At 36.2% G+C, this 72,089-nt stretch overlaps 3 protein-coding genes across 3 annotated transcripts in view; all 3 read left to right on the top strand.

Annotated features, from left to right (window-relative positions):
- LOC148955053 (uncharacterized) overlaps nt 1-254 on the top strand; it is an 11,008-nt gene extending 10,754 nt beyond the window's left edge. Inside the window, exon 3 of the mRNA XM_089106067.1 lies at nt 1-254. This exon is cut by the window's left edge and continues 1,900 nt beyond it. Coding sequence (XP_088962193.1) covers nt 1-254 — 254 coding nt within the window.
- Nucleotides 255-21,926: 21,672 nt separating this feature from the next.
- On the top strand, nt 21,927-54,562 carry sra (RRM_RCAN_like domain containing protein Sra). The gene is made up of 4 exons (XM_089108032.1): nt 21,927-22,146; nt 37,609-37,782; nt 42,383-42,545; nt 54,205-54,562. Exons 1-4 carry the CDS (start codon nt 21,973-21,975, stop codon nt 54,363-54,365), a joined length of 672 nt encoding a protein of 223 aa, XP_088964158.1. The 5' UTR covers nt 21,927-21,972; the 3' UTR covers nt 54,366-54,562.
- A 7,183-nt stretch (nt 54,563-61,745) lies between these two features.
- The window catches only part of Ccdc58 (Coiled-coil domain-containing 58), a 30,284-nt gene continuing 19,940 nt past the window's right edge, over nt 61,746-72,089 (top strand). Inside the window, exons 1-2 of the mRNA XM_089099941.1 lie at nt 61,746-61,854; nt 67,893-68,018. Of these exons, the coding sequence (XP_088956067.1) occupies nt 61,819-61,854; nt 67,893-68,018 (162 nt within the window). The 5' untranslated portion in view covers nt 61,746-61,818. The remainder of the gene's footprint in view (nt 61,855-67,892; nt 68,019-72,089) is intronic.

Raw genomic sequence — 72,089 nt, 5'->3', positions numbered from 1 at the left:
TTCCCCTATTTACCAATGAAGACCAAAGATTGACGTATGAAGAAAATAGATACGGAATATTTTCAACGAATCTTTGGTGGTATATCCTTCTGACGGTAGGATTCGTATTCATGATCTCCTATTCTATAAGAATCGTATTGAACCTAAATTACGGAAGAATTTTGAGAATGACGCGTAGAAAAAGAGCAAAATCAGATCACATCGAGCCGAGTGACGTGCAAAACCTAAACCCGGAACTCCCTGATAACCCTTAAGCAAAAAAGGTAAGGGAGGACATGATCGAGCGAATGGGAGTAGAGGTCCTCATTCGTGCCATGTCCAGTCCCAAATCTCTACTTAATGTTTGTGTAAACCCATGCAACTGCAAAGATGTATTTCTTAAGCGGCATGGACGCGCATAAACAGTAAAAACTTGAAAATTTATAGTAAATCGAGACCTCTCATAAAACCATGTAACCTACCTCGCATGTAGTTATATAATAGAAAAGTAAATGTTAAAGTAGATGAGTGATGAATAACATTTAAAAATGTATTGAATATTGAACATGTGCCAAATGCATATATACATAAGTATATATATAATCACTAAATCTTGAGACTTTCATATCGTGTTATTTTTGTAGACACAATCATTCTTTTTATGATTGCCTAGCTTATCTCATAGTTGTCTAGTGTTGCTGCAATATGCATGTGAAAGAAAAAAATTCCTTTTATTCGTCTTATCTTTGAGTTTAACCGTACCCATATTAGGTTAACATTGTTAGTACGATTAATAACATCTATTATTTCAAATAATAGTTCACATATAATATCGTATGAATTGTGTATTATTGCTGTATGTGTTTTAACTTATGTAATTATAAAGAGCATATGATTCTGCCCAGATATTTATATTCCAGGAAGCAGAGTAATCAGTGCAACTTAATTATTGGTGTACCAGCAAGCAACACGGATACAACCCAGTAGCATCTACTCTCATCATTCGTCAACCACCGATAAGTACTCACCAAGGAAACCCCTGAAGACTTTGACCTGATGAAAATCCAAGTTACCCGAGCCTAGTACCAGGTAACACTACCCCAACCACTATCAGCGAACCAAAAACCCCATATATAGATATGTATATATATGAATTAATAATTACCTAGAGAACCACCCCGACCAGTCATGTCGTAAAACTGCATAAGTATCCGTCAAATAACTATCCATAGACGGAAAGGTCCCAAAAATTAAATCTTAAGCACCAAGAATAACCCTGGAGCCAGTTCCTCAAAAATTTTATATCTTAAGCCTCAGACCAAAGACAATATGTTAAACCAAGATGCCACGATCAAGTATTGGACATACCAAATCATTATTAAATGTCATGAAACAAAACTATCATCCCTGAGAAGAGGAACCAATAATAATCAATTTTGTGGAAAATATAAACTGTACGTGCAAAATTTTTCCCAAAATGAAGTGTTAGAAGAAGAGAATCAACCAGCCATTATCGTTTCAATCCCTCAATGATGATGTATCATTATAACAAGAATCAAAGACAATGCATCGAACATAGAACCTGAGATAGAGTTTTAATCCATCCATAGTTACCCTTACATGTCGTAACATAACCCATGGCCCAAAAAAAGGAAGGACTGTACGTGAACAAATTACGGGAAACAAAGACTGTACGAGCATTAAATTTTCCCGAGGATAAAAGTATCCAAGAAGAGATACCCAGCCCAGCGAAAAGAACACCCATTTCATGTAATCAATTCAAGAAAATTTGTGTACCTAGTAAACATTTCAAAAACTCGGTAAAATCAATCCAACATATTTGACGTGACAAAACACGCACGGACAATTTTGTGCAAGTAGTCATACTTAGGACCAATGTAAAAGCTTATCCCAAGCAACAAGTGCCAAAAGATGAAACACCATGAGGACAAACCATAAACATTTAGCCGACACAATAATTAGTTCAACGGAAGCCCAAAATTAAGTGACAACGTTTGTGAGTATTATAGACACGTAGAATGATGAAGTAAGTGTGAATCTTATGTATCTAACTATAACTTTAGTGAATATTGAGAAACTTTTCATAATCAGTTGAAAATAAGTGTAAATTACATTATCCCAATGTTGCAATCAGACATTAAGTGTAAAAAAAATTATAATCTGTGAAACCTTTTATTTGCAATCGTTTAATTTATATCTATCAGTGCTCTTGAAGTCAGTTACGTATCGTATCATTATAGTGTCAGGTGGAAGTATAGTCAAGTTTAGAGAAATAGCAAAGATGTACCATTTTAAGTGATAGAATAGTCTCAAAGGCAGAACTCAATTAGTTAAAACCATGTAGAACCAGTTAGAATCAGTTACGTATCGTATCATTATAGTGTCAGGTGGAAGTACAGTCGAGTTTAGAGGAAGAGCAAATATGTACCATTTTAAGTGATAGAACAGTCGCAAAGGCAGTACTCAATTAATTAAAACCATGTAGAACGAATTAGAATTAGTTACGTATCGTATCATTATAGTGTCAGGTGGAAGTATAGTCAAGTCTAGAGAAAGAGGAAATATGTACCATTTTAAGTGATAAAATAGTCACGAAGGCAGTACTTAATTAGTTAAAACCATGTAGAATCATTAGCATATCAGGTGAAGGAATCTTAGTATCAGGTGGAGGGAATAATAATTATTACATAATTATATAAACAAATGTGTTAGTAAATAGAAACTCTTTGACCCTTTCGTCAAATAGAGTGTATAGGTGGTGGACTTTAAAGTGGTGTTTTAATACATGTAGTCTAGTAAAACAATCGGGAACATGAAAAGAAAAAAAAAATATATATATATACTACCAAAGATAATTTAATTCAAATAACAAGTACCAAATCAAATTTAAAAAAAAGATGAAAGCAAATCAAAATTTGAAAGAGTAGAAAGATCAGGGTAACACAACGATGAGGACATCGTTAAGAACGGGAAGGATGATATGTAACGGAATCAATTTCCAAGACCCCGAAATTTTCCAAGTAAAATAAAATTGCCCAGAATATAAACCCAAAGGATTCAAGTAACACTTAAATTGTCAAATTTAAAAAGTAGCGAAACATTGTATTACAATTGTAACTATGAAGAAATCGTAACAGCAATAAATATTCAGAATGACCAATTTCACATGACATGCAACCAACCATGTAATCTAAATCTTGAGTTTGAAATTCCAAACAATCAACAGATGGTCACTTAAGATAAGAAATAAAACTATGTATTCCGCTATAATTACAAGGTAAAAACTTTGAAAATTAGTTTCTCGAGATACAAAAGTAAAAAAATATTCCGCCGTAATTACAAGGTAAAGCTTTAAAAACATTTTCTTGAGATACAATGTAAAACTATGTAGCTCGCTCTAATTATAGGGTAAAAACTTTATTCAGCTAAGAAAAATTCCAAAGTGAAGTTTTAAAGAGTAATAAATCGTATCAAAAGTTAGTTAAAATCGAGTAGCTGATTGGTACAGCACTGTCCAATAGTAATAGAGGACCAATAGGATCAGTATAATGCACTTTTTAGTAACGCCCGAATGTAAACTTCGGCTAAAATCTCAGAGTATAGTATTTTCGAACTTAGCAATTTAGAATTAGTCTTCTTGCAGTCTTCTTTCAGTCTTCTTTCAGTCTTTTTTCAGTCTTTTTCCAGCCTTATGTCAATCTTGTTTGAATCTTATGAGAGTCTTATTTGAGACTCGGTCCAGTTTCATTGTAGACTCATTATCAACCTATATCTTAAGTGAATAGTACTGAACGTTACTTGTATTACCAGTGAGCAATTTTAACCTAGTGTCATTTACTGCAAGTGTTTTGATATACCGAAGCTCTGTTCCAGTTATGTGAGTAAATAAACGCATCACTTTCTTATTTTATTCTCTTTATGCTAGTATTTCTCAAGATAGCTTGTCCTTGTGGCTCCACTCGCTCTCAAGGGAACCTGAATCCATTCAATCTGATTTCGACTCAGTATGGCCGTTGATGCAAGCTCCCCATTTATACTGCTAATTTAAGCTCCCTACACACGAAGTTCCGCCTCCACTTAGGTATGCTGCTCGCGAACCGTTAGCTAAAAGTTTAACTGAATAATCCTCATTGAAATAATTAATTTAAAACTCCTATACAAAGAAATAACTTAAAGTAGAAGAACAAACTCTTTTTATTTAAAACTTCCCTTTCCTTGGACTATTGATTTATTATTATCAAACCCCCCCCCCCATTACAGTTACTTGCCCTCCAATCACTTTTGACTATTAAAAAGGGCACTAGCCGGTTCAATTTCCAATCGAAGGATTCCGTTTTGAAGCTCCTACGGCAACTCCTTCGATACGAAGTGCCTTGGTCTAAAACAAAAATAATAATACATTGTGCCCAAATCCATCTTTACTATAAATTAATTGAAAAAACCTTTTTACACAAAATAAGTTTTTAAAAGAAAAGTAAAGAACTCCATTAAACAAAAATTGAGCAAAATTAAAATCAAATAATCTACCAGGCTCGAAACTACCACAAATCAGCATCGATAATTAAATGAAACCCAAAACGAACAGAAATTACAATAAATAACCGATTCAAACTCAAAACGAGCAGAAATTAACATAAGTTGGGCGCAAAACCCCTATGCCTTTGCAAGGCCAGAACAAAATTTGCACTTTACTGAAAAAAATATAAATGTTTTTACTTTTATAACTTTAATAAATCAAATGATTTTAACATTTTAATTACTAAATATCAGTATATGTATATTAAACTGACAATGCACATTCATTTGTGTTTTTTCATTAAAGTGCAAATTTTGTTCTGGCCTTGGGAAGGCATAGGGGTTTTGAGCCCTACTCATGTTAATTTCTGCTCGTTTTGAGTTTGACTCGGTTATTTATTGTAATTTCTGTTCGTTTTGGGTTTTATTTATTTATCTATGCTGATTCGTTTGAAAAACTTATTTTGTGAAAATAATTTTTTAATTCATTTCTGTTCGTTTTATATTGACATAGTCTTTTCAGCGAAAAAGAAAATAACACTTTAAATCTTTTCATTTTTTAAGACTTTATAGTTTGGCCTGTTATTGTATGCTGGAGAAAAATTTTCAGCAATTTTTAACATCATACACCTTTTTAAAAACCTTGACACAAATAGTACTGTTTAACTTAGTTTCATACCTTTTCTAGTTGACCTGAAATGGAAAACTTGATACCGTTTGCAAAAAAAATCTGTTTACTTTTTTTTATAGCTTTGATACACTTACACTTAGACCCCGGCGCCACGCCGGCGGATCAACCGGACACCGCCGACGAGAGGCCCGGTCGAACGCCGTAGAAGTGTCGTAACGCCACCGGCACGCCAAAGGCACGCCTCCGCCGACAGAGGCCGAGGCGTTCGGTCGACTTTAAATTAATTTTGCGGCAATTCTTTATTGCGTCAACCGCAAAGTCGGAGCCTTTCCTTCTCGTGTGGTTTAGTATTCCCATTTTCCTGATTAGAATTTTCTTGATTAGACAAAAAAAGTATCGTCTTTATGAAATGAGTTTAAATCATTTCGATTGCAGTTTCCCAATCGCTTGTTCTTACATCAGCTTCAGCTGCAGCTTCAGCCTTCATTTGGATTTTGAAATAGACAGCCGACAGATTGTTTCTACAGCTGAATTGTAAGTTTGCAGAATTTTTTTTTTGCTGTTTTTAGATAGGAGTTTTCTTAATATTTAATGCTCAATTTTCGAACGCCTGATAGAAAATACAATCATCTTTCTGAAACATTTTTACCCTCCCCCCCCCAAAAAAAAAAACATCTATTGAGACGAGATTTAGCTATAGACTAAGCTAATGTACAAGGTTGGGGAATTAAAATATTGAAGCGGAATTTACCCCAAAAATATATATGATTCACAAAAATTGTAAATTATTGCCCATAGGGGGGGGGGTAGGGGGCTATCATTTCTTAAATGATAATACCTAATTTTTTTATTTAAAGCAGGGATACCAAAAAGATAATTATTTTTTTCATTGAAAGTGGAGACAGAAGAAAATGGTATTAAATTCCCTGGGAAACTATTGAAATATTTTGATAGACCCAGGGCCTTTCATTAGGATTTGTTTATTGTCTTGGGTCTTTTGCGATTTCTCATAGGCTACTGGCCTAATTTGGCTTTTGTGTGCTCCCTTTTAATTAGATTCTTTGGATCTTATTGAATGCCATGGCGAATCTATGACTCAGTTTTCCGATAATTTGAGGTACATCTGGATAATTTCGAAATTTTTGTTGTTGCCTTTGTACCCCTTTACTCATACCCTCAATTTTTTTTCAAGGAACACTAAGCTGTTTAACGTTATTTTGCGTGTTTATTTGAACCATATAGTGACCTAGTTAATTATTAAGTAACTTATTTTTCTAATGAAAGATGAGACAGTATACTATCAAGGTGGTATCCAGCGGGGGTGGGGGTAGGGGGGTATTACATTTAAATTATAATATCTCCAAATTTTTTATTGAAAGCAGGGATCCCAAAAAGTTAATTTTTTTAACTTTAAGCAGAGACGGCATTTTATCAAGGTGGTATCCAGAGTGGGGGGGGGGGTAGTGAGCTATCATATTTAAATGATAATACCTCGATTTTTTTTTAAAGCAGGGGTGTCAATAAGTTAATTATTTTTTTTTTATTTAAAGCAGAGACGGTGTCCTATCAAGATAGTATCCGTATGGGGGGGGGGATAGGGACTTATTATATTTAAGTGATAGTAGCCTACCTTGATTTTTTTTTTTTTTTTTTTTTTATTGAAAGCAGGGTGCCAAAAAATTGAAAAGTTGAAATAAATAACAAGATTTTCGTGAGTTATACTTGATGCAGCACTTGGATGGTTTTATCGTCCAAAGGGGAAGGGACATATGTGTCCAACCCGTTTTTTTTATTGATGAAACGGGTTTAATTTGAAAACATTCATTCATAAGTACCAGGCAGATTCACACTAAAACGAATTGGTGTGACAAAAGCGATATCGACATCCCCACATAACGTTGCGCTCGAGTGACAATGGCGCCCTTGGTCCAGTGCCCAAGTTACATTAAAAGGCGAGGTCATAATAAAAGCTTTCAATTTGAGAGATACAAAGAGGAGTCTTTGACAGTCTTGTGACCTCAGGGTACTAGATGTTGCAAGGTTCTTACGTATCTACAGTGGTTTAAAAAATTCGATCACCCCACAAATGATGACCAAAAATATGCACAAACATAGCAAATGTAACATTTGGTATAGTATAACACTTTTTTCAAAGCTTTGAAGAAAAACAAAAAAGGCTAAATACCCCTAACTGCGCTTGAAAGCTATTTTAAAAAGCACCTCTTAGGAGATTTCCATAGATATGACCATAAGCTTTGAGCCTGGGTGGGAATCTAAGAGGAGTCTTTGAGTATTTTGACCACAGGTGACTTATTGTTGTGACTTTCCTAACTTTGGTAATTTTTTTGAGCATTTGGAAATCAAAGCTTAAACTCAATTTCTGATACTAAGTGTCCTAACATTTTGCTTGGATTAAAAGTGACGAACTAGGAAGAAAATCTCAACATCTTCCTGATCTTCATATTATTTCATTTAATTACATTTAAAACGGATGAACTTTTCATTTTTTACCAGAAAATAGCTGGCATTTAATTTTTCTTCATATCGAATAAACCGTTAAGTGTTTTTTTGTTTCATTGTAATTGAAGGGTTCTCATGTAATGTGTTCATTACTTATTTTCCAATTTTATGTATTTGCTTATTTAACATGCAAGTTTACAATTTGACTGATATTTGGTATTTATCAATCTATAATTTGGAATGAATCCCCAAAAGAAAAAAAACGAATAATATGCAAAAGAGCAGCCAGCAGTTCAACCTTAGCCTACATGACACATATTCTATAAAGAAGCCAAAAAACTTTAAAATGCATTTTTTTAAATTGTAATTAAAAACCAGTTTTTAATACAAGAAGTCTTTTTAATAATCCAAAAGACCAAAAAAAAAATCAATATCAGTCACCCATTTCAACTGTTTAAAGGTGACAAAACAGATATAGGCAAAGGGCATTATGAAAAAATTAAGCTTCTAAGTTCAAAGTTACATTCTAAGTTTTACCCAGATAACTGACGAATTTTGTGATACGGTATTGGAAGTTGTGTATGCAGTATTGCTCGATGAAAAAAACTACTAATTTTGATAATTATTTATGTTAAGAATACATAACTAATAGATACTTCAACTACACGTATTATGCAAGGGTTCTGAAACGTCACAGCCATTTCGTTTCTACCACATTTCTACTTCTCTTGATGAATAAAGAAAAGACCAGTTTCCAGCCAGCGACTTGTGAATTATTGAACTCATGAATAGGCTCGAATCTGTTGTAAATTTAAGCTGTGATTTGAAAAAGACTGATGAAAACATTAATGTTTGTGGTAAACATTGATCACGCCGGCGGCGCGGCGCGGCGTGCTGTTTTTGGCCCCGCCGCCGCTGGTCTTCCCTCATCGGCGTGGCACCGGGGTCTACTTACACTATTTTGATTTGGTTAAATTTTAAGAGCAGAAGTAGCCTCAAAAGATTGAGCATAATACCCTCAGTCGTTCTTGGGATAGCCTACTGCTGAGATGCCTTATTGGGAATTAGCACTATCACAGTGCATTTTGATTTAATATTAATGCAACATTTAGTTTTTAAGCATAATGGGCAAATGGGAGGATGGGAGTGGAAGGGGGATTATTTGCCCTCTAACAACTGTCGACTATTAAAAAGGGCATCAGCCCTTTCTATTTTAAATCGAATGAGCCCCTTTCGAAGTTCCCACGACAAATCCTTCGATACGAAGTGCCCTGGTCTAAACAACAACAACAACAAAAAACATTACTAATCACTTTCGTCTATTAAAAAGGGCACTAGCCCTTTGAATTTCAAATCAAATGAGCCCTTTTCTGTAGTTTCTACGACAACGCCTTCAATAAAACCTTATATGCCCCCACGGCATGACTCAAAACCCTTGCCCTTAGGGCTGTGGCGGAGTATCCTCCTCAAAAACATATTTTCTATCTGTAAATCAACTACGCTGAACAAAATGGCTATCTTAAAATTTTATTGGATGTGTTTAGGGGAATGATGAGCGGGGGGGCTAGTTACCCTCCAATCACTTTCGACTATTAAAAAGGGCACTAGCCCTTTGAATTTCCAATCAAATGAGCTGTTTTTGAAGTTTCTACTACAACGCCTTCTATAAAAAACATTGTATGCCCTCTGGGCATAACTTAAAACCCTTGCCCTGAGGGTTGTGGGGGAGTGTCCTCCTCACAAACATATTTTCTATCTGGAAATCAACTACGCTGATCAAAATGGCTCTCTCAAAATTTTGATTGGATATGTTGGGGGAAGGATGGGCGTGGGGGGCTAGTTGCCCTCCAATCACTTTCGACTATTAAAAAAGGCGCTAGCCCTTTGAATTTCCAATTGAATTAGTCTTTTTTGAAGTTTCTACGACAAAACCTTCCATAAAAACCTTATATGCCCCCAGGGCATAACTTAAAACCTTTGCCCTGAGGGTTGTGGGGGAGTGTCCTTCTCAAAAACATATTTTCTATCTGCAAATCAACTAGCCTACACTAAACAAATGGCTATCTCAAAATTGTGATTGGATGTGTTTGGGTGAATGATGGACGTGGGGGGGGCTAGTTGCCCTCCAATCACTTTCGACTATTAAAAAGGGCACTAGTCCTTTGAATTTCCAGTCAAATGAGCCCCTTTTGAAGTTACTATGACACTGCCTTCTATAAAAACTTTATATACCCCAGGACATAACTTAAAACCCTTGCCCTGAGGGTTGTGGGGGAGTGTCTTCCTAAAAAACATACTTTCTATCTGGAAATCAACTAGCCTATGCTGAAGAAAATGGCATCTCAAAATTCTGATTGGATGTGTTTGGGGGAATGATGGGCGTGTGGGGCTAGTTGCCCTCCAATCACTTTCAACTATTAAAAAGGGCACTAGCCCTTTGAATTCCAAATCAGATGAGTCTGTTTTTAAGTTTCTACGACAACGCCTTCTATAAAAAACCTTATATGCCCCCAGGGTATAACTTAAAACCTTTGCCCTGAGGGTGGTGGGGGAGTGTCCTCCTCAAAAACATATTTTCTATCTGAAAATCAACTACGCTGAACCAAATGGCTATCTCAAAATTTTGATTGGACGTGTTTGGGGGAATGATGGACGTGGGGGGCTAGTTGCCGTCCAATGACTTTCAACTATTAAAAAGGGCACTAGCCCTTTGAATTCCAAATCGAATGAGCCTGTTTTGAAGTTTCTACGACAACGTCTTCTATAAAAACCTTATATACCCCCAGGGCATAACTTAGAACCCTAACCCTGAGGGTTTTGGGGGAGTATCCTCCTCAAAAACACATTTTCTATCTGGAAATCAACTACGCTGAACAAAATGGCTATCTCACAATTTTATTGGATGTGTTTGGGTTAATGATGGGCGTGGGGGGGGTCTAATTGCCCTCCAATCACTTTTGACTATTAAAAAAGGCACTAGCCCTTTGAATCTCGAATGGAATGAGCCTGTTTAGAAGTTTCTACGACAACGCTTTATGTTAAAAACATTATATGGCCACAGGGCATAACTTAAAACCCTTGCCCCGATGGTTGTAGGGGAGTGTCCTCCTCAAAAACATATTTTCTATTTGGAAATCAACTACGCTGAACAACATGGCTATCTCAGAATTTTGATTGGATGTGTTTGGGGGAATTGTGTTCGTGGGGGGAGGCTATTTGCCCTCCAATCACTTTTGGCTATTAAAAAGGACACTAGCCCTTTGAAAACCTTATATGACCCCAGGGTATAACTTAAAACCCTTGCCCCGAGGGTTGTGGGGGAGTGTCCTCCTCAAAAACATATTTTCTATCCAACAAAATTTTGATTGGATGTGTTTGGGGGAATGATGGGCTTCGGGAAGGGGCTAGTTCCCCTCCAATCACTTTCAACTCTTAAGAAGGGATGCAGCCCTTTGAATTTCAAATCGAATGAGCCTCTTTTGAAGTTTCTACGACAACGCCATCTATAAAAACCTTATATTTCCCCAGGGCATAACTTAAAACCCTTGCCCTGGGGGTTGTGGGGAGTGTCCTCCTCGAAAACATATTTTCTATCTGGAAATAAACTACGCTGAACAAAATGGCTCTCTCGCAATTTTGGTTGGATGTGTTTGGGGGAATGATGGGCGTGGGGGGGCTAGTTGTCCTCCAATGACTTTCGACTATTAAAAAGAGCACTAGCCTTTTGAAATTTCCAGTCGAATGAGCCTGTTTTGAAGTTTCTATGACAACGCCTTCTATAAAAACCTTATGTGCCCCCAGAGCATAACTGAAAACCCTTGCGCTGAGGGTTATGGGGGAGTGTCCTCCTCAAAAACACATTTTCTATCAGGAAATCAACTACGCTAAACAAAATGGCAATATCAAAATTTCGATTGGATGTGTTTGAGGGAATGATTGGCGTCAGGGGGGGGCTAGTTGCCCTCCAATCACTTTCGACTATTAAAAAGAGAACTGGAACTCTCGATTTCCAATCGAATGAACCCCTTTTGAAGTCTCTACGACGACTTAAAAACCTTGCTCTGAGGATTGTGGGGGAGCATCCTCCTCAAAAAGATATTGTCTTTTTGGAAATCAACTACGCTGAACAAAATGGCTATCTCAAAATTTTTATTGGATGTGTTTGGGGGAATGATAGACGTGGTGGGGGACTAGTTGCCCTCCAGTCACTTTATACTATTAAAAAGGGCACTAGCCGCTTCAATTTCCAATCGAATGAGCCCATTTCGAAGTTTCTACGACAACTCCTTCGATACGAAGTGCCTGGATATGGAGAAAAAAAAACAAAAAAAAACTTAAAAAATACATTGTGCCAATATCGTTCTTTACTTAGGCAGCGCTACCGTGCTGCCTATGAAATTTCAAGCCTTCCAATCACATTCGACATTAAAAAGGGCACTAGCCCTTTCAATTTCCAAATCGAATAAGCCATTTTTGAGTTTCTACGACAACGCTTTCAATAAATACCTTATATGCCCCCAGGGTATAAGTTACAACCCTTTACCTGAGGGCTGTGAAGGGATTCTCATCCTCAAAGACCCAATTTCCAGAACTTTCAATTACGTTACACAAAATGGCTATCGCAAAATTTTGATTGAATGTGTTTGGGGAAATGGTGGTTGTGAGAGGGGCGTTAGCTGCTCTCCAATCGCTTTAAACTATTAAAAAAAGCACTAGCCCTTTCAATTTCCAATCGAATGAGCCCTTTTGAAGTTTTTACGACAACGCTTCCAATAAAAACCTTATATGGCCGAAGGGCATAACTTGCAAGCCTTGCCCTGAGGGCTTGGGGGGGTCGTCAGCCTCAAAAACCTAATTTCCAGAACTTTCAACTGCGTTGAACAAAATTGCTATCTCAAAATATTGATTGGATGTGTTAGGGGAAAGGGTGGGCGTGAGAGGGGGGTTAGTTGCCCTCCAATCCCATCCGACTATTAAAAAGGGCACTAGCCCTTTTAATTTGCAATCGAATGAGCACTTTTTGAAGTTTCTACGACAACACTTTCTATAAAAACCATATATGCCCCAAGGCATAACTTACAACCCTTTCCCTGGCGGCTGTGAGGGGGTTGTCATCCTCAAAGGCATAATCTCCGGACCTTTTAACTACGTTGAACAAAATGGCTATCTTAAAATTTTGATTGGATGTGTTTGGTGAAATGGTGGGCGTGAGAGGGGGGTTACTTACCCTCCCATCACTTTCGACTATTAAAAAGAGCATTAGGTGTTTCAATTTCCAATCGAATGATTCATTTTTGAAGTTTCTGCAACAACACTTTATATAAAAAAAACTTCTATGTCCCTAGGGCATAATTTACAACCCTTGCCCTGAGGGCTGTTGGGGGGGGGGGGGGTCATCCTCAAAAATTAAATAATTTCCGTACTTTTTAACTACGTCGAAAAAAATGGCTATCTCAAAACTTTGATTGGATGTGTTTGGGGAAATAATGGGTATGACAGGGGGTTTAGTTATCCTCCAATCACTTTCGACTATTAAAACAAGCACTAGTTGTTTCAATTTCCAGTCGAATGATTTCTTTTTGAAGTTTCTACGACAACACTTTCTATAAAAAAAAAACTTATATCCCCCCCGGGCATAACTTAAAACCCTTGCCCCGAGGGCTCTGAGGGGATTATCATCCTCAGAGACCTAATTTATAAAACATGTAACTACGTTGAACAAAATGGTTATCTATAGATTTTGATTGGATGTGTTTGGGGAAAAGGTCGGCGTGAGAGGGGGGTTAGTTGCCCTCCAGTCACTTTCGACTATTAAAACGCTTCTACAACAAAACTTTCAATAAAAACGTTATATGCCCCCTGGGCATAACTTACAACCCTTACCTTGAGAGCTTTTCGGAGACTGTTACCCTCAATGAAATTATTTTCTGACCTTTCAACTGCTTTGAATAAAATAGCTATTTCAAATTTTGAATGGATATATTTGGATAAATAGTGGGCGTGGAAGGGTTGTTAGTTGCGTTTCAATCATTTTCGACTATTAAAAAGGACATTAGCCATTTCAATTTCCAATCAAATGAGCCCTTTTTAAAGTTTCTACGACAACACTTTGCATAAGAACCTTACATGCCCAGGGCATAACTTACAACCCTTGCTCTGAGGACTTTAGGGGGGTTGTCCTCCTTAAAGACCTAATTTGCAGAACTTTCAACTACGTTGAACAAAATGGCTATCTTAAAATTTTGATTGGATGTGTTCGGGGAAAAGGTGGGCGTGAGAGAGGGTTAGTTGCCCTCTAATCACTTTCGACTATTAAAAAGGGCACTAGCCCTTTGAATTTCCAATCGAATGAGCCCTTTTTGAAGTTTCTACTGCAAAGCTTCCTACAGAAACCGTATATGACCCCAGGGCATGAATTACAGCCCTTTCCCCGAGGGCTGTGGGGGAGTGTCCTCCTCAAAAACATAATTTCCATCTGGATTTCCACTACGCTGAACAAAACGACTATCTCAAATTTAATTGGAGGTGTTTGGGGAAATGGTGGGCGTAACAGGGGTGTTAGTTGCCTTCCAATCGTTTTCGACTATTAAAAAGGGCACTAGCCATTTCGATTTCCAATTGAATGAGCTCTTTTCAAAGTTTCAACGACAACTCCTTCGATACGAAGTGCCCTTTTCTAGAGGAAAAAAAATAATAAATGATACATTGTGCCAACATCGCTCTTTACTTAGGCAGCGCGATTGCGCTGCCTATGATTAATTTAAAAACTGTTTTCCACAAAACAAGTTTTTCAAAGAAAAGTATAGAGCTCCATTAAGCCAAAAATCAGCAGAAATATAGTCAAATAATCTTCTAAGCGTAAAACTACCACAAATCACTGTGAATAAGTAAATGAAACTCGAAACAAAGTGAAATTACAATAAATAGCCGAGTCAAACTAAAAACGAACAAAAAATAATATGACTAGGGCTGATAACCCCCTATGCCATCTCAAGACCAGAACATGATTTGCACTTTACTGAAAAAAAAAACAACAAATGACCGTGGAATGTCAGTTCTATTGACACTTACTGATATTTATTCCTTAGTTTAGATACTTTTTTATTTAAGAAAGTAAAAATAAAGTGAAAACATTTAAAACGTATTTTGTTTTTGTTGACATCCCCAAACGCATAATTACTGAACCTTTAAACAATGATGAGATAAATTGATGTCTTAAAACTTTGTTTGGATGTTTGTTTTTGGAAATGATGGGAGTGTGTGTGTGTGGCAGGGGGGGGTGTGACTGCTCTCAAATCACTTTGACTCTTAAAAAGGGCACCATAACTTCTAATTTCAAATCAAATGAGACCTCTCTGTATTTAATACGATCACCCATTCTATAAAAACCTCATATACCCCCAGAGCATAACTTAAAGCCCTTGCCCTCTGGCTCTGGGTGGTTACTTTAACCCTGGAGGCATCGTTATGTGTTATTAATTAAAAAAAACTTTTTCCACAAAATAAGTTTTTCAAAGAAAAGTAAAGAACACCATTAAACAAAAAATCAGCAAAAATAAAATAAAATAATCTATCAAGCATGAAACTATCACAAATCAGTATCGATAAATAAATCAAACCCAAAACGAACAGAAATTACAATAAATGACCGAGTCAGACTCAAAACGAGCAGAAATTAACATAAGTGGGGCTCAAAACCCCTATGCCTTCCCAAGGCCAGAACATAATTTGCACTTTACTGAAAAAATATATTTTTTTTTACTTTTATAGCTTTAATAAATCAAATAATATTTACATTTTGATTACTAAATATCAGTATATGTATATTAAACTGACAATGCACATTCATTTGCTTTGTTTGTTTTTTTTCAGTAAAGTGCAAATTATGTTCTGGCCTTTGGAAGGCACAGGGGTTTTGAGCCTAGCTTACGTTAATTTCTGCTCGTTTTGAGTTTGACTCGGTAATTTATTGTAATTTCTGTTCGTTTTGGGTTTCATTTATTTATCGATTCTGATTTGTGGTAGTTTCACGCTTGGTAGGTTATTTGGTTTTATTTTTGCTCATTTTTTGTTTAATGGAGTTCTTTACTTTTCTTTGAAAAACCTATTTTGCGGAAAAAGTTTTCTTTAATTAATTTCTGTTCGTTTTATATTGACATAGTCTTGTCAGGATAAAAGAAAATAATATTTTAAAATCATTTCGTTTTTTTAAGAATTAATAGTTTGGCCTGCTATTTGTATGCTAGAGAAAAATTTTCAGCAATTTTTAACAACACACACTCTTTTAAAAATCTGGACACAAATAGTAGTGTTTAATTTAGTTTCATATCTCCTCTAGTTGACCTGGAATGGAAAACTTGATACCGTTTGCAAAAAAAATCTGTTTACTTTCTTTGATAGCTTCGATACTATTACGGCATTCTAATTTGGTTAGAATTTAAGGAAAAAAGTAACCCTAGAAGTCTGAACCTAATACCCTCAATCGTTCGTGGGACATTGTTGAGATATCTTATTGACAGTTAGCTTTAACACTGGCGATGTTGATTTAATCTTATGGCAACATTTAGTTTTTAAACATAAAGGCGAAAAAGCTGGAGGGGGAATAGTTTCTCTCCAATAACTGTCGACTATTAAAAAGGGCATCAGCCCTTTCTATTTTCAATCGAATGAGCCCTTTCCGGGCTCATTCGATGAGCCCGGAAACGACAACTACGACAAATCCTTCGATACAAAGTTTCCTGGTCTAAACAACAACAACAACAAAAAAAACACATTATACCCACATTGATCTCTACTATAAAAATGTAAAGCCTTCCTATCACTTTTGACTAGTAAAAATTGCACTAGGCCTTTCTATTTCCACTCGAATGAGCCCTTTTTGATTTTCTACGACAACACTTTCTATAAACACCTTATATTCCCCCTGGGCATAAATTACAACCCTTACCCTTAGGGCTGTGAGGGTGGTTGTCATCCTCAAAGACCTAATTTCTAGAACTTTCAACTACGTTAAACAAAATGGCTGTCTCAAAATTTTGATAGGATGTGTCTGGGAAAATGGTGGGCTTGAGAGGGGCGTTAGTCGCTCTCCAATCACTTTCAACTATTAAAAAGACACTAGCCCTTTTAAATTTCCAATCAAATGAGCCCTTTTGAAGTTTCTACGACAACGCCTTCAATAAAAACCTTGTATGCCCCAAGGGCATAACTTACAACTTTTGCCCTGAGAGGTGGGGGGGGGGTTGTCATCCACAAAGATCTAATTTCCAGAACTTTCTGCAACGTTGAAAAAAATGGCTATCTGAAAATTTTGATTGGATGTGTTTGGGGGAATAGTGGGCGAGAGAAGGGGGTTAGTTACCCACCAATCACTTTCAACTATTAAAAAGGGCACTAGGCCTCTCAATTTCGAATTGAATCATCCCCTTTTGAAGTTTTTACGACAACTCTATCTATAAGAACCTTATATGCCCCCAGGGCATAACTTACAGCCTTTGCCCTGGGGCTCAGGGGGTTTTGTCATCCTTAAATACATAATTTCCAGGACTTTCAACAACGTTAAACAAAATGGCTATCTCTAAACTTTGATTGAATGTGTTTGGGAAAACGGTGGGCATGAGAGGAGGGTTTATTACTCTCCACTCACTTTCGAATATTAAAACGGGCAATTTCAATTTCCAATCAAATGAGCCCCTTTTGAAATTTCTACAAAAACTTTCTATATAAACCTTATATGCCCCCAGGGCATAACTTACAACCATTGCACTGAGGGCTCTGATGGGGTTATCATCCTAAAATACCTAATTTCCAGAACTTTCGACTACGTTGAACAAAACGGATATCTCAAAATTTTGATTAGATGTGTTTGGGGAAATGATGGGCGTGAGAGGGGGCTAGTTGCCGTTCAATCACTTCCGACTATTAAAAGGGCACTAGGCCTTTCAATGTCCAATCGAATGAGCCCTTTTTGATGTTTCTACAACATCGCTTTCTATAAAAAACCTTATATGCCCCCAGGGCATAACTTACGACCCTTGCCGTGTTAGTTGCCCTCCAATCACTTTTGACTATTAAAAAAGGCACTAGCCCTTTGAATTTCCAATCGAATGAGCCTTTTTTGAAATTTCTACGACAACACTTTCTATAAATACCTTATATGCCCCAGGGCATAACTTACAATACTTGCCGTGAGGGCTGTGGGGGAATGTCCTTCTCAAAAACATAATTTCTATCTGGAAATCAACTACGCTGAACAAAATTACTATCGAAAAATTTTGATTAGATGGGTTTGGGGAAAAGGTGGGCGTGAGAGGGGGGTAAGTTTCGACTATTAAGAAGAGCCCCAAAACTTTTGAATTTCCAATCGAATGAGCCCTTTTTCAAGTTTCTATGACAAAGATATCAAGAAAAACTTATATGCCCCCAGGGAATAACTAATAACCGTTGCTCTGAAGACTGTGGGGGGAGGGCCCTGCTCAAAGGTATTTATTTCCTGAACTTTAAACTGCGTGGAAGAAAAAGGCTATCTCAAAATTTTGATTGGATGAGTTTGCGGAAATGGTGGGTCTGGAAGGCGTATTAGTTGCCTTCCAATCACTTTCGACTATTAAAAAGGACACTAGTCATTTCAATTTACAATCGAATGAACCCTTTTTGAAGTTTCTACCACAACGCGTTCTATAAGAACCTTGGCCCCCAGGGCATAACTTACAACCCTTTCCCTGAGGGCTGTGGGGGGTTGTCATCCTCAAAGACCTAATTTCCAAAACTTTCAACAGAACTTTAAAATAGTTGAAATTGGTGACTTTGATATTGATTGTTTTTTTTGGCTCTTTTGGATTCCTAAAAAGCTTTCTTGTATTGAAAACTGATTTTTGATAAAAATTTAAAAAAAGTGTATTTTAAAGTTTGTTTTGGCTTCTTTACAGAATATGTCATGTAGGCTAAGGCTGAACTGCTGCTTTTTTATTGGTTTTGGCTGCTCTTTTGGATATTATTCATTTTTTCTTTTGTTGATTCAATCCAAATTATAAACTGATATATACCTAATATCAGTCAAATTATAAACTGTATCTAAAGGGAGTAAATTTATCAAATTGAAAAATACATGATGAACACTTCACATGAGAACATTTCAATTACAATGAAATGAAAAACACTTTATGGTTTATTCGGTATGAAGAAAAATGAAGTGCCAGCTATTTTCTTAGGTTAAAAATGAAAAGCTTATCCGTTTTAAATGTAATTAAATGAAATAATATGCAGACTGAAGTAGCTCCAGGAAAATGTTGGAATTTTCATCCTAGTTCGTCACTTTTATTCCAAGCAAAATATTAGGACACTTAGTATCAGCTATTGAGTTTAAGGTTTGATTTCCAAATGCTCACAAAAATTACCAAATTTAAGAAAGTCGCAACAATAAGTCACCTGCCTGTGGTCAAAATACTCAAAGACTCCTCTTTGATCCCCACCCAGGCTCAAAGCTTCTGCTATGGTCATTTCAATGGAAATCTCCGAAGAGTTTCTTTTTAAAATAGCTTTCAAGCATAGTTAGGGGTATTTAGCCTTTTTTGCTTTTTTTCAAAGCTTTAAAAAAAATGTTATAATATTCCAAATGTTATATTTGTTATATTTGTGCATATTTTTGGTTATTTTTTGTGGGGTGTTCGAATTTTTTAAACCACTGTATATACTTAAGAACGTTGCAACATCTAGTACTCAGAGGTCATAAGACTGTCAAAGACTCCCCCTTGAACCTCCCAAATTGAAAGCTTTTATTATGACCTGGCCTTTTAATGTAACTTCGGCACTGGACAAAGGGCGCCATTGTCACTCGAGTGCAACGTGACACCAATTCGTTTTAGTGAGATTTTTCCTGGTACTTATTAATGAATGTTTTCAAAGTGAACCCGTTTCATCAATAAGAAAAAAACGGGTTGGACGTATATGTCTCTTTTCCTTTGGACGACAAAACCATGCAAGTGCTGCATCAAGTATAACTCACGAAAATCTTGTGAATTTTTGTCAACTTTCAACTTTTTGGCATCCCTGCTTTCAATAAAAAAAATCAAGGTACTATCACTTAAATATAATAGCTCCCTATGCCCCCCTCTGGATACCATCTTGATAAAATATCATCTCTGCTTTAAATAAAAAAGATTAACTTATTGGCACCCCTGTTTTCAAAATAAAATCGAGGTATTATTATTTAAATATGATTGCTCACTACCCCCCCCTTCTCGGGATACCACCTTGATAGGATGTTGTCTCTGCTTTAAATTAAAAATAATTAACTTTTTGGGATCCCTATTTTCAGTAAAAAAAAATTCGAGATGTCATCATTTAAATGTAATACCTCCCTACCCCCCCCCCCCTGGATACCACCTTGATAGGATACTGTCTCAGCTTTCATTAGAAAAATAATTTACTTAATAATTAATTAGGTCACTATATGGTTCAAACAAACACGCAAAATAACGTTAAACAGGTTAGGGCTCCTTGAAAAAAATTGAGGGTATGAGTAAAGGGGTACAAAGACAACAACAAAAATGTCGACATTATTCAGATATACCCCAAATTATTGGAAAATTGAGCCATAGATTCGCCGTGGCATTCAATAAGATCAAAAGAATCCAATTAAAAGGGAGCACACACAAAAGCCAAATTAGGCCAGTAGCCTATGAGAAATAGCAAAATACCAAAGACAATGAACAAGTCCCAATGGGGGGCCCTGGGTCTATCAAAATATTTCAATGGTTTCACAGGGAATTTAATATCATTTTCTTGGTCTCCGCTTTAAATGAAAAAAAAATTATCTTTTTGGCATCCCTTTTTTCAATAAAAAAAATGAGGTATTATCATTTAAAAATGATAGCCCCCTACCCCCCCCCCCCTATAGGCAATAATTTGCAATTCATTTGTGAAGCATATTTTTGGGGTAACTTCCGGTTCAATCTTTAATTCCTCAACTTTGTACTTAGCTTAGTCTATAGCTACATTTTGTCTCAGTAGAAGGTTTTTTTTTTGGGGGGGGGGGGTAAAAATGTTTCAGAAAGAAGATTTTATTTTCTATCAGGCGTTCAACAATTGAGTATAAAACATTAAAAAAATCTTATCTAAAAACAGAAAAAAAAATCTGCAAATTTACAATTCAGCTGTAAAAACAATCTGTCGGCTGTCAATTTCAATATCCAACTGAAGGCTGAAGCTGTATAGTAGTGAATGCGTTCCATAATTCTATTCAACTTGAAAATAAAATTCTTGACTACGAAAAATGTAAGAAATAGCCATTGGGAAATTGCATTTGAAATGACCTAAACTCATTTCATAAAGAATATACTTTTTTGTCAATGCATGAAGAAGTATGTATATTGTAATATTTGCAACTACATGTTGCATCTGTCAGGTTTTTATGCAAAGTAACAAAAGAGACGAAAATTAATGAACAAGAGAGTAGTGAAGAATTATGGTATACAAAAAATATTTGGCTGGGAAAGTCACTGGTGATAAATCGCTAGAGGTGGTACCGTGATTGCGTGATTTTCGGGGATTCGGGGAACCAAATTTTTTTTCGGGGTGACACATAGATTTTTGGGTAAATACCTGAAAATTCGGGGATAGTGCAAGCCCTTATCGATTTCTAATCAAGCAAATCGAAATACTAAACGACACGAGAAGGAAAAGCTCTGACTTTGCGGTTGAAACAACAAAGAATTGCCGATAAATTAATTTGAAGTCGACCAAACGCTGCCGCCTCTGCAGGCGGCGGTGCGCCTGCAGTGCGCTGGCGGCGTTACGACACTTCAGTGGCGTTCGACCGGGCCTCTCGTCGGCCGTGTTCAATCGATCCACCGGCGCGGCGCCGGGGTCTATCTTAGAGACTAATTCATATGCCAGTGCTGGACTAAACTAAAGTGAGCTCATCTCTTTTAACATTTTATGTTTGACTTTACCTGCCATGTTTTACAGCTTGTCTCGCGACCTTGGATTTGCACGAGCCGACAGATGTGGAAATACAACTTGCTGGGATAAAATTCACTTGAGATCAAAATTATAATATTTATTTTTAACCAATTTAGCTGAGCTACCTTGGGCCTCGTCTTAATTGACATCATTCACCCTGCCAGCAGCAGGGCTGGCTTCAACTTGACAGCCAATCACAGCTACTGTAATATCCGAAGCCTGTTGAGTTATATTGGCTGAAACGTCATAACTGCCTGTTCAAAAATAATCCGCCTACAAAAAATGCTGCTGGCAGCCGAGTCACTGGCTTAAGTTCGCTAGTCTTAATTGGCAGCATTGTCTAACTATATCCAGATAGAAATTTGCTAAGTGACTAAAGTTTGGAATAAAAATAAGATTCCCAAATGTCAAACTTTGATGATGATAGGATCATAGAACTGCTCAGAAAGTGTTTCCTTGATGATGAGGAAAATGGTATTGATGAAGCACCCAATTTTGATGAAGATGCCGAGGATCTACCCTCAAGCTTGATTGTTACATCAGTTCCTTTGATAGTTTTTACTGAAAATCAAGTGAAGGTACAACTATTAAGAACTGTTTTTAGTTTTAAAAAAGGGTTTAGAACCATTACCAATGGAAAATAAGGGTAAATTTCTAGATGGCACTATAATTTAGCTAAGATTAAAGTGAAAATGTCATTTGATGCCTTTTTTTTGCTCTTTATAGCCTAATTTTATAATTGCTTCTGGGGCTAGTTGCATCTTGAGCCCTTAAAGGGACCCCCAAAGGTATTTCATTTTTGTAATCTCACAAAGAAGTTATCAACACTAGTTAGGCTATTAGAAAGTGGTTAAAAACATATAACTAGTTTATAAATTAGTCGTTCAAGAGTAGTGTATTCCAAAAATACTTATTTATAACAATTCAAACCTCATTTATTAGTCAACTCAAATATAAATGCTGTTGACAAAAATAGTGCAGAATTTTTTATGACTCAAAACTTTGCTGTCAACAAATCAGGGTATAATTGAATTCAGGGTATATATTTGCACAATAGAGGGGTGAGTAAATTTCATGGTAACTTTGTAATGGGTCATATAATTTAGTTAGGATGAAAGTGAAAACATCATTTGGTGCTTTTTTTCATGCTCTTTCATAATTCATATAAAATACCTCTGGGGCTCAAGATGCAATTAGCCCCAGAAGCAATTATTGAATTATGAAAGAGCATAAAAAAGGTATCAAATGACCTTGTTCATTTTCATCTTAGCTAAATTATAGGGCCACCTAGAAATTTAACAAAATAAGTATTTCACAATGCTAAAATAGGTTGCTAAGCTAGCCTATTCCAGTTTTTTAATAAAAGTAGATTTATTTGTCAAAATTCTATGGTTTTAACAAAAATCATGGTTTTCTGACAATACACTACCCCCCCCCACTTTCCACTGCTGGTCCTAGATTTGGCCCTAGGAATATGCAAAATAAAAACTAAAAAAAAAACGTTAAAACAAGAAAATTCCATAAAGTTCTAGTTTGCCATTTTGGAAAGGAATAAAGTAAGAAAAATAAGACTTTCAGGGATGAAATAGTAAAATTCCAGTTTAGTTACTTTTTACTATCTTGGAAAGGGGTTAGGTTAGAAAAGTGAAACTATCAGTAATGAATCCTGGGCCAAAAACATACTCTGGGGAGGTATTGCCAAGCTTCTATGTTTACCCTCTTCTGATTTCTTAGCATAAGAAATTTGTCCACTTTACAGGTCTATATCTATTTAAATTTTGACAAAACAACATTTTTACCTTAATTTTCAGTTATCAGTTTCTTTTTCTCTGGCTTTAGTTCTGAAAATGCAATTCCTGTTATTTGAGTAGAATTTTAAGCCATATCAATGTTGTGGTTTTTTTTTTTTTAACTTAGGAAATGTATTTACATTTCTTTAAAACCTTATAAATTGGGATTGAACAGAGCTGTAAAGCTGAAAACAGTTTTGTTGTACTTTATTTAAGCAGAAGATGTATTTTGCAAGGTTTTGCTTTTAGAACAAGGATTTTTAAAGGTCAGGGCCCTCTAGAGAGAGAAGGAGTGTATTTAGGTACTTCAAAATACCTTCCCAAGACATATTTTGGTACTGTTCTATTAGTATGATGCCATGTGATGTTGTTAAGAAAACATGATTAAAGAAACTAGTCAAGCAGATTATTTCAATGGAGAATTGCTATGATAAGCATTGCAAACAGTGGTTTCTTACTCCAATTATAATATTTAAACTTTAGTTTTTTGGGGGTGAAGGGGCAAAAAAGATACAGACCTTTCAAGTAGGCAAAATTCTAAGACCTATAAATCTGAAGAGGGCTGACATAGAAGCTTGGCAATACCTTTCCAGTGTATGTTTTAGGCCCTGGATTTATTATTGAAAATTTAATTTTCCTAACCTAACCCCTTTCCAAGATAGCTAAATTAGAATTTTACCTGAAATTCTTACTTCAAAATATGCAGTATGTTTCTAGTCCTTCTATTCTTATCCATGGTAAAAAATTATTTTAAATTAATATGGAAATGGGAAAGGCTTGTGCCTTTTTATAGCCAAAAGTGATTGGAAGGCAACTAAAACCCCTTCCATGCCCACCATTTCCCCAAGCATATCAAATCAAACTCTTGAGATAGCCATTTTGTTCAACATTGTTGAAAGATCAGGAAATTATGTCTTTGAGGAGGACACTCCTCCCACTGCCCTCAGGGCAAGGGTTGTAAATTATGCCCTGGGGTCATATAAGGGTTTAGTAGAAAGTATTGTTGTAAACACTTCAAAAAGGCTCATTCAATTGGAAATTCAAAGGGCTAGTGCCGTTTTTAATAGTTCTGGAAATTAGGTATTTTAAGATAGTTTAAGGGTTTGGAAATTATGTCTTTGAGTATGACACCCCCCACAGCCCTCAGAGCTAAGGCTGTAAGTTATGCCCTGGGGACATATAAGGTTTTTAAAGAAAGTGTTGTCTTAAAAACTTCAAAAAGGGCTAATTTGATTAGAAATTGAGAGAAAGTATTCTCTTAAAAACTTCAAAAAGGGCTAATTTGATTAGAAATTGAGAGGGCTATTGTCCTTTTTAACAGTCAAAAGTAATTGCAGGGAGAATCCCCCCCTCCACGCCCATCATTTCCCAAAACATTTCCAATCATTATTTTGATATGGTTATTTTGCTCAAGGTAGTTAAAAGGTCTGGAAATTTTGTCTTTGATGATGACAACCCTCCCCCCATAGCCCTCAGGACAAGGGTTGTAAGTTATGCCCTGGGGGTATATAAGGTTATTATAGAAAGTGCTGTTGTAGAAACTTCAAAAAGGGCTCATTGGATTGGAAATTGAAAGGGTTAGTGCCCATTTTAATGGTCAAAAGTGATTAGAGAGGAACTAACCCCTCTCTCACGTTCACCATTTTCCACAAACATATTCAATTAAAATTTTGAGATAGCCATTTTGTTCTATGTAGTTGGAAAGTGTGGAAATTATGTCTTTTAGTATGACACCCCCCCCCCCCCCACATCTCCCTGGGCAAAGGTTATAAGCTATGCCCTGGGGGCATATAAGGTTTTATAGAAAGTGTTATTGTAGAAACCTCAAAAAGGGCTCATTTGATTGGAAATTGAAAGGGTTAGTGCCCTTTTTGATTGTCAAAAGTGATTAGAGAGGAACTAACCCCCCTCTCACACCCACCATTTTCTCCAAACACATTCAATCAAAATTTTAAGATAGTCATTTTGTTCTATGTAGTGAGAAAGTGTGGAAATTATGTTGTTGATTATGACACACATCCCCCTGGGCAAAGGTTGTAAGCTATGCCCTGGGGGCCTATAAGGTTTTATAGAAAGTGTTATTGTAGAAACTTCAAAAAGGGCTCATTCAATTGGGAATTGAGAGGGCTACTACCCTTATTAATAATCAAAAGCGATCGGAGTGCAAATGCCCCCTTACACCCCATGTCCATCATTTCCACAAACGCTTCTTATCAATATTTTGCTATAGCCATTGTGTGGAACGTAGTTGACCGGTTTGGAAAATATATTTTTGAGTATGACAACCCCTACAGCCCTCAGGGCTAAGGTTGTAAGTTATGCACTGGGGACATATAAGGTTTTTATAGAAAGGGTTGTCTTAAAAACTTCAAAAAGGGCTAATATGATAAGAGATTGAGAGGGCTATTATCCTTTTTAACAGTCAAAAGTAATTGGAGGGAGAATCCCCCCCCCCATGCCCATCGTTTCCCAAAACATTTCCAATTATTATTTTCATATGGCTATTTTGCTCAAGGTAGTTAAAAGGTCTGGAAATTATGTCTTTGAGGATGACAATCCTCCCCCCATAGCCCTCAGGACAAGGGTTGTAAGTTATGCCATTGGGGCATATATGGTTTTCATTGGAAGTTTTATTGTAGAAGTTTCAAAAAGGGCTCATCTGATTGGAAACTGAAAGGGCTAGTGCCCTTTTTAATAGTCAAAAGTGATTGGAGAGCACCTAAACCCCCTCTTATACCCACCATTTCCCCAAACACATCCAATCAAAATATTTAGATTGCCATTTTGTTTGTCGTAGTTGAAAGTTCTGGAAATTATGTCTTTGAGGATGACAAACCCCCCACACCCCTCAGGGTAATGGTTGTAGGTTACGCCCTGGGGGCATATAAGGTTTTTATAAATGGTGTTGTCATAGAAACTTCAAAAGGGCTCATTCAATTGGAAATTGAAAGGGCTAGTGCCCTTTTTAATAGTCAAAAGGGATTGGATGGCAACAAACCCCTCTCTCATGCCTGTCATTTCCCCAAACACATCCAATCAAAATTTGAGATAGCCATTCTGAAGATGACAAACCCCCCAGACCCCTCATGGCAAGGTTTGTAAGTTCCCCAAACGCATCCCACCCCCAACGCTTTCCCAAGGGCATAACCTAGGGTAACGGCACCGATGATTCGACAGTGCAATTTCGGAACCACTGTCGAAATTTTCCTTCAAAACGGGATAGCTCTGCTTAGCTGTGACTTAGAGCGCCATCTCTTGGAGCCGTCGTTATATTTTGACGGTGCGAAACATGGACACTATATCCGGTACACCCAGATAAGAAAAGAACATTCAATTTGGTCAGTTTCCTGTTTTCGACACAAAAGGAGCTCCCAACAATTTTTCAGGTATGTAATGTTCAAACTGTCATTACTTGGTTATTCATTGACAGAAAAAGTTGGGATAAGCGCCAATGTGTCGAGATACATCTGATCTTCTCTGAAATGTAGTCACATTAGCTTTTTCTTGATAAAATTAAATGAAAATGGCGACGGAAATTGCATTGTCGAAACTAGGTTCCAAGTGTTGAAAATTCTTGTTCAATGTAGGGGAATATCAGGCGGACTAAAAATGTTCCTTCAGCCGCATTCAAGCGTAAATATCAGTTTCTATCAAGGGATTTATTTCTTTGGTAATTATCTCGTAGTAACCTTGTCAAAATTTTGGACAGACAGCAACAGGCCCTGTCGAAATATAGGTGACTTTGTCGAAACTGCACTGAACATGTAAAACGGATGAGAAATAATTGGTGTCGAAATTCCAGGATCCACTGACGAAACCATAGCTGTCGAATTTACGGATGATTTATGCACAGCGAAAGATTTTGATGATTATTATTTCTAATAATATTTCAGATGAAAGAACATTTAAACTAAAGGTTTTTTTTAAACTTTGAAGTTTTACTTACAGACACTGGATTTTTCCATCATCTGAGGAACTGCCGCTTGGCCTCAAACCATGCAAGGGCGTAAATTGCTATGGGACAGGAGGGGCAGTTGCCCCCCCCCAGACCTCGTTTTGCCCCCCCCCCCCCCGACCTGATTTCCCCCCCCCCCACATTTTTTTAGATTATACCCTTATTTATCCTTCATCCAAATAAAAAATACAAATTTTATCGAATACAAAATCTTATACGAAATGACGCGTATGCCTATGTTTTGGACAAAACTAAGAATCTGCGTATGAAAATAAAATCCATTAAATCAAATAAACTTCTTAAATTTCTTGAAATCTACTCCCGTTTTCCTGGACCCTATCCCTTCCTAAATGCTAGTGAAACAATTTTGTTATACCAAATTTGTTATACTAAATACTATTTGTATTTAATAATGTATATTAAAAATTTTTGTACAGATTTTGTTATACGGAATACTACATACTTGAAACGATTTTGTTAGTTTTATTACTTCTACTTTTTGCATAGTCTTTTATACTTTTATACATTAAATGAAGTATAAAAAAAACAAAGAAACAAGCATATACGTGTCAAATACACCAGGTTCTGCCCATAAGTATTCCTCAAGTATTAAGACGGGTCTCGAATTGGGTTCCGACTTGCGTTGAAAACAGGTAACTTTTTTGTTGTGTCGAATTTGTAGGTGAAAATACTCTAATTTCGGAAAATTGGAGTTTTGTACCCTTTTCAGACAATAATTCAAACTTCTTATCAAAAAGTTAGATTCTTAGATGTTTTTCCTACATACTGAAACCCTTTTCAAACCAAAGGACTTTAAATTAAGACTTCTAGAGTAGAAAAACTGGTTTTTTACAAAAACTGTCGAATCATCGGTACCTTTACCCTAGAACCCTTGCCCTGAGGGGTGGGGGGGGGGTTTGTCATCTTCAGAATGGCTATCTCAAAATTTTGATTGGATGTGTTTGGGGAAGCCCAAAACAAACAGAAATTAAAATAAATAACAGAGCCAAACTCGAAACAAGCAGAAATTAATGTCAGAATATAATTTGTACTTTACTGGAAAAAATTCTTTTAAATGTTTTCATTTTTATAACTTTAAGAGATCAAAATTAATTAAGATTCTAATGAATAAATATCAGCATATGTGTATTAAACTGACATTTCACATTTTTCTTCTGTAAATTTATTTGAATTTTTTCAGTAAAGTACAAATTATATTCTGGCTTTTAGAGAGCATAGGGGTTTTGAGTTATGATCGTGTTTATATATTCTCGTTTTTAGTTATGATCTGTTACCTATTTTAGTTTGAGTTTCTTTTTGGTCTATTAATTTATTGGCGCTGATTAGTTTTAGTTGAGTTCTTGGTAGTTTATTTGATTATTTTTTTATTAATATGTGGATTAATGGAGTTCTTTACTTTTTTTGAAAAACTTATTTTGTGGAAAAAGTTTTTTTTAATTAATGAGAGTCAAAAGTGATTAGAGGGCAACTAGCCCCCTCACGCCCTTTTCCCCAAAATTTATCTGACAAAAATTTTGAGATAGCCATTTTGTTAAAAATAATTCAAAGATCAGATAACAAAAATTCTTCGGTCAACACAACCCCCCAGGGGCAAATGTTGTAAATTATGCCCTAGGGATTGTATGAATTTCAGAGGGGGCTCAACCAATTGGAAATCAGAAGTTCTGGTACCTTTTATAAGAGTCAAAAGGGATTGGAGGGATTGGAAGGTCATGTGCCCTTTTTTCCCCAAATATATCTTATCAAGATTTTGAGATAGCCATTTTGTTCAAAATAGTTCAAGATGAAATAACTTCTGGGTGAACAAAACCCCCCAGAGCTTAGGGTCAAGTATAGTAAGTTATGCCCCAGGGGCATAAAAGGTTTTCCATGTAAGGGGTAGTTGTGTAAACTTCAGAGGGGGCTCATTTGATTGGAAATTGAAAGTTCTAGTTCCGTTTTTAAGAGTCAAAAGGGATCAGAGGGCATCTCCCCCCACACACATACCCTCTTTTCCACAAATACATTCAATCAAAGTTTTGAGATAGCCATTTTGTTTGAAATAGTCCAAGGATCAGATAAAGTAACAAAAACTTTGGGATCAACACAACCCCCCAAAGCCCAGGGAAAGGCTGTAACTAATGCCCTGGGGACATATCAGGTTTTTTATGGAAGAGGAGGTTGTATAAACTTTGGAGGAGATTCAAATGGTTAGAAATTGAAAGTTCTAGTTTCATTTTTAAGAGTCGAAAGTGATTGGAGGGATTGGAAGGTCCAGTGCCCTTTTTCCCCAAATTTATTTGATCAGGATTTTGAGATGGCCATTTTGTTCGAAATAGCTCAAAGATGAAAACAAAATTCCATGTTCAACACAACACCCCAGAGCTTGGGGGGAAGTTTTGTAAGTTATGCCCCAGGGGAATATAAGTTTTTTTTATGTAAGGGCTGGTTGTATAAATTTCAGAAGGGGTTCATTTGATTAGAAATTGAAAGTTTTAGTTCCTTTTTAATGAGTCAAAAGTGGTCAGAGGGCATCTTTCCTCCCCCACACACACACACCCTCTTTCCCCCAAATACATCCAATCAAAGTTTCGAGATAGTCATTTTGTTTTAAATAGTCCAATGATCAGATACAGTAACAAAACTTTGGGGTTAACATAATCCCCCAGAGCCCAGGGAAGAGTTGTAACTAATGCCCTGGGGGTATATGAGGTTTCTATGGAAGATGTGGTTATGTAAACTTTGGAGGGGACTCAAATCATTAGAATTTGAAAGTTCTAATTCTGTTTTTAAGAGTCAAAAGTGATTAGAGGGCAACTAGTTCCCCTCACTAGTTCCCTTTTTCTCCAAATTTATCTGATACAAATTTTGAAATAGTCAACCTGTTAAAAATAATTCAAAGATCAGAAACAAAAACTCTGGGTCAACACAACCTCCCAGATTCAGGAGCAAGTGTTGTAAGTTGTGCCCTGGGGGCATATGTGGATTCTATGGAAGGGATGACTGTATAAACTTCAGAGGGGGCTCAACTGATTGGAAAATCAGAAATTCAAGTTGCTTTTGTAAGAATCAAAAGTAATTTGAGCGATCAGAAGGCCCAATGACCTTTTTTCCCCAAATGCATCTGATCAAAATTTTTAGATAGCCATTTTGTGGAAAATAGATCAATAATGAAATAACAAAACTCCAGGGTCAACACAATCCCCAGAGCCCTGGGGCAGGTGTTGTAAGTTATGCCACAGGGGAATATAAGGTTTTTATGTAAGGGGTGGTTGTATAAATTTCAGAGGGGACTCATTTGATTGGAAATTGAAAATTCTAGTTCCATTTCTAAGAGTAAAAAGTTATCAGATGGCAACTAGCCCCCCCCCCCCCTCGCCCACCAACCCTGTTTTCCCCAAATGTGTCTGATCAAATTTTTGAGAGTCGTTTTGTGCAAAATAGACCAAAGATCATATAACAAAACTCCAGGGTTTACATAACCCCCAGAACTCGGGGGCAAGTGTTGTAAATTATGTCCCAGGGACATATAACGTCTTTATGAAAGTGGTTGTATAAACTTTGGAGGTGGCTTGTTTGATTGGGAATTGAAAGTTCTAATTCTCTTTTTGTGTGTCAAAAGGGACTAGAGGACAATTAGCCCCCCTTATCTTTTTCCCCAAATCCAACTGATTGAATTTTTTAGATAGCCATTTTGTTAAAATAAGTTTAGAAATCAGATGACAGAACTCTGGGGTCAACACAACCCTCAAGAGCCTGGGGGACAAGTGTTGTAATTTATACTGTGGGGGCATGTAAGGTTCTTATGCAAGGTTCTTTTAAATAGATCAGATAAGCTGACCCATTTAAAAACAAACAAAAAAAACACTTATTAATGATAGTTTATTCCAAAGCTTAAGGGATGTGACCATTGGCCGTCCCTCCGCGCCCCCCTCCGAAAAAAAACTTATTGACAATATTCTATGTCGAAAACTATGGGAACTCACCCCTGGCCCTCCATACCCTGACCCCTCCCCCCTCCCCCCCCCCCCAAAAAAAAAAGAACAACAACAACTTATTGATGATTTTTTATTCCAAAACATATGGGAGCTAACCCCTGGCCCTCCATGGCCTGATTTCCCTCCCCCCAAAAACTTATCAATGGTAAATCATGGGAACTGACCCCTTGTACTCCCTCCAAGGCCAGAGCCCCCCCCCCCCAAAAAAAAAAACAACAAACAAACTTATTAACAATATTTTGATCCAAAAAAATATGAAAGCTGACCCCTGGCCCTCCCTCCATGGCCCGATGTTTTCTCCACCCTCCAAAGAAAACTTATTAATGATTTATTCCAAAAATTATGAGAACTGACCCCTGGCCCTCCCTTCACGGCCTGACCCCCCCCCTCCCCACAAAAAAAATAAACTTCTTAACATAAATTTTGGAGCCCATAGCCCCACCCCCAAAGAACTTATTAAAGATATTTTTTTTTAAAATTGGGTCTAACCCCTGACCTGACCCTTCCCTCCTTCCAAAAAAAGCAAACAACTTATTAATGTTATTTTATTCGAAAATCATGGGTGCTGACCCCTGGTTCTCCCTCCATGACCTGACACCCCTCCCCAGAAAAACAACTTACTAATAATATTTTATTCTAAAAATAATTGGAACTGACTATTGGCCCTCCCTTCACTGCCTGACCCCCCTTCCCCCCCAAAAAAAAAAAGATGTTTTATTCTAAAAATCATGGGAGCTGACCCCTGGTCCTCCCTTCATGGCCTTACCCCCACCCCCAGAAAACATTATTACCAATACTTTATTCCAAAAACCATGGGAGCTGACCCCTGGCCCTTCCTCCTTGTCAGGATCCCACCCCCCCCCCCAAAAAAAAAACTCGCTAACGATATTTTATTCAAAAATCATGAGGGAACTGACCCCTGGCCCTCCCTTCGTGGTCTGTCGCCCCCTCCCTCGGAAAAAACTTATTAACAATATTTTGCTCCAAAAGTCGTGGGAGCTGACCCTTGGCCCTCCCTCCTTGGCCCGACCCCCCCCCCCTCCCCCCAAAAAAAAAGTTATTAACAATATTTTATTCCAAAAGTCATGGGATCTGACTCAAGGCCCGAACCCCCTGCTAAAAAGTTTATAAACAATATTTTATTCCAAAAATCATGTGAGCCGACCCCTGACCAGATCCTCCCCCCCTCCCACAAACAATATCACCAATATTTTTATTACATATATCATGGGAACTGACCCATGGCCCTCAGTTCATGGCCAGAGCCCCCCACCCCCCTCCCCACAAAAATGAAAAAAGAAAATAATCAGCGATATTTTATTCCAAAAATCATTAAGCTTACCCTGGCCCTCCTTCCATTTTCTGACCCCCCCCTCCTCAAAAAAAAAATATTATGAACAATATTTTATTCCAAAAATCATTGGAATTCAGTTTAATTTTATTACCACTTTCCAAGATTGTCCAAGACACCTATAGTTTTCCCTATAGACAAGAGTTTAGCTATTGCCTATTTCCCTAACAGTAAAAGCATACAGTCTACTTCGTATTTGGTGCTTTACTAAATTACAAATATTTTCTTTTATAGTTGTTACGACATTACGAAACAAAATGAAAATTGCAGTGAAATAAAATATTGAGCTGATAAGCTTTCTGCAATTAACATCATTATATATCAGATATTCAGCGCAATTTTATTAATTCTTTCCAAGACTGTTCGAGACACATATAGTTCTCACTGCGAACTAAAGTTTGGCAACTGCCCGTTTCCCTAACAGTAAAAGTCTAAAGCCTACTGAATCATTGGTGCTTTGCTGAACACGAATTATATTACAAATGTTTTCTTTTCTAGTTATTACAGCATTGAAAATGAAAATAAAAATTATAGTAAAATAAAATCCTGAACTGATAATTTTTCAACAATTAATATAGTTATATATCAGATATTCAATTTTATTTTATTTGTACTTTCTAAGACTGTTCAAGACACATAGTTTTCACTAAAACACCAATGACATAGTAGGTTTTAGTCTTTTACAGCGAGAGCAGGAAGCAGTACATAACTCTTGTTTGTAGTGATTTTTGTTTGTTTCAAGCTTGATTTGCATATTCAATTTAAGTTTCACTCGTTTCAAGTTTTGTTTATTCATTTATATTAGTACCTATTCTTTTGATTAAATTGAGATGTTTAACAAAACAAAAATAAATGTCAGATTGCTTGTCAGACTGAATGCCTTGGCATTAGTAGTATCATTAGCAAAAAAGAAGTATAGTATATTCTTATTTGATTTTTGTATTTGTAGATGCTAAAGGGCACTAATACGTTTTTCTCTTTTTTTGTCGAAAAAATCCCGTAGTACCTTTTTCATCATATACCCTACACATATAAAATTAACTGTAAAGAGTGACCGCGCCACAACCTCCCCTTTCACTTGAAAACTTTAATATATTCCTAATCAGCCTATCATTCAATTTCTTCTACAAAATATAATAAATATCTTTATATTGGAAATATCAGATTCAGCTGTGAAGATTAGTGTTGGCTGATCATCTCAAAGACAAATTGCCCATTATTGAATTCTCCCAGGGGAATAGCTATCATTGACAATTGTCAAACATCTTTGGGTTAGCTGAAAAGAGGGTGAGATTTTTGTCACCTGTTACTGTGAGCTTTTCAATCAAAGAAGGTGACGCCATAGGGAATTTCCAAATTGCTCAAATGATCATTCCTTTGAGCTTAATTTTAATGTTTTCTTAGCAGGTATGCTAGAACATTTTTAGGGATGCTCTTTCCTGAGCATTAAAAAGAAAATCTGTTCCATTTAATCTAAAAATCGAAATTCACGTTTTCAAATTATTTAAATTTCATTAAAACTGAATAGATCTGTCTCCAGCTAAAAAAAAACAAAAAAAACAGGAGAAGTTAAAGGATTTTTCTGAGGTTGGTTTTTATTCTTTCTGTTGTTTATTTGAATTTCTTACCCAAACTCTACAAGTTATGACAAGACGGATTAATTCCTAAATAGTTTGGCCACACAAACTATAATAGACGAAAGATAGACATTATATCTAGTTTATATAGTTTATAATAGACAAAAGGTAGGGTCATTTTTTAAGGTATCGCAGCATTTTAACTGCTTTATTTCTTTTAGCTCTGAGCGTTTTTGGTTTTAGAGACAGTTGTTTGTTTTTTTGTTTTTTTATGCCCAATCATAGTATATTTTATTATACAATTATCACAGAAATTTGATAGTTTATCAGTCATATAATGAATCATAACATAAGTCACTGATCACACTTATTTTTTAAGGTATCGCAGCATCTTAACTGCTTTATTTCTTTTAGCTCTGAGCAAATTTTTGGTTTTAGAGACAATTGTGTTTATTTGTAATGCCCAATCATGGTATATTTTATTATACAATTATCACAGGAATTTAATAGTTTATCAGTCATATAATGAATCATAACATAAGTCACTGATCACACTTGTTTTTTAAGGTATCCCAGCATCTTAACTGCTTTAGTTCTTTTAGCTCTGAGCAAATTTTTGGTTTTAGAGACAATTGTGTTTATTTGTGATGCCCAATCATGGTATATTTTATTATACAATTATCACAGGAATTTAATAGTTTATCAGTCATATAATGAATCATAACATAAGTTACTGATCACACTTATTTGAGGATGTATAAGAAAAGAAAATGCTGCCTAACACGTTTATGACAAGAATTATTTACTTTCAATTACTCAGGTTAAAAAGATAAACAGTCATTATTATTAAGGTATAGTTTTAAGGGCATTTGAAAAGTCATTTAGAAGATCTAAGTGTTTTAAGTTGCAAAGGTTCAAGATCGTGGAAAAGGATCATATTATCAACAGAAAATATTACAATCCTAACTTCATTTAGCTATTTTCAACAACTTTAGGAATTATAGTATACGTCCGAATTTTGAAGCCTGGGCAATGTATACAAAATGATTTTAAACCCTTGCCCACCAGGGAGGGTGAAGGAAACGACCTTTTTAAAGTGAAGATTGAGGTTTGCTTTGTAACTGAAATTTTCAGAGTATATCACCAAGAGGGGGAAAAGGATGAAAATATGTTTCAATAATTTTTAATTACGGAATGTTGAGGAAACATTTATAATAAAGTAGATTCAATACAAGGGTTCAAATCAGTGGCAGTTCTGACATCTCCTGTGCCCAGGACAAAATCTTGATTAATACCCCCCCCCCCTTTGTCTCCCGCAAAATTTTCATTTACTAACAAAATTATTTTCAATTTACTAATTAATTGATAATTTGTTATTTAAATTATTTGATTATTATTCATCGTTTGATTTAATTATTATCTTTTATTAACTATGCACTCTACTTTATTAATAAATTTTCAAAAATTACAAAATGATTATGATCGTTAGATAATTTGTTTGAAATTCTGTGCCCTTAAAATTTCTCCGTCTGGGTCAAGTGTTCCTTCTGTCCCTCCCTTAAAACTGCTTCTGGTTTAATTAATAGGGGAGAGAGGGGTAAAACTGTACGCTTTGAAGTTTTTGACCCCTACAAGGCTTATTTCTATTGATGCAAACTTCCTTTTTACACATATAAATAGCTTAATTATTCACTTTTCTTGGTGATTTTTGTCAATGACTTCCGTCAAGTCGTTTCTTGGTAAGACCCAAAAATGTATGACCTCTTGTGTCCAAAGTCGCCCCAACCATGGGATGACTTTTGACAAACATGGACATTTCTAAAACTAATACTTGTAATAATGTAAGATAATATTAATATTTAATTCAGATAATCAAGTTAAATGTAACATTTAATTTATTTTATGGAAAATTGGGCCAAATCACACCCAAATACAAGAGCTTTGGCTGCTTTCCCAGTTCCTCCTACTGAAACCAGTGCAGAAAGCTTCATGATCATGTCTGCACAATCTTGACATTCAGGAAAAATGAACTTCCCACCAGATTTGCACAGGTAGTTTTTTTTTTTGCTACTCTGCCACTTATTTCCTCAATTTCACCAACATAGTTAACATCAGAGTTTTGCTTCTTTTCACCATAAACCTTACAAATAAAAGATTTCCACAAGAAAAATATTCGTCAGTCTCAAGCTCACTGATACTCCTACCATGTAAAGACTTGTCATCCAATTTGTTGTTGAGCTGCATATTTGTGTCTGAAATAATGTCTCTAGTTTTGTCAGAAAAGAATGAAACCTTCAACTTTTTTAGTGACTTTTTCTTTTTTCTTAGCGAGCCTTGGCTCTGCTTCAAGTACTCTTTTTTCTGGCGTTTCCGTCAGTACCCTACTTTTGCCTTTCTTGGTGTTTCTATATGGACTCACTTGCATTTTTGCCTTCGGATATGGGGTCATGCCATCACTAGTTAGGGCTATAGGCAATTTTGGTGTTGACTGCTGTTGATTCATTAAGACAGGAAATGAAGCACGCACTGAACCAGGGTGAGGATCTTCCCCTATTGAAAGGATCCTGGGCATTCTGCTCAGCTTGGTCCAGGCAGTTTGTCACTTCAGCTGGCAAAAAATCAGTTTCTGTGAAAACATTCGGATTTAATGGCCAAATTCCTGCCTTTTCGAAACAGCTGTGATGTTTTGAGGATTCAGCCTTTCCAGAAAGGAATGCTTGCACAACTTTGCATTTCCTTTCTTCTGAGATCGCAGCAATGGGTTACTTAAGGTCGAAGCTTCAAGTTCATTACAGCTACATCTAATTCCATGTTCAAGGTTAGGAAAAACTCTCCTATTAGTACTTGGCAAAACTGGACATCACGAAAAGTGTCTGGAGTACCCCTTGTTGACGCCGTTTTGAAAATTTATATTTTTGTAGATACCGGGACGACATTTACTGTTGTTATTGCCAAGCAAATAGCAGGGACTTCCTCTGATCCTGCTAACTTACGGCCCCAAAGCTACCATGATTTGGAAAATATTCGACGAAGACTACATGTGTCAGGATTTTCAGCGAGCATACACAAACTTCTTTGCCTCTTTTCTTGGTTGTCTTTTCGTAAATTTCTTTCAAGGTAGCATCATTGTCAAAATTACCATGGATCATGCAGTAAACACAAGCTGAAACATCTCGCCCAGATGAAGCATTTGCTCGTCCTCCCCCTGATTTACTTTTGACTGGTCTCTAAACAAGAACCTATTGTTTTTATTCCTTTTTTTGCAATTCTGACTTGCACTCTTTTAAGAAGAAAAAAAGTGAGTTCTCCATAAAAATAACCAAAATTTACAGTTCCCTGCACAGTTATAAAATTGTATTTATTTTCCAGGAAGAATTTGAGCAGCTTTTTAAGCAATTTGATTCAAGCATTACTGTGCAGTATTTAAAGAGTTTCAAACGTGCGCGTGTGAATTTCTCGTCGCCTAAATCAGCTGCCAAAGCAAGAATACACATTCATGGAACACCTTTTGAAGAATCGCATATAAAATGTTACTTCATCCAGGTAAGTCTGGGATTTTCATCTTCTTCTGATCAAGTCTATGCTATTTGTTCAGCTAATTGACAAGATACATAAAGATTCGAATGTGCTGCTTTACAAATGTGTATGATTTTGTTATTTTGAACTACAATACGTTTGTATACATAGTTGTTTGAAAAACTATCGTAGGAGAGGAAAAATTTGATTTTAAAGCTGTTTATATGAATTGATGGAAGGGGGGGGTATTTTTCAGGAGAATGCGCAAAAATCCTTTAGTCTGTTTATTCAAATTACTGAATAATTTGGTTGTCTAGGTATAGTACTAGTATAGTAAATTTGACACAAAGAACTCTGCAGGGCCATGGCCAAAAAAAGAAAAGAACATACAAAAAAATTAAAAGGATCAAACAAAAGAATAAACAAATTGATTGAAACAAGAAAAAACAATATACAAAACGCTAAACAAAATCATAGTAAAACACTCTCCCAGTATGTCCCTGTGAACAAACCCCGCCAGGTTCCTATTACCAATAAAATACCCATTCACCAACAATTTTTCCATCCACAATTCTCCCCCCCCCTGTCCACTATTTCTAAAGTCCCTTAACCCTTCATGCTTTTTTAGATAGCTCATACATCTATGTCAGCTAGTAGGCTACTTGAACTATAGGTACTGAAGCAGTTGTTAACATATTTTGAAGGATTTTACCTAGATTGTACAAAATTTATGTGTTTCCGCAAATGTGCTTAAAGTATAAAGACCCTTTAGAGGGCTTTGACTCACCCTTTGAATTTAAACAAGACACTTCAACTAAAATTCCACTGAAAGGAATGAGATGTAGGGCTTACAAATTCAAACATCAAGGAATGAAATTTGTTGTAAAAGTTTAACGTAAGTGGGATAAGAACTTTTAACCTGCTAACTTAATTGTCAATTTTTATTTTTGACTAAAGGGATGTTCAGAATTCCGAGAATTTTTTGTTTGACAGATCCATATAAGAATAAGTGAAAACTGCTTGAAAATAAGCGACAACCCCCCCCCCCCTTAAAAAGGTTTTCCGTCCCCTGCTGAATTTATGGTCACGCCCTACTGAGCTATATGGTGAATATGTCTGAAACTGACATTGCAGTCTCCTCAGCAATTTAAAGCTGGGATGCCTGTGCGCTTCCTAGTGTATACGTTTTCTGCTGCCATAATCTCTTTCAGTAAGATGCCCGTCCCTTAGACAAATTCAGATGCTCACTGGAAGTTTCTCTATTGGTGATACTTAGCACTTTTACACTAAGATTAATGTAGTTAGTTTACACTAATTCGTGACATAAAAATGTAGTCCTGAAAGAACAGAAAAAAAGGATTGTATTTGTCTGCTTTCCATGACTTTTTTGCTTTCTATGGTCAAGGGCTTATAATCCAACAGGTTATACTGACGCGACTCTTCTCTCAGCTAAAATCAAACACACTACATTCCATGTTGCAATGATAATGATTTATTTAATTATTTGAAAATCCATCATAAAAAAGAGGGGAAAAGACTTATCAAGATAAATCGTGTCTACTTGTTGAATCCTGCTGAGCTCAGTAGGAATTTCTTTTATTGGAACTTGCTTATAGCTGAAGAATACAAGTTCGGATTTTTCAGCAGTAAATTCAAGTCGAAGCCTTGCATACTTGGACTATAGCGATATGAAAACCTCGCTAATGCGCTTTACAGTGTGACTCAAGTTCCGAATGTTGTCTGCATGCCTGACTAGTGACCAATTCAGACCAGCGAGGGTGAGGGACGGAGAGCCTCAGATTTCGCATCAAGAATTTTATTGTCGAAGAGCGAAGGAGAATTAACAGCCCCGCGGTGGATACATTTCTCTGTCTCAATAAGAATATAGTTCTTGCGTCAGTAGAAGATAAGCGGAACACTTGAGGGTGGTCAGCTTTGGATGATAAATGAACTATTAAAAAAATTTAAGGTGAGAATGTATATTTTGAAGAGCTTCAATATATGAAGAAAAAACTCAGAGTCAAACGCTTAGGCATATCCTAAACCCTTTACGTGGAAGACTTTTTCTTGAAGAATCATCCTTGCTCATTACGTTCACAATTACAGACAAGGTGTGGTGGATATAACCGTGACGTTACTGGGTTCAGAATTTTTATGGTGGAACATAATATCTCTTATCTGGATTGTCAATGAAAACCAGTTCAAACTTGCAGAAAGTTTAGCTACCCCTTTTGAGTGGACTTACATTTGCCTTTCTTTGAAATTGGAGTGAAACATCCAGTCAAAACTGAAAAGGGTACAAATCTTTGGACAATATTCATGTGCATCAAGAGAGAAATGTGGTAAACCAAGCAGCTCACTACCATGAAAAATTTGAAGAGTGCTAACTATCAATATTAGAAGATTGCTTACCTTTTAGGTGTAAGATTACACACACTACACAATTGACTCAAACAGTGAAATTCTCAAGAAGGAAACTTGAATGAAAGCCAACAGGCTTTTCTTCATATTCAGATTGAAGGTTGGGTTTTGGAGGAAATGATCAGGACAATTCGGTAGAGAAAAGTAAGATCCACTGGGAACCAGGAATATCTTGAGTGCAGAGGTGGGTGCTCTGGGGGTCTCCCAACATTTCTCCAAAAGTAAGTTTGGGCCCGAAAGGTCTGCTAGGAAATAACTTTGACAATATGGTCCACATAGGTAGAGGATTCTTTTGTAGACTTCCGTTTGGTAGACAGAAGAATGGCACAAATCAAGCCAAAATAAGGATAGTCATACTGAATTCATACTGCTTTGAAAAGACTCAGATTACTTGACCAATTAAGACAACAGAAAAAAAAATAATAAGAAGGTTCGAATATTTTGACTTCATGTGAAAACCTTCACTTTTATTATTAATTTTTTTCCACTGTTATATTAATAAAAATTACCTGTTTTATATATTTTTTATTCGTTTTATTTGTAAACGAAAAGGCAGAATGATCTAAGAAATGATTTGCACCTGGCAATTATCAAATTGCCCGCATATTTCTTTTACATCAGCTTCTGTGTTTCTCATAAGCAGGAGGAACAATGCATGACTTTTTAACAAGCTAGAATCCACAACAGACATTCTTTCAGTCCTGATAAAACTAGGGCTAGAGATGACGAGGCGGTGAAAAGGGAAAATAAAAAAAATAGATGCATGTAATGACGAACCGTTAATTAGGCTATAGTCTTCCGTTAATTAGCTAGAATCTTCTTTAGTAATACAAACCGTTTAATCTCAGAAAGGCAGGATCCTAATTCTCATACACAGAAATAAACACAAACATCGCTTGGCCTTTGTGGTCATCTGTTGTAGGATTAACGTTGAAAATAATACACTCGTCAACGTGAAGGGAAAGAAAAAAATTCGAAGAATAAAAACGCTAGATCGTGACAAAGCCTTACCGAGTATTATTATACTGTCCGATGGGTAACCTTTGAAAGAGGATTGTTTAATCGACAACGAATAGCTTTGAAAAGACCTAAGCTATGACTTTTCAGAAATCTTTATTGTAGACAAAGAATTTTAGAATTTAATAGCGAATTTGTTTTTCTGGAAGTTTAAAAAAAAGTACACTACTAATATTCCATCATAAAACAGACAAAACCTGCTTATGACTACACAGGATCATCATGCACTGGGCTTTGCAAGTTGTCTCTTATTTTGGGGACACTTTGCACTATAACAACTATGTCCGATAGTTTTACGCTCCACGCAGATAGTACTTTCTGGACATGGATACGTACTGTTAGAAGTAAGCTCACCAAATCCACGTCGAGAGTAGAGGACCTGGTTTGAGCACTGGGAGGTCAGATGTCCGTTTTTCGCTGTACGAGAAACAACACTTAAAGAGAAAAACGAGTGATTTTAAAGAAAGCTTCTACCCAACTTCCACGGACACTTTCTAGAGCTGGCCTAGATCTTGTCTTGACTCAAAATAAACCTTGATTGCTCAAGAATTTCCACACTAGGCATATTTCACACAGTTTCGCCTAAGAGCTTTGACTGGGTGCTCATCTTTGCCACTAGGAAAGCTCATGAAGGCTCTTAAAAACATCAGGGGTTCCACACTCGCCAAAATACCACGAGTACTGTTTTTAGCATTCTCGGCAATTATATTCACTGCTCATTTCAACTTAGCAACGAGTTTCAATTCAGAGGCTGATGTTCTGTGAAGTTCAGTAATTTCATCCAAGGCCTTGGAGCATATGTGGTTGACAAAGTTCTTACAGGTACTATATAAGGACAAATTTAATGAACAACTCTTTAATACTATGTTTCTTAATTTAAAAATAAGTCTAATCTAATTCCTATTAGCATTCTACAATGCTGAATTAGTCAATAGTTAAAAATAGGTAATTAGACTAGGCCTGGAAATTTGCTCTTCTGTCCCTTATTCTCATCCTAGAAACCAAATCTACAAAATGGGTAAAAAGATGTATTACAAAGCTTTTTTTCCCGAAGTTTCACGAGGCTATCGCCAGTCTCTTATTGGGGTATGCAAGATTGGCATGAGGATTCTCTAAACCTCTCTCCAAAGAAATGTTGTGTCTGTATATCTAAAGCATTATGAAAGTGAAAGAACATTCTTTTTTGCAGCCATTGAAACTGAGCAGTAGTGCCTATCTTCAGCTTCCTAAGCCTGTGAAGCAGTTCCTAATATCTCCACCTGCTTCACCGCCAGTTGACTGGGAGCCAATCTCTGAATCACAACCAGTTATGAACTATGATCTAATTTCAGCTATTGCGGCACTTGGTCCAGGTAATTTATGGTCTGATTCTAATTATATTTGTTCAGTTGAACTGCTTTTAGTTTCCGGGGTAAAGAATTTTTGCTTCCCTTTTTCCTATCCCTCCCCTGATCATGCATTTTCATTGGAACCTAAGAATATGCTGGAACTTTCTCAAGGAACTTACTTTGTGGACACATTTTTCTGCACTGTCAAATAGTCTATTCAAGTGCTAGTGTTCAGTGACGAAGAAATACACCAGCCCTTTTGTTAATTTGGACCATGTAACTGTTTCAAATTAACTAAACCAAAAGTTGGAGAAATTAAGCTATTTTTACACATTACAGAAATTCCTTCTTTTTTTCTTTCGACTCTAGCCTTTATAAGGTTAAGGGGGGGTGGTAGCACTGATCCTGTTTGTAATAATTTCTGTTTGTTTTAAGCTTAAACCCCCTACTAATACTCCCTAAAGATTTCAAATTTTTCCCTCAGGCCACTCCCCAGATGTTGTAGATAATTTGAAAACGCGAGTGCAGATAGCCTCTTGATCATCTCTGGTACACGTGTTGTTTCCAGAGTGTACCCTTGTGAAACTATAGGGATCTTGGTCTAGCAAACGACCCCTAAAAGTTCCTAGCTGATCAGCCTATGGAGATCAAATATGGTCGCCATTTCTACTAAAGCTTATCTTTGGACAAGGGGTAATTATATAGTTTAGGGTATTTAGTCTGTTTCTTTAAAGAGGGGGGTTGTCGACCCTGGAAGCATCATTTTGATGTTTTCGAATAAAATGGCTAACTCAAAATTATTATCCGACGTCATGGGAGTTACGTAAGACTGGTGGCTGAAAAGAGCACGGGAGGGAGTTTGTTGGCCCTCCATTCAGTTTTGATCATCAAAAGGGTACTAGAACTTCAAATTTGAATTGAACCATTCCCCTGCCAAATTTTTATGATCCTCCCTACCGTAGAAAGGGGCGGAGGAAAAAAGTTCTTTGGCGCTTTTTTTGGCCCTGTTCTAGGGGAACTATTTTTTTTTTCTTTTATATTCTGAAGTTCTTAGCCCAAGGATTTGAAGATGAAAGAAAAGAAAAAAGTTAACAACACAAAACCATGGGAAGCACACAGATAACGTTTGCAGAATTACAAGCACAAACCTGGTAAATGAGAAAGAAGAGGAAAATCACTGAGATGGAATACATTCCCCTGGCATACTTCTTAATTTTTAGATCAGATTCAGCGGCTTGCTACTCTATGGCTGTATTAGGGTAGAAATATGGAGTGACTGCTCGTTGCCACTAAACAGCTGGACGACGGCGTTGGCATTCTTATATAAGGTGTAAAAAAAGAACTATCCAAAATAGACTCAGACAGTATAAATGGGAAACACTATAGGGCTATACAACTTAACAATCGACTGACGATTAAATGGTTTCTATATTTTTACTTGGTTGGCTACCAGTATTTTTCCCAGTGGAGATCAAATTTTCGTAAACCCTTGGTCTGGTAAACGCACACTCTAAGCAAATTTTATTAACGCTAATATATATATTAAAAGTAACGAAAACCTTCATAATTTTTAATCACTTCTAAGCTCCTAAATTAGATGAAAACTATTTTAAAATTTGTGATTTTATTGAAAGTCCGTTTTCTAACTTTTGAAAACTTAAGGGATGTAAATTTTAGATGGTAAGTCAAAGTTCCTGCATTCAGTAGAAAAACCTAGATAGTGATAGACTGTATCTTTGTAGAGACACAAATTGCCCAGTGGTTGTCCACCCCTGCAGGGAACAAGGGTAGCATGGGGGTCAATCCTCTGGAGCCTTTTATGGCCTGCAGGTCGTGTTATCATCCCTGTCATTATAAAGACAATTTGTCACTTTAGCCTGGCCGAATATTCTACGATGAATAAAACTTCGAATAGGGGTACATCCTTTTATTAGGCAGTGATAATAACATTCACAAAATATACTGTATATTTCAACCACATGTACAGTGACAATCATCAGGAGAAATACTAAAATAAAAGAATTAAGACCTATGATATATTTACAAAATAAAATAATTAAATCTTGCTGATTGCCCTTATATTTTCCAATGCAACACCGGAAGCAAATCTCCGGGACCTTTCAGGAATTCAGAAGGGAGTTTTTAGAACAAGTAAATGATTTAACTATGGGGGGCCCTTAAATCCATTATTTGCACATATTTTTGTGGAAAATATTGAAACAATAGTGATAGATTCGTATTTATTGAAACATAATTATTAATGACAGTATATGGATGACATAATTTCAATTATGGGGAGAAGGAGGAATTAAAGGTTTTTTTGGAATACCTTTTTTTAGGGGGGGGTTATTTAACTTTTACTGTAGAATTAGACTAGGACGGGAGACTTCCTTCGCTTGATGTTCTTCTTTTTAAGAAAGAAAATAGTCCGGACTTTAAAATTTTCAGAAAACCGACTAACAACAATAGACTTTTGTCTTATATCCGGTCACATTCGCCAAGTAAAAATTGGTTTGATCATTTGTTTAGCTGACCGCATTTTTAGTATTTGCTCTTCGAAATTTATTGAGAAGTAGTTGTCATTTCTAAGGAAAATACTAATAAGTAACCATTATCCAGGTTGGTTAATTGACCAGACTTTCGGAAAGAAGAAAAAACTTTCAAGAGATTTCTAAGAAAGTCTTCTAAGAAAAGAGCTGAAGAGAAGGATGATTTTATTTCGTTACCATATGTGCCAGGGCTAAGTGAAAAACTTAAAAGAATTTTACAAAGTAAAGGTTTAAAGGTAGTTTTGAAGAGTAGTAATGCTTCTGGTAGTTTTCTAATTTCAGGAAGGATTGAGCTTAATTGAAGCAGCAAAGTGGGGTTTATCAGATGCCATGTACTTAGCTCATGTGTGGGACGTGCTAACCAGAATTTGGAAATGAGATTGCTACAACATTAAGATTATATTTCACCGGCTTTAAAACAAAATTCCAAACCTGAAGATTTCACTTCAGTCCTATCGGAATACATTTTTGGTTTTCTGGACCATTTTGTCTTCTTCGATAATGTCTCTTTACTTTCTAGGGGCCGTGGTTTAAAGCAAAATTTTCGCGAAACGATTGAAATTAGGGGAAACAAATTATTCAAGAACCTAGCTTTGAATAGACGCTGGTGAATTTTTCTTAAACTCTATTTGTGATAATTTATTGAAGTCAGGTAAAATAAGGTTCATTTCTCCCAAGGCGTTTGACCTCTTCCCGCTTGTTAGCTTAAATATAGTGAACGAACCGGAACCTGGAAGATTAAGGAGGTTTGCTTCCGGTGTTGCATGGAAGAAAACAAAGACAAGTATCAAGATGTAATTATTTTATTTTGTATCTATATCGTTGGTCTTAATTGTTTTGTTTTTTTATTTCTGCTGATGACGTTTACTGTACATATGATCGAAATATCCAGTTTATTTTGTGAATGATTCAGAGTTCAATGAGTTAACATCAAGCTTGAATTGGGTATTATTGCCTTGTCTGTATTCATTTCTGTGAGGTCATAATTTATTCTAAGTGAGTTGTTGACCTGAGTTAACTTTAAGAGGATTACAAATTGAAATCCTTACCTTAGACCTTAGATCCGCCTGTCCCTCCAGAGGCACCCAGGGCATCAAGAAGGAGCCGCCAATCTTCCCGCCGGTTTGCTGCTGCCAGTATGTCTTCTCACTAAAGTTGAATTGATGTGTGCAGGTTACGGAGATCTGTCTGGTACGTTCGACGCAGGGTGTTTCTGGGTCTGCCCCTGCGGCGTGGACCCGATGACTGCAAATGGAATGCTGCATTTGGTAGTCGGAGATTGTCCATACATAGTACGTGGCCAAGGTATCTCCATCGGCGGACTCTTATGATATATGTCACAAGAGGCTGGCCAGTCTTGTCACGGATGGATTGGTTTCTTATTCTCTGCTGCCAACGGATGTTGAGGATTCTTCTGTGACATGTGTTTTCGAAAGCAAGTATTCTTCTCTCTTGTTCCTGGTTCAGGTGCCAGGTTTCGGCTGCGTAAAGCAGCACTGGCATAATATAGTTAATGAAGAGTTATAACTTTAGCCTTATAGAGAAGCTTTGGGACCACCTTACTTTCCGCAATTTATTGAAGGCCCCATTGGCTTGGCCGATTCTTGTGAGCACTTCTTTTGTGGTCGATCCGGTACTTTTCATTATGCTTCCAAAGTATTTGAAATGGACGACTTGCTCTATGTGTTTGTCTCCGCAAGTGATGCTCAGGGGTGAATCTGTAGTAGCCATGAATTTTGTTTTTTCATTATTTATTTTCAGGCCGACATTGCCACCTCTCTCCCTCACTTTGTCAAGGAGTTCTTGGAGTCTTTGCTTGCATGATCCTAGGACGGCGATGTCGTCAGCGAAGTCTACATCACTGAGGCGTGTTTCTGGATTCAGCTGGATTCCGTCTGTGCTTGTACTTCACAGTATGTAATCAATGACGATTAGGGAAAGTAGCGGTGACAAGACGCAACCTTGCTTAACTCCTGACATAATGCGGAAGAAACGAGTTTGGCCATCTGGTGTCTTTACACAGCACTCGCTATCTTCATAAAACGCAACAATCAGTGAAACTATCTTTTCAGGGATTCCGTAATGCAGTAGGATCTTCCACGGACTTTGGCGGTCTACTGAGTCAAATGCCTTCTCAAAATCGATGAATATTCTATAGATTTTGGAGCGCCATCCTCTGCTTTCTTCTGTCAGTAGCCGTAGGGTAAATATCAAGTCTGCACATGAACGATTCGGTCTGAATCCATGTTGCTCGTCGCGAAGGTGTCTGTCGAGCTGCGAGCTGATTCTCTGCAGTCAAATGTGCGTCAGCAATTTGCTACGTATGGAAAGCATGCGGATTCCTCGCCAGTTGCTTGGGGAGGACGCATCGCCTTTCTTAAAAATCCTCACAAGCGTGCTGCGTTTCCAATCCGAAGGTATTTTGGCGGTCGTCCAGATTACTGCGAACAACGCTGTCCAGAACTTGAGGCAGGTCATAACAGTCGCTTTGATCATTTCCGCGGTTATCCTGTTTTTGCCAGGCGACTTCTTATTTTTCAGCTTCTTTGCTGCTGCTATAATTTCAGTGGATGACGGCGGATCCGTGCTGATATCTAAGGAAAACAGTGTTGTTGCTGGGATCCTCTGGTGGAGGTCTATTCAACAGCTTCTCGAAGTGACTGGCCCAACCTTCGTTTACGTCAGACTGCTGTGTTATCAGGATGCCCGTGGGGTCTGATACTGGTCCATGTTGAATAGAGCATTTCTTTCCAATAATCTCATTGGTGATTATATAGACGGCTCTTGAATCACCTCTCTTCGCTGCCTCTTCTGCCTGCGCTGCTTTTTGCTCCAGCAGGTATCTCTGGTCTTTTCTGGCACTCTTCTTTACCTCTTTATCCGCGGTCTCTGTATTCATCGTTTCTGAGGATCTGTTGGTCGGGGGTTTGTCTTTGGATAAGGGATGCTTTTACTTTTTTCCTTGTCCATATGAGTTCCCATGTTTGGTCAGATAGCCACTGGTCTTTTGGGCTCTTGTGGTACCCAGTGGCGGCTTTTGCGGCATCGTGAAAGCACAACTTTATGCTTTCCCAGTATTGATTGCTATCAACATCATCGAGTAAAGGCAAGGCTTCAAATCTGTTCCGTATCTCTAGCTTAAAGGCTTGGTTGAATATTCTCAACCTGAACTCCGAGTCAAAGACTGGGTTTAAGGGAGCCTTATTTGCTTTTCTATTTCTTTTCAATTTGAGGCGGATTTTTGCTGCCATCAGATTATGGTCTGAGCCATCGTCAGCTCCTCTACATTCCCTTATATCAAGTAGGATTGATCTCCACTTCTTGCTCCAAAGACAATGGTCAATCTGATGTTGGGTGTTGCCATCGGGAGATATCCAAGAATATTTTTGTACATTCCGATGAGAAAATAGGGTACCTCCGATTACTAGGTCGTTAAGGAGCCCAAAGTCGATAAGTAGTTCTCCGTTTTCGTTTCGCTGGCCCAGGCCATGCTCGCTGAGAAGCTCTGGGGAAAACGATCGGTCGTTCCCTACTTTCGCGTTAAAGTCTCCTAGAAAACATGCCATGTCATGCCGTGGTATATCGTTTGCCACGGAGTTGAGAGCTCTGTAAAATTCGTCTTTTGCTTCGTCGGTGGCGTCATTGGTGGGTGCATAGCATAGTACTACTGACAGGTTCACATGCGCGACAATGAAGCGGGCTTTTAAGATGCTAGATGACAACGGTGTACACTGTAGTATAGTTTGGGAAGTCTTTTTTCTCATCATTAGGGCTACTCTGTATTCACGCTTTTGCTGTGTTCAACTGTGTATAATGGTCATATCTCCATCCAGTTTATTTGATCCAGATCCTAGCCATCGAACTACTGACTGAGCCAGAAGGTCAAGGTGGTAATCTTCCAGTGCTCTTAGCACTTGTGTTCAGTATTGGAGTCTTGAGACATTGTGCGGACGGTCCAGAAACCAAATTTGAGGAGCTGTTTCGCATTCATAAATCTTGTCCATGGGCATGCAGATGTCGTCATCAAAAGGGGGTTCGAAAATCTGAAGCTCAAACTTGATGTTTCGGTCGCAGTTTGAATTTCCCCCGAGGGCAGGCCCTTGAGGTCCCGGGTGTGGGTTGCAAGCCCACAGCCCAGCCCTCCCTCTTTATCCTGGCTCGGGACAGGCTGCATACGCAGGCGAGGTTTGAATTGAAATCCAGTTTATCTATTTTTTTTTTTTTTTCATATTAGGATTATACTGCAAAGTAAAATCTATTGTGGTATTTACTCGCTTGTGGGATTGACTGTATTTATACTGGTGACGGACTTTGGCACTGCTTTGGACTGGATTTTGTCAATTGAATATTACCACCGTACTGCAGTTATTAAATAGTTAATTGGTTCGAAATTGTTCTTAGTCCAATTTTGAATTTTATTTCTCGATCGATGAACAATGATATCAAAGTAGAGTAAATAATTGCTCAGTCGACAAGCTTTTTCATTCATGAAATCATTCTAAAGGCAAAGGAAGTTTTACATCAGGTGCTAGAAATTGGAACACGATTAATTAGATGTTAAAAAGACGATGAAAACGTCCTTAACATTTGTAAATAGTTCTCTACGGCATCGAAAGAAAGACGTAAGATCCCGAAATTCGTGATATACTCAGCGTTCGAAGTTGCAACAGTTGGAGATGCGATCGTTGCAATATTAATCTGTCGAATGAATGAACTTTCCCGTAAGATCGGCAGTTTGTCCGAGCTAAATAAGCAGCATCTCGCAGCGCAGGCAACTTCTGCCTGCTGCCCTTCCGCTCAGCCCTCTTCCGCCAATGACCAATCCAAGTCTCCTATCTATGCTGTTGTTTTAAAAAAATTGCCCGTCCAATATTTCATCTCAACTATTAAGGAAAGATTTTATAGATAAAATATGTCCTGAAGCTGCAAATGAGATTTCAGAGGTGAAACGTTTCTCATCAGAATGGAAAATTGTCGTAAAAAGTAAACCCGTTGCCTCCTCAATTGCTGTCCAGATACAAAGTCCCAACCTGGCCTTTAAGCCTCTGTTAAATCTCCTGCCTTCATTGGTGTAATAAAAGACGCACCGAGAAAAATGAACTAAAAAGAATCTAGAGAAAAGTACTCCAAAATGCGTCAAAGCTTTGTAGTGTGGCAAGTCACGTGTCTACAAGATTTACTTTGAACAACGAAGTGATCTGGTTTAGTTTTTTTTTAATTCTGCGAAGGTGGGATATAAGAAGTTAGCTGTCCAGGAATTCACATTCAAACTCACACGGTGTTTCAGATGCCATCAAAAAGGACACAGCTGTTGATTGTAAGAATGGAGAAATGTGCCCTCGCTGTCGTTCCACGGAGTACTACTCCACCAGGGAGGATCCGTGTGTTCGGAACATGTTCTGCATTACATCTGAAGTGTCTGGTCACATCTGTTACAGTATCAAATTCCCTGGCAATGCTCAAACCGATTAGCGGGCAGCTAATGTTTGAATGAATTCTCTGAGCTTGACTTGACTTTTTTTTTTTACTTGACTTTATTAACCAAAAAAAGCCTGATCCTGGTCTAGTGTTCTAGGTCCACAGTCAATTTTGTGACGCGCTTTATAACTTCATTGATGAATCTCCTGATCTTGATTTTGTTGTTACCTGTGACGCTGTCATAAAAGCCATGTCTTGACTAAAAAAGAAAGCGTATTGTGGGATAGACAAGGTGAGCGCTCTACACATAATTAACGGAAGTTATGTTCTAGTGGGTCATCTCAGCCTTCTCATATTTATGATATTTGATACAAGTATTGTTCCTTCCTCGTTCTGCATCGGTGACCTGACTCCGATTCCCAAAAAAGGAAAATCTGAGTCGCAATGTTCCTCCTTCGGTCCCATCACCGCCTCTACTACGCTCTGTGAACTTTTCGAGCTCCCTTTTATTAATGAGCAAAGATTGAAATATTACCTTCCCTCATATCAGTTCGGTTTTCAGGCTAATATTGGTTGTTCCCATGCTCTTACAGCAGTTTCTACTGCCCTTGCTGAAGCTGAATCTTCGGGAGCAAGTTTGATCCTCGCCGGACATGACGTTAAACGTGCGTTCGATTCCCTAATCCATTTTTCCATGCATCTTTATACGGCAAAGGAAGGCGTTAACCCATCAGTTGTCCGTGTTCTCAGGGAATTATATAAAAATCTTAAGAGTCTTCTTCATCAACTCCAGTACAATTGCATTAATTATCGTATAAGACCAAACTCTTTGAATCCCTTGAATATGCCTTTGATTTCTCATTACTCCATCCCCGTTAAGAAAGGTACTAGACAGGAAGCTATCTTTTCCACAATCCTGTTCAATAATGGTGTCCTGGACACTCGGGCCAAATATCTTCCTTCTTGCATTCTTGGGGGAATCGATCTATCTCTTATTTGTTATGCTGATGATTTCTTGAATCTTATCCGTACGATCCAGCGCATTGAGCAGAATTTCAAAATCCTCAAATAAGAATATGCAAAAATCGAACCGTCTTTCAATCCTGAGAAAACCAAAGTTTTTCTTTTCAGTTGGTGAATTCCCTCTACTTCTTTCTTTAACCTTTATGGTTCTCTTATCAAACCTGCAGACCACATTACATACCTGGGCCTTCCAATTGGTTCATCTATCCGTCACACTCGCTGTTTGCTGAGCGTAAAATTAGTATTTCTTACGTTGAAATCTCAAAAAGCAATCTACGCTTGAACCGTCACCTTCTAGCATCCATCTATAACGCCATAGCCCCTCCATATCTGCTTTAAATTGATCCTTTCTGGAATTTTTTTACAGTTATATAAAAAATACCTACAATCAATTTTCTTCAGATTTGCTAAGTATCTTTTACATTTGCCTCCTTGGACAAGAAACCGTAAACTTATCCATTTGTGTAGGCTTGCAGACCCATTTTCAGTTAAATTTCCATCACCCATGGTCGTCAATTTGTTCGCAATAGTTTGTTCGTATTAATGTGATGTATGTAATGAAGCGTTTTTTGTCATTTAGTTGAATTTTCAATATTTGTTTGTGTCTTTTTTTCTTTTTGTTATCTTTAGTGATTACACTGTCTGTTGTATGTTTTTTTGACGGGTAGTAAAGGAATAATAATAGAGTATAAGTTTTGGAACAATTCTTGAATGTGCACTGTGCTGATTTTGTTCACTGAAATAACAGTGCACGTATCGAAGTCGTATTATTTCAATTTTCCTAGTATACTATGTTTTATACTAGATTGATCTCAGTACATCTTATACTGTGAAAATTCAGAAGATATTACTTCTAGTACAATTCTTTTCTTAATGTGTTAAGCTTTTTCTGAGATCAATGCAAAAATTTGTAATTATCATTCAAAAATAAAAAGTAAAAGTAATCACATGAAATAGAGGCACATAGCTGCTTAAAGTGAAAATTTATAGAGAGTAGGAACCTTGATAAATTTTGGCGACCAAATTAGTATCTAATATATCCGAAGTATTTAATATAACCGAATACGACCGAATTAATATTTAATATTTAATTGAATTTAATATTTAATACGACCGAAGTATTTAGTATAAACGAATAGTATTTAATATTAAGAGTATTTGGCTTCACCCCAGCCTCTACGTGCTTCCATAACTCCGACTCCAAAGGGTATTATATTATTTCTGTTACTTCGACTCCATTCAGCAAAAAATTGCTAAGAATCTGACTCCACAGCCCTGCCAGTAACCATGAAGATTTTTGCTCCAAATTGATAAAACATTTCAAATTTAAGAATTTAAATTTATGCTGTTGATTATTTGTAAAATTATTCCTTGCATTAGGATTGTCTTCTTTTTCTTCCCGTGCGAGTCGCTCCTCACCCATTTTTTTTTTTTTTTTTTTTTTTTTTTTTTTTTACCCCGGGGCACTGGAATACTCTAATTATTAAATCATTAGTATTTAGTGGTAAAACAAGTTATCTAAGAGCTTGCAATATCCTATTTTCTTGTAAGTACACTATAACAAAGAATTTGCTGCATAGGTTCATTGCGTGTCAACACACATCTGCACCACATCAGTGAATTACTGCTTAATATTGTTCCAAAGGACTCTCCCCCTCCCCCATGAACAGTATAGGGCAAAAGTGAACTTGTAATTTATTCAAAATAATAAACTTCGAAAAAAAAATAAATTCAAAACAGTGAACCCAAAAAATAACTTTTTTATTATAATTTCTCCTGAAAATTCCCCTTCTACCCCCGAACAGTTGCCTCTACGTATTACTAAGTTGCCTGACCAATGAATTTCTAGCTACATCCTCGTTTTTATTTGTAAAATTCTTGTTTGTTTTTCGTCAGATTGTTCCAAAAATATTTCCAATTTTGTTTAAATTGTTCTTAGTTTTCTTCAGTTATATTTTATAATATGAAAATTATAATAAGAATAAAAAAAGTTATAATAAAAAATAATAAAATTAAAAGAAAATAGTCTAGAACAGGTGTAGGATTTCAAATACCTCGGTAGCTGGATCGATTGTGATGGTGAAATAATGGCCGATATTAAACGCAGGATTGGTCAGTCAACCGGAGCTTTTAATAGACTTAAGTCCATTTGGAGGAGCAACAAAACATTCTTTGCGGCTGAAGTTAGGTCCCTTCCGTTGCAATGTGCTCTCCATACTCCTCTACGCTAGTTAGTACTGGAAAACGAATCAACAGCTAAAAAGAGAATTCTTGCATTTGAAAATGTGTGCCTAAGGAGAATTTTAAATATAATTGGCAACAGAAAATCAGTAACTCTGAAATTCGTAATAGAACTGCCCAGTCTCTCATTACTGCTGTTATAAAGAAGAAGAGGTGGACATATTTAGCGCATGTACTCTGCATGAAATAAGGCCGCCTTCCTTGGACAGCCTACCACTAGAAACCAGGCGACAAATGAAGAAGAGGTCATCCAAAGAACACTGGGGTGAACTTTTGACCAAGATTTGAGGACGGCTGAGACCTCGTTATTACCTTAATGGGAAGATGTCACCGCTCGGCGACAAGTGGAGATGCTTCGTCGACGACCTACGGTTTGGTTTGTTTTTTTGTATCTTGTTATTTTACTGTTATTATTACATTTGTTTATCTTTTTTATCGTTTTTTTCATATAGGACAAACTCATGAGCTCCATCCTCAATCAGAAACAACGCCTGGAATTGTCATTCATGTCTGTGAGCAGTACGAGCCTAAAGAGGAAGAAGACGAAGAAAGACAAGGTCAAATTACAGACACTCGTTCCAACTTTAGTCAAATTCTTTCAGAATTATCATAAATATTGACTCAATTGTGATCTCGTACTTTTGATATATCCTACGCAAATAGTTATCTTTGGAACAGCAATCTTTTTATTAAGTTCTGTTTCTTGATTTCAGTTTCTGAGTTTTGTTTATGGAATTCTGTTTAAACATTTGAAGGTGACTGCTATTGAATGATCTTATCCTGTCATTATTAAATTTATGCATAAACGTACAGCTCTTAGTCGAATATAGAGTATTTCGTGGACTGTTAAATCATCTATGAAATACTAAAACGATGAGCAAGATATCACCGAATTCACGCACTCCTTTCCACACAACTACTCTATCGTACTAATCTTGCCGTTTAGGTTTTTTCTGTCAGTTATTATTCACCTTAGCAATAAGCCGGTGTTATGACGGCTCAGCCGTCATAATATTTAAACTTAGTCATCGAAAAACAATTCCACAAAAAACGGCGGACTTTTTTCCGTTATACCACTGCTAAATATCCCATGCCATTGCTTATTTTGTATATATACCAAATATTTAAGTTAGTTATCTGCTTAACTTGGTGTAGAAGGCCAATACTCGGCGATACTGTGCAATATTCCTCAAGTAGATCCTTTCCTTCGTGTCTCCGTTTACACAAAAAATCATACAGATACCGAGTCAGAGAATGAACGCCTGGCTCCTCACTATTGTTCATTACGCTGTTTTACCAGACGCCAAGTACTCTCAATTTTGTGTACATCAAAGTCGACATCGATGAAGTTGCATCTACAGTTTAATATTTGTACCCTAGTTTGTAGTTCCCCTTATATGTTTGCCACCGTCTGATATAATAATGTTGCGCCCATAATTTAAAAAGTCCAAAACGGCTTCCTATCCCATTCTATGTTAAAGTTTGACTCTTTGCGTTTTAACGCATATAGCGAACCGATTCGGTATCAACAAATCTACGTTCCTGTTGTATCCAATGTGTGTCATTGAATACAACAGGATACAACAGTTTTGTGTCATAAAAAACGCAGCTGTGTGAAACCAGGGTGTGTGTAGAAAAACGCTTTTTGTTTCTACCAATTTGAATTGTATAATATTAAAATAAATCTTTTCAACATTTGAAAACCATTATTATGTAGTTATGGTAGTGTCAAAACTAATGTGATGTTGAGTATATTTATCTTCAGCTTATTGGAATTAAATTAATAGTATTTAATAAAATGAAATAGGCTTCCTATCCCAAACGCAAATTGAGAATAATTGCCTGGCAGGAAATAATTACCCAAAAATAGCTCTTCCTTATGTTCTTTATGACAAACAAGAATAAAATATGCAAAACTTTTGAGTGCCCCACCTCCCTTACACACGCATATGAGCCCTCCCTTCATGCCATAGATAAAACTTTACTGTTGGAATAAAATTAAAAAAAAACTATGCGGATTATGTGGAAATAAACGGTCACATTTGAAAAAAAGATGTCGTTACTCGTTTTGATAAAATAAAAATTAGGTCGGGGGGAGGTAGGGGCTAGTTTTCTGGGATGGGGACGGTTAAGAAGGGCTTGAGTTATATAATTTCAGATTTTACTTCAATTTGTAATTAGCTTTTTTGTTTTAAAACCTGTTAAGTGGAAGACAGATAATTTGACAAATTGAAATCTGGAACATTTTTCAGTATATTAGCCAACTTAATGGCTAAAAAAGTATCCCTTTTTCTTTATGTGACGAATCGATTAAGACACTTCCGGTGAGTGATGCCCAGCCATGGGCCTCGACATTCTCCAAGGTTTCAGCACATTTTGGTTTTACCTGTGAAGTTTGTATACTATTTCCTTTTGTTATTTTGAATTACCACTCCTCCCCCCACCCCTTACGAGTAAGACAGATTCCAATGTATTGGCCTAAATGTAGTTGTATTAAATGTCGGTAGTTTCCCAATACCTAGCTCGAATTAATATTCTCTCTTGCTCCTTTAAGATTCCCTTCGCATGTTAATTTCAGTTAGAATTTATAATTTTTGTGAAGCTCAAAAGTAAATTTAACTTGACCAAAAACATTAGCCATAGAGAATACTTTTTATCTTAATCACGAAAAGCAGAGAAATTATATTGCATATTTTTTTCTCAAATGACGGTTGTAAGGATTACAATCGGTAATGATGGCCACTTTTGTGACAACTAAGTAAAATTAGTTAGCAACAAAGGACGCCCTCCAAAATCTTTCCAAGATGGAGGAGTGCAGCAAAACGCCCGTTGCCTATTAATTGGATTTTTTAGCTACTAATACTTGCAGATTAGGAAATATAATCCGCCGTCATATAAAAGGAATCATTTTAGTTGCACCAGCTGATATGCAAATAGTCATATTTTAGTCATGCCTTTTTTTATGGAAAAACCATGAATCTTTTATTCCTAGTTTTAGTTGATGAAGTAATTAATAATCCTAGTCAAAATTGTTTGGATGTTTTAAGGTACAGACGTAAATCAACCATAAGCTTCATCCACGCAACAATAGCAATTGTCTTAGAAAATTACTATCTGTCGAACTTGAACATAGGGCCTCTTGCATATAAGTCTTTTAAATCAAGGAACCAGTTATATTGCCTTATAAATGCATGTTTTTTGTTAAGTTTTGGCCAAATTGACGCACGCTGGAGCCACATCTGGTTATAGGTATAAAACTCAGAAAAACATCAGATATAAAAACTCAAAAGAAACAAATTTCAATGAATTAAGTGTCCAATGAATACTTATGACACCTATGAAATCATGATTTTTATGGCAGCTGATATTTTACCACATCTTTTTAATCGTGGATGTGGTTACATGAAGCCCAGAAGGGTGACCAAACTTCCCACTCTGCGGGAACGTACTTTCCGATCCATCTTCTACAGAAAGTCTAGTTCAAGTAGTTATGCACGCAAATAGCAGAGTGTGGCGATGCTCTATCTTGCAAAAAAAAAGTTTTGTTGTCGAGTTACGAAAACATCTTCAAACTAGTCAAAAAATAATGTCAGTAAAAACTATAAATAATTTTCGCTGGGGACATTATTTGCACTGAAAAAGAAATTTTTAGCAATTTTTCTCGTATATTCCAGTTCAGAAGGCAATCTTAAAGTTCATCTGATGGTGTTTCTCCTCATTCCTGCGTTGAAGTACTTCTGACCAGTGACATATATACTACTACTACTAACAACTCACCGCAGCACCAAGCCGCCTGAGGCCAACACAGCTACGCAAGTTGCTCCTCAATCCTAATCTATACAAAGCCTCCTTTTTTACGCACTACCATGAAGGTCCCATGTCGTTTAAATATTTATTTATGATGTTCCAATCCCAGACGAGGGCGATCGGCTCTCCCTTTAGCCCTAGACGGTTGGCCGAAAAGAATAATCTTCTGCAATCGTCATCCTTCATCCGCACAATGTGCCCTAGCCACCTCAACCTTTCTTTCATTATATCCCTAGAGAGCGGTATTGAACCACATTTTTCGTATAGCCTATTGTTTGAAATACGGTCAGTCAGTCGGGTACCCAGAACAATCTTTAAGCGATTTCTTTGGAAAACATCTAGCAAATCTTCATCCGCTTTTCGGACCGCCCTTGCTTCAGAGCCACCATATTTAAGAAACTCATTTACCACCCTATCAGCACCTGGAGCCTTATTGTTTTTTAGTCCTTTTACTACTGCCGCTAATACCTCCTCAGAAAACAAATCTTCCTTCACTTCTAATGTATCACAATCTTTTTCATTTTACTCTATATCTATTCCTTCAACTCTATCTCAGTTAAGCAAATTCTCATAATGTTCGGCCCATCTCTTTAGTTTTTTCCTTATCGCTAATTGCGGCCCCATTCTTATCTTTAACTGGGCCAAGTCCGGATTGACTACTCCCTCTCAATTTGTTAACATGCCAGTGCAAAATTTTACTATTATACCGACTTGCTGTATTTTCCATATCATCAGCCATTTAATCCATGGCTTCTACTTCACATCTCCTTAGTTCATATTTTAATGCTTTCTCCACTTTCTTTACATTCCTTTTGTTTTCATATGATCTATGACTAAGGTAATCCTTGTACAAGTCCTTTCTATCAAACATAAAGCTTTTTCACTAATATTCATAGCTGCTGGTCTAGCTTTCTTCCCTAATACACCTTCAGCAATTTCACAAATTATTTTTCTAAAATTATTCCAGCCATCTTCTACATTGTCGAACTTTTAACTTTCTAGTTTAGTATTCAGCTGTTCCTGGAATGTTTCTCTCAAATACTCATCCTGGAGTCTACCAACGTCATAGCTTCCCTGGAGGTAGTTACCCTTCGATATTTCAGCTTTAAATTAACCCTTGACCTACTAGATGTTGATCTTTACTCTTAACATCAATAACAGTACTCCTTTATACCCTAGTATCTTGTGTTGATCCTGCCAGTCCTAGGTTTTCAATAACATAATCAATAAGGTTAGCTGTCTTACCATCATGTAAATACCATGTTAACTTATGGACTATTTTATGACCAAACACCGTATTGGTTATAACTAGATTATTATACCTACAAAATTGCAATATTCTGTATCCAATACTGTTTTCGTTTCCTACACCAAATTTACCTAGGCTAGGGTACCATATATCCCTATTTCTACCAACCTGGGTGTTAAAATCTCCCAGTAAAAACATCATATTTCTACCTGGGACCCTGTCTATTTGCTCCTGTAAGTCCAAGTAAAATTCATCTGAGTCACTAGTATCTCCGTCAGTCGGTTTTGCATGGGCATATACTACTATAACTGATACTCTGAACTTTTTAGTCATAAAATGAGCAATTAGTATTCTATTATTAATACCTTCCCAGCCTAAATAAGATTTAGCAGCTTCCTTATTCATCATGCGCCCTACTCCCTGTCTATGTACCCCATCCTTCCTGCCTGAGGAAACAAATTCTACATCACCTAATTTCATGTTTCCTACCCCTGGGATATGAGTTTATGAAACTCCTAATAAGTCCAGTTCGAATCGTCTAAATTCGTCAGTCAAAATGTCAATACGATAGTCATTTTTTAATGTCGTAACATTCTAAGTTCCCATTTTCATGTTCTTTAAATGATTGAAATTATTTTCGCCTCAGGAAAAGCAATGATCCCGGATACCAGTACAGGACGAGGATCACATATCTTCTCAAGTCTACACCGAAGTGCTAAAGCCAGCTTAGAATCGGACAACAAGAAGTCCCTGGGACCTCCATGAATGGGGGCTTTGTGCAATACTGGGCCCATCTTGGTCACAACCTGGTTTTCAACACTTGTCGATGCTCTTCTATCAACAAGAGTTAAAATCCTGCACAGACAATCTCAAGTCTATTACCTCCGACTCATTATATATTCATGCCTACAAATATTATGCTACGACGGGGAGGCAGCCCATAAAAGATGTACTAGCTTGGAAGAGGTTTTTCAGCCCGAAAACGCCCGTCAAAACGTATCAAGCCCGTAAGAATTATCCATTAGTCAGAATCCCGTGCGAATGCTTTGTCGTTTACTAGGCTATAATTTCCTCGATGGGCGCCACTCCTCAAGTAGGAATAGAGTTGACCGCAAGGTCCCCAGTCTTTTAGGTGCCCCGAAAGGGTCGAGGCAGCCCTTTACAGAGACCGTTGTCCATAGACCTCGATCTTACGCCTTGCCGCAGTTTTCCTCCTAAAGAGGATGCTCCCGCGCTGGTTTTCTGCATCACCATGCAATTTAACCTATTACTGGGAGAAGGTTTGTATCTCCTGGGACTTGTGGACAAACCAGAACGTGACCATTTAAATCAGAAATTATTTCATTAATGAATAGTTTTGGAAAATTCATGTGTTTACACAGCCATTTGCACAATTTTAATTGTCTACAGGTATTATTATAATCTAGAGGCTGCACGAAACACATCATACCGGTAAGTGTTTTGTCTTAAGAATACAGTGCACTGATGATTTGCTAATTGTTTTCTCCCTGGCTTATTTTCTTAACTTATTTCACGGAGCTTGTTGAAATATTTACCAAGACCATGTCGGATACTTTATAATCAGCTATTATATTTTGTTAACCACATCTCTCATGCTTAGCAACTGAGCGGGTTTCTTAGAAGCGTTTGATCAGTTGACAGGCTGTGGTATAATTCTTATAGTTGTTATCGCTCAGAATGATTGCAGTTGAATTCTTGAGCTATAAAGCAACATGTTTCTCCCTTTTGTTAAATATAAAAATTAATTTAACTCTGTCTCGCGCTGTTCGTTTCTCACCCATATTGGATCAAATGTGAAACATAATAACCAATAGAATTTAAATACGTCGCGCAACTTTTTGGACATCCTATTTAATTTTATTGAGTCTACGGAAATCGTAAAAAAATACTAGAAAGCAAATAGCTCTAAAACGAACTCTATGGAGACATCAGCATTATTATCAATATAATTTGGAGCAGTCTCTCCCCTCCCTCTTTTTTCATCATCACAATCAACGATTGTTAATTTTAATAAAATGTTACATTCTATGGGAAGAATTAGAAGAAAACTAATCCTGAAGACATCTCTTTAATCAATCTTTCTTTAAATTAATACCTTTCAAACAATATTTATTTCTACACCCCTGAACTATCTAGTATTTAATGTTTAATTTTTTACACATATAAGATTGCATCTTAATTCTCATTTCTTACTCTTCATAACCATCGTAATTACTAAGCGATGCCATATAGTTAGGCGACATACTAAATGGTTTTACTTATATAGTCATAAAAGAATGCATCGCTCCAAAAAGTGGTTCAAAACCATTTTTTTGACAATACGAAGCTTAAATCACTCGCTATAGTAGTCAGAAGTACAAAGACCAAAATTTATAGAGAGAATACTAAATATCACATTTTTTTTGTAGATGGTGAACAGCATTTAATTTTTTTTATGGTGGGGTACTTTTTATAATTTACTATTTTTGTATCGATATTTTTACATTGTTTTAACTGGAACTGCTTTTTAAGAACTTTAACCCTCACCAGATTTCAGATTAAATTTACGACCGTTTTCACTACCTACCTATGACGTAAAATTGTTGAGGTTCCCTTTAAATTGCTAATTTTTTTTGTTTGCAAGTTTATCAGAGCAACCTATTATGCCCCCCCCCCCTAAGAAAAATCCTGGATCCGCCCCTAGTTTCAACTACATGTTGAAAATATTTAAGTGGGTTATTTCTACTTTAAGAGACATTGATTGCCTCCAGACCTTTCCAATTAAGATAAATTAGGTTTTGGTGCGAAGACATTAACACCTAATTTAAAAGGTCAATGATAAAATACTTAAAAATAAGATGATTTGATATGAAGATTCAAGAATGTATTTTTGAAAATTTAGATGGCCATACTTGTTAAGAGCTTAGTATCGCTATCTAGAAAATATAACGGTCAGCATATTTTGTTCCCAAATAATTTAAAAAAAAAGAACGTTTTCAGGCTAAATATTATGCCACTCAGCTGTGATGATTTTCTGGAGTTTGAGGTAAGTTAAAGTCTATGAAAGAACTGGAGTGTATGGTATTGCAACATTCATTAGAAATTTTATGTAATGATTGTACCTCAGGCTTTGTTTGTTTCTAGCTTTCTTAGAAGTCTAAGGTAGGCTAGGCCTAATTGGTTTTCAAAGCCAAGATGTATTGAGTTAATGTTCTCTTTCGTGGAAATTGTCGCTCTAATTGAATCTAAGTAGTTACATTATTACTGGCCCCAACTAGCCCACCATTCACTGCATTAAGGCATCTTAATGATAGCCTAGCTTATGTTGGTAAATTTGCAGGTGGCACTAGGCTATAATTTAGCTAGGATGAAAGTGAAAACGTCATTTGATGCTTTTTTATGCTCTTTCATAATACAATAATTGCTTCTGTTGCAAATTGCATCTTGAACCCTTAAAGAGGCTTAAAAGGTAAGCCTATTTTAGGCTAGGTATAGCCTATGAATTATGGGTAAATGTATACCAAATCATATTATTAAGTTTGGAATAAATTTAATACACAATTCGTTGGATTCTTTTTGTCTGTTAACGAATACAAATAGCTTCTCTTTCGGAAACTACTTTCAGCCCCCCCCCCCCCCTTTATATGCCAATTCAGTGTATATAGTTCTACATTAGGGGGGGGGTAAAGTTTAAACTTACCTCTCATTTACATCAGAAACAAAATTTGCCCCCACCCCCCTAATGTAGAAATATATACCCTGAATTAGCATATAGGGTATAGGGGGGGGCTGAAATTCATTTCCAATAGAAATTATTATTATATTTGTAATCAGAATAAAAAAAGGCATCAAATGGTGTATTCACTTTATTCCTAACTCAATAATATGATTTGGTATATATTTACCAAATTATGAAAGAGCATAAAAAAGCATCAACTGATGTTTTCACTTTCATCCGAGCTAACTTATATGACCCACTGTAAATTTACCTTGAACTTTACCCCCCACCCCCTCAATGTGCAAATATATACCCTGAATTGTTGACAGCAAAGTTTTGAAAAACAAAATTCAGCACATTTTTGTCAACAGCATTTGAAAAACTTGAAACAGTAGGAAAATGATCTGAATTGAGTTGCCTATTGCCTAATAAATGAGGTTTGAATTGTTGTAAATCAATATTTTTGGAATATATTACTCTTGAACAACTTATTTACAGACAAGTAATATGTTTTTAACCACTTTTCAATAACTTAACTAGTCTTGATAACTTCTTTGTGTGGTTAAAAAATGAAATACCTTCAGGGCCCCTTTAAGGGCTCAAGAAGCAATTTGCTTCAGAAGTGATTATTGTATTATGAAAGGACATAAAAAAGGCATCAAATAACATTTTCACTTTCATCCTAGCTAAATTATAGTGCCACCTGCAAATTTACCACTTAGGCCTATGTCTATGTTAGGCCTATCAGTGGGGCCATAGACAGTTTTTTGGAGGTTTTTTTGGGTAAATTTTTCTCCATTCATATTATTGACTTACAAATAAAGTGAACATACCACTCAATGCCTTTTTTAATGCTCTTTACAAATATAATAATTGCTTCTATTCCAAATTCAAATTTACCCACCCCACTCCCCGAATGTGCAAATATATACCCTGAATTGTAACCACACAAAGAAGTTATCAACACTAGTTAAGTTATTTAAATGTTGTTAAAAATATATCACAATTTTGATTTTGCATTTGCAATAGAAGCAACTATTATGTTTGTGAAGAGCATAAAAAAGGCATCACATGGTATATTCACTTTATTTGTAAGTCAATAATATGAACTGCAAAAAAGTTACCCTTTTTTGTTGTAGCCAGTTTTTGGTTTGGTAACATTCTAGACTAGGGCTTTTGTCAATCTATGTAAGTATTTGGGTGTATTAGTCTACGTTTAGGCCTGCTCAAAAGGAAACTACAAAGTGCTGAAAACAATGTAAAAAATATTCTAAAATACTTACTTAGCTTATATCATTTTTTAAAGCACTCACTTCACTTTACCAGTAAATTTACAGTTTACAACATAATTCAGCTAGGATGAAAGTGAATATAACCTATTGCTTGATGCATTTTTTAATTTTCTTTCATAATTCAATAATTACTTTGGAGGTGAATTATATTATGAGGAAAGCTAGTGACATAATCAAGAAGCAGTAAAATCAGACATAATCAAGAAGAACCATGGTAAATAAATGGTAAAAGTTTACTGATTATTTTCTTAACATTAGATTTTATGGTATTATGAACCAACTGTTGATGAAAATGATGAAAAATAATCAGACAAAAAATAATGCAAGCCTAAAAAAGGTAAAATTATAGACAAACTGCTTTTTGCTATCTTGGAAAGTGGTTGGGTTAGGGAAATAAAATATTCAGTAATGAATCCAGGGCCAAAAACATACTTCAGGAAGGTATCACCAAGCTACTATGTATACCCTGTTCTGATGATTTCTATGTCTTACAAATTTGCCTACTTGATAGGTATTGAATCAAAATTCCATACCTATTGGAATTTTGACAAAACAACATATACACCTTAATTTTCAGTTTCTTTTCCTCTTGTTTTTGGGTTTGAAAATGCAATTCCTGTTATTTGAGTTGGGTTTTAATCCATTTGTTTGTTGTTTTTTTTAATTTAGGAAACATATTTACAGATGTTTGAAGCCTCATAAATTGGAATTGAACAAAGTTACAAAGCTGAAAATACTTTTAATGTATAGTACTTCACATAAGCAGAAGATCTATTTTGCAAGGTTTGACTTTTATAAAATGAAGATTTTAAGAGGTTGTCAAAGCTCAGTGCACTCTAGACAGAGAAGGAGTGGAAGTCAGCACTTCAAAAATAAAACTTCTTGATATAGAAACCTCTATGGTTAATAGACATGGGATGGTCTATTTGAAACAATATTAATTATTATATATGTAATTAGTGTTGAAAAGCACATCAGATAGTGTCTTCATCCAAAGACTAGCAAAGCTATCTAAACATTAATAAATATACTTAAATTTCTAGATAAAATGCTTTTGCTATCTCTTATAATAGTTGAGTTAGAAGAATCAACTTTCAGGGAGGAATTCAAAGCTTGAAACTGCAAGAAAATTGTCCAATTAGAAAAGGCCAGGAATGGTATCCTCAGCATTTAAAAACATGTATGCTGTCATCACATTGTTGTTTACATTGATATGTTAGAGATGGTATTTTGAGCTTATGGAGACAGGATGGGTAAGGGACATCATAGACATATTTAGTACATTTTGTTGCCCTCCTGTGGATGGATTCTATGGGTGCTTTGTCAATTTTGTTGATTAGGCTTGCAACACACATTCCAAACTCTAGCTTTGGTCAAACTAGACTCTTATATAGCTTTGTCATAACAGTTGGAGATCTGCTAGTGAACATTCTTTTAATCAAGCCAAGTGTCTGAATAGCCTTTGCAATGGTTGCATGTGCATGAATATAAAAATTCAACTTGTCGTCTAACAGGACACAAAGATCTCTCCCCATGTGGCTGCTGGTAATACCTTTGTGGGACCCATCACTGCAATTCATATGGTACTGAGTGTTTTTTTTTTTTTCTGCCCAAGCTGGAGAGCATTGCATTTTGCTGCATTGAATTCAAGCTTCCAAATATTAGTTCAGTGAGTGAATGCATCAAGGTCCAGTTGTTTTAAATCAATATTTTCCACTGTGTTTGTGCAACCAATAAGTTTCAAGTTATCAGTATAGAGGCTTACTTTGTCATTCAGGATTTTTGACATGTTATTTATATTTATATATATATATATATATATATATATATATATATATATATATATATATATATATATATATATATATATATATATATATATATATATATATATATATATATGTATATTTTAAATAGTCAGACTCAATACAATGGCCCAGGGTACACTGCTTCCAACAGAGGTCACCTTGGAGAATAATGTCCTTCCATCCATGCCAAATATTTTAACCATCTGTTTCCTATCTGTTAGGAGTTGTATCACCCACTCAACCACATCCTCATACACCCCAATAGCTTGGGGCTTGATTTGGAGTCTTTTATGGCAGACTTTCTCAAATCCAGTAGTATGATGTCAATAAGGAACCTCTAGTCAAGAAAATTTGTGACATAATTGTAAGGATCAATCAGGTTTGATCAATAACCAGTCATAGACAATTTTGATTGAAAAACCTTTATAATATTGGTCTTAGTCATGGTTTTGCTAACTTTTGAAAATGTTTTTATTTTTCTTGAAGATATTGACTACAAAATGAAGAAAAAGTCAACATTGGAAGTTTTATTAAATCATCAGTGTAATAATATGAATATAGTTCTAAAAACCACTAGCCTGAAGTACTATCCACTAGCAGGCTGGATTTGAATTCCAAGTCCAACCAATTCTTGTCTTCTCATGAAAAATAATCTGGCAGCTTTTTGCTTGTCAGGAATAATAGAAATTAACTGTTGAAAGCTAAGCCAGCTTAGCTTTCCTTGTCATGAATAAAGAACAAATGTATCTTCTTTACTAGCTTTTTCTGAACTGTTGGCAAGATAAAAAAAAGTCAAATTTATAGTTCATCCTTAAATTTGAGAAGTTTATGGTAGTTGATGATAAGAAATCCATGCATTTGGAATAGATTACTGTGTAATATCAACTTAGCATTGTATTTGCAATTGAATTTTTTTTTCATATTTCTACTACAAAGAAACATAATTAATCTTGTCTCACCTAAATGGTTCCAATTGCAAATTGTAAATGTAAAAATGATCACATAATGAACAAAACAGCAAAACATCTTGAATAAAGTATTTTATTAACCATGACTAAGTAGAAAAACAAAACAAAAAATCAACTTTGCTTCTGTTGCTCCATTCAACTTAACACAACAAATTGGCATTTGCAAACAATGCATGAATTATGATATAGCAGTGTTATCAAGAAAATAATTCCTTTTGTTACATCATTGATTTATGAAATAAGAAAAATAATCATATTAACAGCTTGCTTTAAAGTATGATGTTAGTAGTTTCAGTTTGGTATTATACATCACTATCCAAGTGTATATTTTAAATTCAACCAGGAGTGTTACTAGCCAAAATGTTTGGGGGGGGGAGCAATGGATTTTACCAACAGTGGTAATTTTTACCAACTGTTTTTATCAATAGTTATCATAATGTCAGTTCCAAATATCAGGAGTTGGTAAAACTGCTGTATTTACCAACCAAGTTTGAGTTTCTGTAGATGACATGTCAGTATTTTTGTGGTTTTTACTTCACCAAACAAAATTTTTTTCCTGCATCAGAAAAATTGTGGCACTTCACACCACAATTTGAACAACCCATTTTTTTTTACCAAGTGCCCAAAACCCTTGGAGGGGTCCCCCTACCCCCATACATGACGGCTGTGGACTCTTGTTAAGTGATTCATTTATGAGATAAGAAAACTTTTAATTCATAGCTTTCTTAAAAGGCATGATGTTAATAATTTAAAGTTGCCACTGAAAATCACTATCAAAGACTAGATCCTAGGCACTTTCCACTGACAAACAGGATTCTTAAAACAAGATTGACAGTTATCAGTGGAACAAAGAAGTTTATAAAAATTGGATTGTCAAATTGCAATCTGTGGAGAAGCAAACTTTATAAACTCAAATCACGACTGGGCAAAATCAACAATCCAAATCCACAATCTTTTTCTCGAGCATAGTTGTCAAATTCACAATCTAGATTATGAACTTACAATCCTGATTGTCAGTGAAACAGAATTTCTGTAATCTGTATAATAAGCAGATTTTGCAATCCAGATTGTGATTTTACAATTCGCTTTGTCAGTGGAAATGGCCTCCTACCAGCACCCTAGATTAGTTAGATCAACTCCTGCCAAAGCATGGTTATTAGTCTTCTTCTATTTCATCTTCTATTAGTCCATAATTTTTGTTAAGTTTATGAATGGATTTTCATCCTTCTGATATTACTTCTTGGAATGTAATTTCAGGCTAGCTTTAGGCTATTGATGACTTATTATTGTGTTTTTAGGATAACATCAAGAAGCTAAGAACAGTAGATGATAAAATTATTTATGCTCTAAACACAAAAATCCCAACAGAGTCATTCAAAGCTCAAGTGGATGCTACAGGAAGTTGTAAAGCTCTATATGAAGAAGTGAGTCAAACTTTTATATTCTGTCTCAGAAGAAGTAGACCCAATAGGTCATCTCTCTGTATCTTTTCATCATGTATCCTTCTCTCTTCCTGCTTTGCTTTTTTCCCTTTCTCCTCCTCCTCACTCTCTTTTAGTATCAATAGTCAATCTGTGATTCATCATAGTTCCAAAGTTTTAGAATATACAGCATCGACCAGTATTTTGAATTGAAAGTAGCATGTTGGTACATAGGGTCAAAATGTTGTGCAGGTACTTTTGGGGGAATGAAAGACTCAAAAGAAGTCCCAATAGAGATCTCTGGGGCATACCAGATTGAACAAGTTTCCAAATTGAATATGAAAGAGCTTGGTGGCCAAATCACTAATACCCAGGTAGGGTAAGATACCCAGTATTAAGATAGCTAATCACCACTTAAAAAGGTAAATTACTGTGAAATCTTGATTACACCACATAGAAAAAAGACTGTTTTATCATTGGATTTGTCTAAATTTACTTGATAAATATATGATTGGCTTGAATATTTCAATTATACACAACATTGACAATTTTTAACATACTGATAGTCAATAGTAGACCCTTATTATGGACATACATGCTTTAAACTTGAGCCTAAACTTGGAAATTGCTGCCCAATCTCGAATATGGGATCTTAAAGCAGTGTTCACATGCATGTCTAGCTGGAATCTCATGTCTAGACATGTGTCTGGCCAGAAATCAATGTCTAGACAACTACCAATTACAAGTAAAATTTGGCGCTTGGCTAGACAAGTTACAGCTAAGCATCCAGTTCTAGACACTAGAACTCAAAGTCTAGGATTTTCAATTACAGCCAATCAGAATGTCTCAAGTTCCACTATTTTTATCATCTATGTTTACATTTTAAACTGAAGTTTAATTTTTGTTTTCTCATTAATTGTTTTTTTCTTATTAGGGAAATATGCAACACTAGACAAAATAGTGAAGCACACTAAGGCAATTGTTTGGCTTGTCTCATCCATTATCTTGTGACAGCAAAAACAGGGATTACAATTTTGGAAGTTTTACCTGCATAAGCTCTCTGAATTGGATAGAAATGACAACTGTAATCTAGTTGAAACTAAATTTGTAGTTTTAGCTAAGCACTAAATTTTTCGTGGGAACAGTAGTTTTCTAGACGTCAGATTCTAGCTAGACATGCATGTGAATCCTGCTTAAAGTTATAGACAAGCATCTAAATCATAGACAGACTATCAAGGATACATTAAGTCTTAGGCAAGTGTTGCAAAGCAGAATGATTGTAGGCTATTTAAACAGGCTAGGATGCAAGGATAACTATCTTTTTAGTTTAAATTTTAAAGAAAAAAGTTCTCCTAGATTGTAGTCAGCCAATCCTAACTAGCCCATCTCCAAGTTTAAGAACTTACTGTACATGTTTGGAAAAACTGTATTTTACTCAAAATATTTGTCCATGATTAGGCATTGTCCAAGTACTGGCAGCATTATCCTATAACTTTTTGTAATTACTTTGGTAAGAATGCAACACATCTAAAACATTTCCCCTAATTTGTAAATTTGTATCAAGTCTATGTACAAGTATGTCATGGTCAAGTGACTTAAATCCTTTTAGATTATCAAGGGAAGTTGAAATGAGTGCAAAATTTTCACCAATTCAATCATTACTTAACAAGGTAAGGAATTTTAAGGCATGTTCCATAGATTTATAACATCTAAAACCAAAGTTATTCTTCTACATATAAATTTTAGTGTAAAAAACTGAAAAATCCTCAATTGTATTTTTTTTTAGATATTATTCAATTTGCCTGTTGAATGATAAGCATAGTGGTAACACTATTGCACATGGACTGTTCTGAACTAGAAACTATAATAACAAAAGAGAGTAAAAAGTTACCATTCAATTCCCCAGTCAACATGCTTTTGAAACATGATGGTTGCTGCCGTGACAATTGCATACCAGCCCAGATTGGCTGGTAGATTACCGCTATATACAAAATAATGCTGATTCTGTTGGTTTGCATCAATTTGTTGAATGGGAATAGAGCATTACTCTTTTCTATTATAGCATTTAATGTAAGAAATGTCATGTTCAAGAGTTTCACCAAGCATTTCATTTAATGCCCGTTTCAACACTCTTTCCAAATTAACTAATTTTGATCATTACCAATTCTATTTTGGATTCTTGAAGAACCTCCAAACTAAGCATTCTCGGCGTAATACCTTAAATTAGGTATCCTTTTCTCAGACCGCACTAGCTTTCTATAAAAAACAAATAAATATTCAAATGGGGATGAGTCCATTTATTTAGACGTCATTAGTATTAGTAAAAATAGTAGATTAGTAGAAATACTAAAGTATTAAAATTAAAACTAACATACTTGTACAAAACAAAATAATTAGCTTCCAGATCATTAAGTAAAATAAATAACAATAACTATTATTTTGTGAATGACCTGGAAGCTAATTATTTTGTTTTGTATAAATATGTTTGTTCTAAATTTAGTACTTTAGTATTTCTACTGATGACGTTTGCTGTATATATGATTGAAATATCTAGACTTTTGTACCTGTTTTCAATGTATCAAACAGTTTGGGGTAACAAACTGTAAGTAAGAGGCAACCTGGCTTAATAGTAATCAAAACTCTAAAAAATTGAAGCTTGGAATTTTGATACCAATCAATAGATCAGAAGAATCGTATTGTTTTGCTGATTTTAAATATATAAGCTTCATCAAGTTTAGTCTTACCTATCAAACGTTACAAGCCTGTGAATATTTGTCTTATTTTCAAAAAATGGAAAAACATCCCCTAAAATTTCTAGAATGTTAATGATAATTACACCATCAGATTCAGCATATCAGAAAACCTTACTGTTAAGGTTTCAAGCTCCTATCTGCAAAAATGTGGAATTTTGTATTTTTTGCCTGAAGAAAGATCATGGATGTGTTTATTTGTTTTAAATAAATGGACTCATCCTCATTTGAACGTTTATTTGTTCTTCAAACTAAGATAATGGACGTGACTGGGTCATTGTCTACCAGGGGCGTAGTTTGCTATGGGGCAGGAAAGGGGGTGGGGCAACTGCCTCCTCCAGACTCTCCTCCAGACTCCAGTTTGTTTCCTCTAATATGGCCCTCAAATCCTGATTTTTATTAGTTTTGTGCCTTGGAAGCAAAATGTTATTTAACAAGAAACAGGAAATTTTGATTGTATGTCTTACCTTTAAAAGCTTTGTATTCTCTTTTAATATGTTATTTGGACAGTTGGAAGCATCTTATTACAAACTCTTAGTAACATATTGGAAGATCCTGTTATAGCACTGCTCATTCAAGTTATGCAGAACTCCCTTCATTGTCTTGGAGAGTAACACTACTGCTTTTTACGTGATCAGTAGTCTGCAGTATGATAATGGTGACAGGCGGGAATCCAAAGAATTTTCTGGTATGAGGATGGTGAGACAGAGAATAAACTTTGATTTGAAATTTACAAAATTTCAAGTAATTTTCTAGAAAAAAAGTAATAATTTGTTTCTAGTTTTCTAACTAGCCAAAACAAGAAGCAGAACAAGATTGTCCTAATTCTGAAATCATATTGATATTGGGCTTGTGTAGAGCATAAAATTATCTCTTTATTCCCTGAAATTGAAAATTTTATAACTTTTTCACTTCATGAGAATAATTCTGGAAAAGTCAGTTTGAGAATCCAGAATCCTGTTTTTTTAGTTTTTGTCGAATTTTTTTTTTTTAATCATGTAGTCATAAGAGGCCAAAGGATGGGTTTAACAAGTCCTGCTTGCGATCCCACTCAAATTAAGGGGAAGTGGGTGGAGGGGGGGTGTTCCTAGAATCTTTCCATTTGAAAAACTCTAGAGGGGATTTTATAAGCCAACCAAATTTTATAGGCAGTAATTTGTAGTCTTCTAGTTATGTATTTGGGCTGTTCATTCAGAATCCAACCTCTGCTGGGGATATGGAGAGGGAGATACCTACATTCTTGTCTACAGAATATCTAACAAAAACATTATCAGACCTTCATCAAGCGTTGTGGGAAGTAAAAGTGAGTGTTCCAGTTTGGTTT

This window comes from Artemia sp. Qi Xiang Cuo, chromosome 2, assembly GCF_049724085.1.
Source record: "Artemia sp. Qi Xiang Cuo chromosome 2, ASM4972408v1, whole genome shotgun sequence".
NCBI lineage: Eukaryota > Metazoa > Arthropoda > Branchiopoda > Anostraca > Artemiidae > Artemia > Artemia sp. Qi Xiang Cuo.
Note: the sequence above shows the minus strand (reverse complement) of the source record. Positions and strands in the feature narration are given on the sequence as shown.

Bases quoted from the DNA above. Each gene is read 5' to 3' on its own strand.
- sra (XM_089108032.1), top strand. From the start codon at position 21,973: ATGTCAAACTTTGATGATGATAGGATCATAGAACTGCTCAGAAAGTGT. The intron at 22,147-37,608 runs GTACAACTATTA...TTTATTTTCCAG, and splicing joins TTACTGAAAATCAAGTGAAG to GAAGAATTTGAGCAGCTTTT. The intron at 37,783-42,382 runs GTAAGTCTGGGA...TCTTTTTTGCAG, and splicing joins TAAAATGTTACTTCATCCAG to CCATTGAAACTGAGCAGTAG.